The sequence below is a fragment of the Pristiophorus japonicus genome, chromosome 13 (assembly GCF_044704955.1).
Source record: "Pristiophorus japonicus isolate sPriJap1 chromosome 13, sPriJap1.hap1, whole genome shotgun sequence".
Classification (NCBI taxonomy): domain Eukaryota; kingdom Metazoa; phylum Chordata; class Chondrichthyes; family Pristiophoridae; genus Pristiophorus; species Pristiophorus japonicus.
Genome location: NC_091989.1, coordinates 24,581,480 through 24,653,568, shown reverse-complemented (window position 1 = coordinate 24,653,568; position 72,089 = coordinate 24,581,480). Strand labels below are relative to the sequence as shown.

Below are 72,089 nucleotides of genomic sequence, written 5' to 3'. Positions count from 1 at the left end.
CCTCACCTGGTCATCCAGGTATATAAAGGGAGGTCCCATGTAGAGTCATCACTTCTTGGTCCTATGAATAAAGGTTAGGTCACAGAGTGACCTTGTCTGCAGAGTGTGCCTCGTGTGAATTTATAGTAGTGTGTAAGGACACAACAGAGATGATCCCATGTTGATTCAACTCCCAACCTCCTTATCTGACGTGATCCCCGAGCTGCGTGGATCCCGTGGGCGACCTCGTAAAATGGTAAGGTGAACTCAAAATACTGTTTAATGGGCTGTTATCAAGTTGCTAATGACCTAAATTACCTTCCTGATGCTGCGTGTTGGGTCTGTTCACCGCTGACAGACCCAACATTGGGGAAAGTAGCGTGGTGGCGGGATGACTGCAGGTTCCCAACCTGCTGCCAGACAAAAAATATTTTACACCCGACCCGCCACCAAACGTGCCCCTGAGCCCCAAAAAATTCCACCCATAGTGTCTGACAATTCTAATAATTTCATACTTCTGGTCCTCTCAACATTGTTTGAGTCCGTCACCCTTAATTCTGTCACCTTCTGATACGAGTCCACATCTAGACTGCTCCAAAATGACACTGATTTCCCCTTTGGATCTGGCCCTATTGGAGTCCTTCCCTATTTTTCTTCCATTGATCCCTGCAATGGGTTACAAACTCAAAGTACCAAAATCTGTGTGATATTTCCTGGTCGCAAGCCAAGAAACATTCACACACACTCCCGGAAACTTTCACCCGAGCCGTCTTCCATTTCAACTGGAGATCGAAAATGGACCATGTCTGCAGAGACACGATGTACAAATCTTTGGATGAGGGAGGAAAAGACGTTCCGAATGTGGTCCTCATCCTGATGGCCACTTTTGTGTGCGGCTGCATCAAGCTGTGCATAGACCCTTCGTATGCAAACACCAAGTGGCACTATGTGCTGTCCCCGGTGATGCGAAGGATGGGTCTGTCCAGGCTGCCGCGGAACGCTCCAACCAGTTGGACCATGCTTAACCACCTATCCTTCGTGGAAAAGTTTTTCAAGAAAAACATCTTTGACTACAAGGCCACAAAGCAATGGTTGGCACGCAAGGTCCTGGACGTCCTACGGAAGAAGGAGATGATGGATCCCGTCAGGCGGTTCCCCGAGCAGACTGTCGAACTCATTTGGCAGAACGTCTCATCGCCAGAGCTTTCACACAAGCACCAAGATGTAGCTTGGTTGGCGGTGAGAAGGGCCCTACCTGTCAGATCCTTCATACACAGCCGGGGTTTCAGAGACATGGCACTCTGCCCCCGAGTCGGCTGTGGTGCAGATAAGACTCATCCCTCTCCTTTGGGATTGCCCCTTTGCAAGGCAGGTCTGGAAGGAGATGCAGTGGTTGCTCCCGAGGTTCATCCCAAGCAGCTCCGTAACACAGGACTCTGTGCTCTGCGGACTGTTCCCAGGGACACACACCGAGACAGACATCATCTGCTGCTGGAGAGCCATCAACTCGGTGAAAGACGCACTTTGGTCTTCCCGAAACTTGCTGGTCTTCCAGAGCAAGGAGATGTCCACGGCCGAGTGTTGCAGACTTGTGCAATCCAAAGTCCAAGAGTACGTGCTGATGGACGCACTAAAGGTTGATGCAGTCACCGCAAAGGCACGATGGGGAAGAGCCACAGTTTAAGGCCCTTCTGCCACGGTAAACCCAGGGGATGGAATCAGACCCCCCCTCGGGCTATACTTGTTAATCTGCTTGTATACATAGAGCACCATGTACTGAAAAACACCTGTGTTGTGCCCTGTATATTGGAAGTTCTGCATTGTTTAGTAACTTGTAAAGAAATGTTAATGTATTCTCATCCGTTCCGTGTACTACTTTCATCTGCACAGTGCTACATGTAACGTGATTCGTGATCGGTATTGAAATGTGTCCTGGAATGTAATGTAAACCTGTTCTTATCTGCTCCATGTAATACCCTTATTTGCACAGTACTACATGTAATATGATTTGCGATTGTACTAAACTGTACCTTGAAATAAAATGTACGCAAGTGCATTGCATGGAACTTCTGTCAGCATCCAAATTGTATGGAATTGCTGACCGCAAGATACTGAGCTACTTTCCAATGTATCATGAAAATTTTTACATGAATAAAGTATATTTTTGAAACAAAAAAAAAATCACTTTCTCCGTGCTTGGCATTGGAGACCTCCACCTTCAGTGATCTTCTGGACTGTGGGGGCGCTGTTGGGAGGACTGGATCATCTTTGTCATCGTCACTACTGGATTTCTCCTCATAAGTGCTGACAGACAAGACTGCCACTCTGACTTTTAATTCTTTAATTTTTTTGTGCCCTCTGCTCTTCCACTTCTCTCCTCCCTCCATTGCCATACCACCTATGCTTGTATTCCTGAGACAAATTCCATTGTTCTCGATAAGCTATTTTGGTATCCTCCAATTTTCTCTGCCCCTTAGCTATTGTTTCTGAGGAACTCTGCAGCTGGACGCATAAATGGTGCACCTCCAACTGTTGGTTGGCGGCTAATCTCCATTCTGCCTATACAGCACTTAATTCATTTTTCAATCTCTCTACTTCTGCCTGTAGAGTCTGGAGTTTGGTTGTCAACAGCTTAGATTATCATTCCTGGTTTCTAGCTGCTGGCCTCCTTTTCCCCACGCTCTTTCATCTCTCTGACCATTGTTAATGTCATGTATGCAAACTCGTTGTATTCATTATGTAACTATGTACGATGTACCACCTGAGCGCTGGGGTTACCTACCCAGGTGTGCAGGGGCATATAAAAGGTGGTCAGCCATGCTGTCCCTCACTTTACAGTCATATTAAATGGACTGAAGTCACATAGCTCTTACTCACAGTACAAGGCCTCGTGGAGTTATTCGATAGTAATTCAGACAAAATAACTGGCGATGAGTTACAGATCACAAACTTTTACGCTGTCATGGCTGCCGTTGGTGTTTTAGAAAAGTATGCAGAGGGTGAAGGCTGGGAAGCCCTTATCAAGCGGCTTGACCAGCACTTTGTGGCCAACGACCTGGAAGGCGAGGCACTGGGAGGAAAACGCAGAGCGATTCTTTTGACCAGCTGCGGGTCCACGGTCTGCGGCCTCATCAGGAATCTGCTTGCATCAGTAAAACCAATGGAGAAGTCATACGCAGAGCTGCACACGTTGATTCAGGAACACCTCAAACCAATGGAGAGCATCTTAGCGGCCAGGTATCATTTCTACACACACTGACGCCCGGAGGGCCAGGACGTGGCGAAGTATGTCGCCAACTTAAGATGGCTCGTGGGACCGTGTGAATTCGCGGGATTTTTGAACGATGCATTGCGAGACGCTTTTGTGATGGGCATAGGCCACGAGGATATCCTTCACAAGCTACTGGCTGCCGAAACTGTTGACCTGAAGAAGGTCATTACCATAAGCCAGGCATTCATGTCCTCGAGTCGCGATACCATACAGATGACTTCCTACCAGAATCGGAGCTCACTGGCAAGTATTGTACATAAAATAACGCCGATTGCAGGCAGAACTGTTGAACTAATAAGAACTGTACAGAGCAGAGCCTACATACCTGCTGCTGCCAGGCTGCCAAGGGGTGTAAACGTGAATCATTAACACAATGCTGGCGTTGCGGGGGTAATCATGGGGCCCATCAATGTCGATTTAAAGACTATGCGTGCAAAAGTTGCAGAACAAGGGGCCACCTCCAGCGACTGTGCAAACGTACTGCGACTCACCACATGGCAGTGGAGTCAGCAGAAGAGTCCCGATCCAGCGTGGATCACAAAGGACAAGTTAGAGAGGCAATTCAGCCCGAGGGAGCAGTGTGTGGGGTGCACACCTTCTCCACACAAAGTCCTCCCATGATGATAAAAGTCAAATGAAATGGCATTCCTGTATCCATGGAGCTGGACACGGGGGCGAGTCAGTCAATTATGAGCCAGAAGGCATTTGAAAGGCTGTGGGACAACAACAAAGTACAAAGACCCAAGCTGAGCCCCATTCAGATAAAGCTGCGCACTTAGACCAAGGAACTGATACCAGTTATTGGCAGTGCGAATGTTAAAGTATCCTATGATGGAGAGGCACACGATCTGCTACTGTAGATTGTACCAGGCGATGGGCCAACGCTGCTTGGCAGAAGCTGGATGGGGAAGATTCGGTGGAACTGGGAAGACGTCAAAGTATTATCGTCAGTGGACAATGCTTCCTGTGCTCAAGTACTGAGCAAGTTCCCATCTTTATTTGAACCAGACATCGGCAACTTCACAAGCGCAAAAGTACAGATCCACTTGGTCCCCGAGGCACGGCCCATTCATCACAAGGCCTGAGCGGTCCCCTACATGATGAGGGAGAAAGTGGAGATCGAATTGGACAGACTTCAACGTGAGGCAATCATAATATCGCCAGTCGAGTTCAACGAGTGGGCCAGCCAGATTGTTCCGGTACTAAACAGCAATGGCACAGTCAGAATCTGCGGCGACTACAAAGTAACAATCAACCGAGTCTCGTTACAGGACCAGTACCCACTACCCAAAGCCGATGACCTTTTCGCGACATTAGCAGGGGGAAAGGCGTTCACCAAGCTGGATCTAACCTACATGACCCAGGAGCTGGTTGAGTCATCGAAAAAATTAACATGCATTAACACCGCACAAAGGACTGTTTGTGTACCACAGGTGCCCGTTCGGGATTTGCTCGGTTGCAGCCATATTCCAAAGAAACATGGAGAGCCTGTTGAAGTTGGTTCCACGCACCGTCGTATTTCAGGACGACATCCTCATCCCTGGCCGCGACACCTCCGAACACCTGCACAACCTGGAAGAAGTTGTAAGTCGACTAAACAGAGTGATCCAAATGTGTCTTCCTGGCGCCAGAGGTAGAATTCCTGGGGAAGAAGATTGCGGCAGACGGCATCAGACCCACGGACTCGAAGACAGGGGCCATCAAGAATGCACCCACACCACGCTCGTTTCTGGAACTCCTCAACTATTTCAGTAACATTCTTCCAGGGTTCAGCACCTTGCTGGAACCATTGCACAAGCTGTTACGCAAGGGAGACAATTGGGCTTGGGGTAAAACTCAAAAGGCTGCCCTTGAGAAGGCCAGAAACCTGCTGTGTTCGAATAAGTTGCTGGTATTATGTGACCCATGTAAACGTCTAGTTTTAGCATATGATGCATCGTCATACGGTGTCGAGTGTGTTTTGCAGCAAGCCAATGCAGTGGGCAAGCTCCAACCAATTGCATATGTGTCCAGAAGCCTATCAAAGGTCAAAAGAGGCTACAGCATGGTCGCAAAAGGAGGCTTTAGCCTGTGTTTATGGTGTAAAAAAGATGCACCAATATTTGTTCGGACTCAGGTTCGAGTTAGAGACGGACCACAAGCTCCTAATCTCACTGTTTTCGGAAAGCAAAGGCATAAACACCAATGCTTCATCTCTGTTATGTCTGTAATGCACTTATGAATGACTCCACGAGGCAATGTGTTGTACTCAAACTGTAGTGACCTTGGTCCTTTATTCGTAACTCCAGAGTGAGGCACAAGTATGGTGAGCAGCCTTTTATACTGGGCCCTGCACACCTATGCAGGTGACCCTCAGGTCTCCCACCGCAGTGCCCTCTGGTGGACAGTCTCTGCTAGCATAGTATATACACAGTGTAAACCTTATTGATAGTACATCAGGTAACAAGTCTCCATCTTATGCAACTATACAGTGACTACACAGAGAGTATATCTATAGTCTGCATATATAACAGTCTCGAATCCAAAGATGGGCACTAACGCTTTCTGCCTACGACTATGTGATCCGCCACAGGCCAGACACTGAAAACTGCGCCGTTGCTCTCAGCCGACTACCGTTGCCTACCACCGGGGTGGAAACGGCGCTGCCCGCAGACCTGCTACTGGCCATGGATACCTTTGATGGTGAAGGGTCACCCGTAATGGCCTGCCAAATTAAGACCTAGACCAGCCAGGATCCTCTGCTATCCCTTGTAAAAAGTTGCGTCCTCAATGGGAGCTGGTCAGTGGTCCCTAGAGACATACAAGACGAGATCAAGCCGTTTCACCGTCATAAAGACGAAATGTCGATCCATTCAGATTGCCTCTTATGGGGCAACTGCATTATCTTGCCAAAGAAAGGCAGGGAAATCTTCATACGTGACCTACATTCAACATTCAGGAAGGATAGAATAAAAGGAAAAGGTGGTGGGGTAGCATTGCTGGTTAAGGAGGAGATTAAGGCAATAGTTAGGAAGGACATTAGCTTGGATGATGTGGAATCTATATGGGTAGAGCTGCAGAACACCAAAGGGCAAAAAACGTTAGTGGGAGTAGTGTACAGACCTCCAAACAGTAGTAGTGATGTTGGGGAGGGCATCAAACAGGAAATTAGGGGTGCGTGCAATAAAGGTGCAGCAGTTATAATGGGTGACTTTAATATGCACATAGATTGGGCTAACCAAACTGGAAGCAATACGGTGGAGGAGGATTTCCTGGAGTGCATAAGGGATGGTTTTCTAGACCAATATGTCGAGGAACCAACTAGGGGGGAGGCCATCTTAGACTGGGTGTTATGTAATGAGAGAGGATTAATTAGCAATCTCGTTGTGCGAGGCCCCTTGGGGAAGAGTGACCATAATATGGTGGAATTCTGCATTGGGATGGAGAATGAAACAGTTAATTCAGAGACCATGGTCCAGAACTTAAAGAAGGGTAACTTTGAAGGTATGAGGCGTGAATTGGCTGGGATGGATTGGCGAATGATACTTAAGGGGTTGACTGTGGATGGGCAATGGCAGACATTTAGAGACTGCATGGATGAACTACAACAATTGTACATTCCTGTCTGGCATAAAAATAAAAAAGGGAAGGTGGCTCAACCGTGGCTATCAAGGGAAATCAGGGATAGTATTAAAGCCAAGGAAGTGGCATACAAATTGGCCAGAAATAGCAGCGAACCCGGGGACTGGGAGAAATTTAGAACTCAGCAGAGGAGGACAAAGGGTTTGATTAGGGCAGGGAAAATGGAGTATGAGAAGAAGCTTGCAGGGAACATTAAGACGGATTGCAAAAGTTTCTATAGATATGTAAAGAGAAAAAGGTTAGTAAAGACAAATGTAGGTCCCCTGCAGTCAGAATCAGGGGAAGTCATAACGGGGAACAAAGAAATGGCAGACCAATTGAACAAGTACTTTGGTTCGGTATTCACGAAGGAGGACACAAACAACCTTCCGGTTATAAAAGGGGTCGGGGGGTCTAGTAAGGAGGAGGAACTGAGGGAAATCCTTATTAGCCGGAAAATTGTGTTGGGGAAATTGATGGGATTGAAGGCCGATAAATGCCCAGGGCCTGATGGACTGCATCCCAGAGTACTTAAGGAGGTGGCCTTGGAAATAGTGGATGCATTGACAGTCATTTTCCAACGTTCCATTGACTCTGGATCAGTTCCTATAGAGTGGAGGGTAGCCAATGTAACCCCACTTTTTAAAAAAGGAGGGAGAGAGAAAACAGGGAATTATAGACCGGTCAGCCTGACATCGGTAGTGGGTAAAATGATGGAATCAATTATTAAGGATGTCATAGCAGTGCATTTGGAAAGAGGTGAAATGATAGGTCCAAGTCAGCATGGATTTGTGAAAGGGAAATCATGCTTGACAAATCTTCTGGAATTTTTTGAGGATGTTTCCAGAAGAGTGGACAAGGGAGAACCAGTTGATGTGGTATATTTGGACTTTCAGAAGGCGTTCGACAAGGTCCCACACAAGAGATTGATGTGCAAAGTTAAAGCACATGGGATTGGGGGTAGTGTACTGACATGGATTGAGAACTGGTTGTCAGACAGGAAGCAAAGAGTAGGAGTAAATGGGTACTTTTCAGAATGGCAGGCAGTGACTAGTGGGGTACCACAAGGTTCTGTGCTGGGGCCCCAGCTGTTTACACTGTACATTAATGATTTAGATGAGGGGATTAAATGTAGTATCTCCAAATTTGCGGATGACACTAAGTTGGGTGGCAGTGTGAGCTGCGAGGAGGATGCTGTGAGGCTGCAGAGTGACTTGGATAGGTTAGGTGAGTGGGCAAAAGCATGGCAGATGAAGTATAATGTGGATAAATGTGAGGTTATCCACTTTGGTGGTAAAAACAGAGAGACAGACTATTATCTGAATGGTGACAGATTAGGAAAAGGGGAGGTGCAAAGAGACCTGGGTGTCATGGTACATCAGTCATTGAAGGTTGGCATGCAGGTGCAGCAGGCGGTTAAGAAAGCAAATGGCATGTTGGCCTTCATAGCAAGGGGATTTGAGTACAGGGGCAGGGAGGTGTTGCTACAGTTGTACAGGGCATTGGTGAGGCCACACCTGGAGTATTGTGTACAGTTTTGGTCTCCTAACCTGAGGAAGGACATTCTTGCTATTGAGGGAGTACAGCGAAGGTTCACCAGACTGATTCCCGGGATGGCGGGACTGACCTATCAAGAAAGACTGGATCAACTGGGCTTGTATTCACTGGAGTTCAGAAGAATGAGAGGGGACCTCATAGAAACATTTAAAATTCTGACGGGGTTAGACAGGTTAGATGCAGGGCAGGAAGAATGTTCCCAATGTTGGGGAAGTCCAGAACCAGAGGTCACAGTCTAAGGATAAGGGGTAAGCCATTTAGGACCGAGATGCGGAGGAACTTCTTCACCCAGAGAGTGGTGAACCTGTGGAATTCTCTACCACAGAAAGTTGTTGAGGCCAATTCACTAAATATATTCAAAAATGAGTTAGATGAGGTCCTTACTACTAGGGGGATCAAGGGGTATGGCGAGAAAGCAGGAATGGGGTACTGAAGTTGAATGTTCAGCCATGAACTCATTGAATGGCGGTGCAGGCTAGAAGGGCCGAATGGCCTACTCCTGCACCTATTTTCTATGTTTCTATGTTTCTACACAGCACCCACCCAGGCATGGTCATGATGAAGGCGATCGCCAGGTCCCACGCCTGGTGACCCGGCATTAACACGGACCTGGAGTCGTGCATGCGCCAGTGTAACACATGCTCACAACTGAGCAATGCTCGCAGGGAGGTTCCACTTAGTCTCTGGTCCTGGCCATCAAAACCATGGTCCAGGATTCATGTGGATTATAGGGTCCACTTTCTGGGAAAGATGTTCCTGGTTGTTGTGGATGCCTACTCCAAATGGATTGAATGTGTAATAATGGCATCCAGCACGTCCACAGCCACCATTGAAAGCCTCAGGGCCATGTTTGCCACCCATGGCTTACCCGACATTCTTGTCAGCGACAATGGTCCGTGCTTCACCAGCTCGGAATTCAATGAATTCATGACCCATAATGGTATCACGCATATCAGATCTGCCTCGTTCAAGCACGCATCCAACGGCCAAGCGGAGAAGGCAGTCCAAACCATAAAGCAGAGCTTGAAATGTGTCACGGAAGGCTCCTTACAAACCCACCTGTCCCGGGTACTGCTCAGCTACAGGACATGACCCCACTCATTTACCGGGGTTCCCCCTGCAGAATTACTAATGAAACGAGCACTCAAAACCAGGCTTTCCTCAGTACACCCTGACCTCATTGATCAGGTGGAAACCAGGCGTTATCAGCAAAACACATACCATGATCGCGCGGCTGTATCACGTGACATCACTGTAAATGATCCTGTGTTTGTGCTGAATTACGGTCAGGGCCCCAAGTGGGTCGCCGGCACTGTATTAGCCAAGGAGTGTTTGTTGTCAAACTGCTTAACGGTCAAATGTGCAGAAAACATTTGGACCAGACCAAATTACGATTCACAAATAACCAGGAACCATCGGAAGAGGACCTCATCTTCAGCGACCCACCGACACTGGCCTAATCGACAACAGACCTCGCTGCCAACCACGAGGATGATCCCACCATCCCCAACAGTCCAGCCCAACCAGTCGTGCTGCAAGACAGCAGTGCCCCAACCAACTCACCCAGGCCAGATGCGACACTCAGACAATCAACCAGGGAGGCAGGGCTCCGGGTTGCCTTAACCTGTAATCAACTCGCATCAAAGACTTTGGGGGGGCAATGATGTCATGTATGCAATCTCTTTGTATTCACTATGTAACTGTGTATGATGTACCACCTGAGGGCGCTGCTGTTGGAGGCCCCAGGGGTTACCTGCCCAGGTGTGCAGGGGCATATAAAAGGCCGTCAGCCATGCTGCCCTCACTTTACAGTCACATTAAATGGACTGAAGTCACACAGCTCTTACTCACAGTACAAGGCCTTGTGGAGTTATTCGATGGTAATTGCAGACATAATAGTTAATCCTTATGTCACCATGTTGTGTGCAAACGTGAGCCGGTTAGTATACCAACTGCCTGCCTTTATAATCTTCTGCCCGCCCCCTCCATGAGGGTACTTCATCATTATCATTTAACATTTTATTTTTACAGTTGTTCTCTGTTTGGCCTCTCCTTCTTGGACACGGCCTTTATCACACTTCATCGTAAGGTCCCTGTCAGGGTCACTGTTGCCCTCCTCAAAGGCCCTTCCCGAGGTGCTTTTGGACATAACCTTCTGTCCACAATATCCACAATAATATTCCTTTATTATCATTTATTTTTACAGCTGTTCCCTGTTCGGCCTTTTCCTTTCTGGGCTCGGCCTTTATTGGAGGTGATCAGTCTCCAATCTCCTCACAACAACCTCCCCCTTTCTATGATGCCTATAACAGATTGAGGACTATATCATTAGTACAGTGATCCTTCAGCCACTATCATGTTAAAACAACATATAACTTTTTATCTGTTATATCCCACTATCAAATTGAATACTACTCACAGGAGTAGATTCTTTTATTCTGATTCCTGCTGTGTGGCCTTGGTTTGTCATTGGTGAAAGTAGTCTACATCCTGCCCCAGAGCCCGTTCATGATTGAGTTCTTGATGGTTGAGGTTCCACTTCAGTCCCATCTCGACGTCCCCAGTTTTCAAACAGCAACAAGATTAGGTCCTTCACTCAGCTCACCAAATATTGTCTTAAACAAACTTCTGTTTATTCATTTGAGTAGTAACGAGTTCAGGCTTCTGGTTCTAATCATTTTATTCTTTAACTTCAGCATAGAAAGCAATTTATGTGGGGTATAGTCACAGATAGCACACGCAAACCTAGGCATGGGTCTTTTTGTGTCCCTTGAACAAAGGAAAAAGCTTACATTTATACACTGTTTTCTTATCAAACTGGAGCAGGCATGGACTAATATGGTAGTCTTTGGCTACTGCATAGTTCAGAGACACAATCCTCAATGTCTTCAACATACATCAACATTAGAAGCACATAAAAACATTGTGGCCTTGCTGCGGTATGCATAAACCTTCTAGTCTCTAGACTTTCTTATCCTGATATCATGAAAGTAAAAGCCCATGGGATCCAGGGCAAAGTGGCAAGTTGGATCCACAATTGGATCCACAATTGGCTCAGAGGCAGGAAGCAAAGGGTAATGGTTGATGGGTGTTTTTGTGAATGGAAGGCTGTATCCAGTGGGGTTTCATAGGGCTCAGTGCTGGATCCCTTGCCTTTTGTGATATATATCAATGACTTGGACTTGAATGTTGGGGTTATGATTAAGAAGTTTGCAGATGACACTAAAATAGGCTGTGTTGTTGATAATGAAGAAGAAAGCTGCGGACTGCAGGAAGATATCAATGTACTGGTCAGGTGAGCAGAACTGTGGCAAATGGAATTCAAACCAAATAAGTGTGAGATAATGCATTAGGGGAGGTCTAACAAGGCAAAGGAATACACATTAAATGGTACGACAGTGAAAAGTGTAAATGGACAAAGGGACCTTGGAGTGCAGGTCCACAGAAAGCATATGGAATACTTGCCTTTTTTAGTCGAGACATGGAATATAAGAGCAAGGACGTTATGCTTGAACTGTATAAAATACTGATTAGGCCACAGCTGGAGTACTGTGTGCAGTTCCGGTCACCACATTACAGGAAAGATGTGATTGCATTGGAAAGGGTGCAGAGGAGATTTACAAGAATGTCGCCTGGACGGGAGAATTTTGGCTATGAGGAAAGACTGGAGATGCTGGGTCTGTTTTCTTTGGAACAGAGGAGGCTGAGGGGAGACTTGATTGAGGTGTATAAAATTAGGAGGGGCCTGGATAGAGTGGATAAGAAGGACCTGTTTCCCTTGGCAGAGGTTCAACAACCAGGGGTCATAGATTTAAAGTAATTTGGAGGAAGTATAGAGGGGCTATGAGGGGAAATGTCTTTACCCAGAGGGTAGTGGGGGTCTGGAACTCACTGCTTGAAAGGATGGTAGAGGCAGAAACCCTCAACACTTTTAAAGTGTATGTGTACATGTAAAGTGGATGTGTACTTAAAGTGCCGTAACCTACAGGGTTACAGACCAAAAGCTGGAAAGTGGGATTAGGCTGGATAGTTCTTGCTCGCCAGCACAGATACGATGGGACGAAATGGCTTCCTTCCGTGCTGTAAATTTCTATGATTCTATGAAATCACACTTATGCAGCACCTTTAATAGAGAAAAACGTCCCAAAATGCTTCAGAGGCATGGTGATAAAATTGGACGTCAAGCCAAAGTAGGAGAGATTAGAAGGTGTGAACAAAACCTTGGTCAAAGAGGTGGATTTCAAGGAAGGTCTTAAAAGAATAGAGGGAGGTGGAGGGGTGGAAGGATATCGGGAGGGAATTCCAGAGCTTAGGGCTTAGTTGGCTGAAGTATGTACTTTTGGGATCACTAGCCACTTGATGGCGTTACTGTTGGAGGCCATTGGGCTGCACGCACGTGTGTGCAACCCAAGTATAAAAGGCCAGCCATTTTGTATATTAGTCACTTTGGGCCTTAATAAAGCAGAGCCAAGGTCATACCTCTTGGAGTTAAACAGTACTCAGTCTAACAGTTATTGCATACACTACAGGCACGGCTGCCAATTATGGGTGAAGAGGGTTGGGACTGGGATCCACAAGAGGATGGAGTCAGAGAAATGTGGAGTTCATGTTTACAGAGTTAGGAAGGGCAAGTTTGTACATGATTTAAATACAGGGATAAGAATTTTAAATTTGAGGTGTTGGAGGATCGAGTACCATTGTAGGCCAGCGAGGACAGAGGTGTTTGTGGGACCTTGCTGTGCACAAATTGGCTGCCGCGTTTTCTATAGTGACTTCAAAGGTTGTGAAGCGCTTTGGGACATTCTGAGGTTGTGAAAGGTGCTATATAAATGCAAGACTTTCTTTCTTTCTATTCAAGTCTGGAGGTGATAACAGTATGTATAACCTTGTGAACTAAGTTTAACTTAATAAAAACACCTTAATATAAATTACCCTAAATTCCTGCCAGGTCAAGTAGTGAAAAATCCCAAAATACAACAATCACCTGAACACAACAGATCATGAACTGGAAAATTGGGCCTTAAGGGCTGATTCATCCTGAAAATTACCCACAAATGGGCTGTGGAGAAAGGGCAGGGAGCATGGGACTAATTGGATCGCTCTTTCAAAGAGCCGACACAGGCATGATGGGCCAAATGGCCTCCTTCTGTGCTGTATCATTCTATATCCACTTTGTGCAGATTAAACCACTGACCAGATTATTTGCAAAGGAAAAAGACAGGCAAAATACTATATAGGACAACCAGCAATATTCATGACACATAACTTTGCTGACTGTTTAAAATAATATTCCAGCTTCGCTCATCAAGCTGCAGTGGTGCATTCATAGCTACTGTTACTGGAGTTTCCCCCCCCTCTCTTCTGTAATGGCACAATGACTAGAAACTAGCAAGGACTGGAGGATTCTTGGGCTTTAAGGGAAATGTTTCCCCTTTGAAGTCCACGTAATTTTATTTCTAAGTGGTATTTTGGCCACCAGCCAGCCTGAATACATTGAGCAGGAAAGCAATAAGAGTGTCTCGCCTTCGTGACAATGACACTAATCCTAAACCACAATTCACAATACAACTCTGCTTACTTAGCAAATTTGGGAACACAGTGCTTTCACTGGCTAATTCACAGACACTGGAACATGCTCTTGATTAACGTTACTGAGACGCCAATGACGATCAATAATCCTGTCTGGGACGCTGCTCATTGAACTAGTGACTCTTGATCAAAGATTTACATAGAATTACCAACAGCACAGAAACTGGCCATTCGGCCCAATTGGTCTGTGCCAGCATTAATGCTCCACACAAGCCTTCCCCCACCCTTCTTCGTCTAACCCTATCAGCATATCCTTCTATTTATTTCTCGCTGATGTGTTTATCTAGCCTCCCATTAAATGTAAGTCTGTTATTTGTTTCAACTACTCCGTGTGCTAGCGAGTTTGAGGATTTCAAGGATTTCAGCCCCTCTGATACGGATAAACCGTCTCTGAGCAGCCATTTCAGTTTTCATGGGAATTATTCCAGAACTGGGCTTATGACAATGGGCATTAGATGCGTATAGGGGCATATGTGCTTAATCAGTGTTTGCATGAAGTTATGGCGGGAGAGCGGGAGAACTCAAGGGAATTCATCCCATAGAATACATACCATATGTGCAGCGATCATCATCATCATCATAGGCAGTCCCTCTAAGCGAGGATGACTTGCTTCTACACCAAAAAGGGATGAGTTCACAGGTGTTTCAATGAAGGACCTAATATCCCAGATCCCGAACTATATCGTGAAAGGTGGAAGATGCCTGTGCGTGGATTTTTTTAACGTGTGGTGGCCGTTGCACACCAGCCACCACACGGGCTTGACAGAGCTAGGTCTTGGCCCAGCAGCAAGGATTACCCAAGACTAACTGGAGACCAGCTCTGCTGCACAGACCGAGCGCGCACACATATGGCAGTGTGGGCTGACCTGTGCTGCCCCTGGGCCCTCGCCTCTTCTGGGCCCCAGATTCACGCCTCTCCTGGGCCCCGGTCACTTCCCTCTATGGACTCTTGCCGCTCCTTTGCCCCTCCTGCTGTGCCTGCCCGCACTGCAATCAGCGACCTGGCTTCGCAGCCGTCGCCCTCCTGCAGCAGCACTGGGCCTTGGTTGCTTTACATTGAGTAATTCCTGTGTAAAGGGATGGAAACTAAGCTTAGAGGAAGCAGTTTCCTCCAGTACTGGTAGATGGCACTATAACCGTTTTTTTACAGCTACCTTATGAAACATCCGTTTTCAGACCACACTTGGAGTATTGTGCACAGTTCTAGTCTCCATATTTGGCTTGGAGTACTGTGCACAGTTCTCTATATTACAAAAAGGACATAGATGCACTAGAGAAGGTGCAAAGAAGATTTACAAGGATGATACCCAAACTGTGAGGTTATAACTATCAGGAATGATTGAACAGGCTGGGGCTCTTTTGTCTAGAAAAAAGAAGGTTGAAGGGTGACCTGATAGAGGTTTTTAAATTATGAAGGCGTTCGATAGGTTAGACCTAGAGCAGATGTTTCCACCAACTCACCCATTACCTCACCGATGCTCATTTACATTTCCGCCAGCACCACTCGGCTCCAGCCCTCATTACAGCCTTGGTCCAAATATGGACAAAAGAGCTGAATTCTAGAGCTAAGGTGAGGGTAACTGCCCTTGACATCAAGGCAGCATTTGACCAATTTTGGCACCAAGGAGCTCTAGTAAAATTGAAGTCAATGGGGACCAGAGGTAATACTCTCCACTGGCTGGAGTCATACCGAGCACAAAGGAAGATGGTTGTGGTTGTTGGAGGTCATCAAGCCCCAGGACATCGCTGCAGGAGTTCTTCAGGGCAGTGTCCTAGGCCCAACCATCTTCAGCTGCTTCATCAATGACCTTCCCTCCATCATAAGGTCAGAAGTGGGGGATGTTCGCTGATGATTGCACAATGTTCAGTTCCATTCGCAACTCCTCAGTTAATGGAGCAATCCATGCCTGCATGCAACAAAATATGGACAACATTCAGGCTTGGGCTGATAAGTGGCAAGTAACATTTGTGCCACACAAGTGCCAGGCAATGACTATCTCCAACAAGCGAGAGTCTAACCCTTGACATCCAATGGCATTACCATTGTCAAATCCCCCACCATCAACATCCTGGGGGTCACCATTGACCAGAAACTTAACTGGACCAGTCACATAAATACTATGGCTACAAGAAGAGGATAGCGGCTGGGTATTCTGTGGCGAATGCCTCATCTCCTGACTCCCCAAAGCCTTACCACCACCGACATGTCTGGAGTGCGATGGAATACTCTCCACTTGCCTGGATGAGTGCAGCTCCAACAAAACTCAAGAAGCTCAACACCATCCAAAACAAAGCAGCCCACTTGACCGGCATCCCATTCACCAGCTTAAACATTCACTCCCTCCATCACCGGCGCACCGCGGACCATCTACAAGATGCACTGCAGCAACTCACCAAGGCTTCTCCGACAGCACCTCCCAAACCCATGACTGCTACCACTTAGAAGAACAAGGGCAACAGGCGCATGGGAACACTCCCTCCTCCAAGATTCCCTCCAAGTCACACACCATCTTGACTTGGAAATATATCGTCATTCCTCCATCATTGCCGGATCAAAATCCTGGAACTCCCTACCTAACAGCACTGTGGGAGTACCTTCACTAAACGGGCTGCAGCGGTTCAAGAAGGTGGCTCACCACCACCTTCTCAAGGATAATTAGGTACGGGCAATAAATGCTGGCCTTGCCAGCGACGCCCATATCCTGTGAATGAATACATTTAAAAAAAACTTGTATGGGAGTCCAAAACTAAGGGCCTGAAAGATAAGATAGTCACTAATAAATACAATAAGGAATTCAAGAGAAACTTCTTTACTCAGAGAGCAGTTAGAATGTGGAACTTGCTACCACATGGTGTGGTTGAGGCGAATAGCATAGATGCATTTAAGGGGAAGCTAGATAAGTACATGTGAACGAAAGGAATAGAAGGTTACGTTTATAGGGTGAGATGAAGAGAGATGCAAGGTGGCTCATGTGGATCATTAACACTAGCATTGCCCTTTTGGGCGGAATAGTCTATTTCTGTGCTGTACTTTCTATTTAATTCTATGTAGACATTCGTGAGTACGGTTCCGATTGTGTCATTACATTAAAGTGACAACATGGAAAGAGGCCATTCGGCCCAACCAGTCCGTACTGGTGTTTAGCCTCCAAATGGGCAATAGTCTTCATTCCATGTACCCACCCTGTTCCTATATCCCTTGATTCCCCTATTATTCAATCCTCTCTCACCTCAAGCCTCTAACTTCCTTCCGTTCCAACATTTCTTCTCTCCCTCTCTCTCTTTTCGCCCTCCCCTACCAATCTTATTTTGGTCAGTCATCCTCTCAACTTTTCTCTCTTAATGCCTAAACCTCAAATGCCCTGCCCCACACACTCTTCCTCCTCCCTGTATCTTCACCGTGTTAACATCAATATTCAGCACATTGTCTTCTGTTGTAACCTCCCTCAGTCTCTCCTCAAACTGTGGAACTCCTCCCCTCCCTCAGTCTCACCTCAAACTGTGGAACTCCTCCCCTCCCTCAGTCTCCACTCAAACTGTGAAACTCCTCCCCTCCCTCAGGCTCCCCTCAAACTGTGGAACTCCTCCCCTCCCTCAGCCTCCCCTCAAACTGTGAAACTCCTCCCCTCCCTCAGTCTCCACTCAAACTGTGGAACTTTTCCCTTCCCTCAGTCTCCCCTCAAACTGTGGAACTCCTCCCCTCCCTCAGTCTCCCCTCAAACTGTGGAACTCCACCCCTCCCTCAGTCTCCCCATAAACTACAATCTGCCAGCTTTTAAAGCTCTAAGCTTGACATCATTTAACAACAAGTGCAGATCAGCCATGATATCACTGAAAGGCAGAACAGGCTCGAGGGGCTGATTGGGCTTCTCGTGTTCCTATGTTAAATATTTTCTGCTTTGCCTCATCTACTCTCCTCAGAATTGCTGGCATCTTGCATCGTAGGTGTTGGCCCTTCACTTCGGAGGCAGACAGATCTGCTGCATGCGTGGTACTGAGCTGGCTTCAACATAACAACATAAGAACATAAGAATTAGGAACAGGAGTAGGCCATCTAGCCCCTCGAGCCTGCTCCGCCATTCAATAAGATCATGGCTGATCTGGCCGTGGACTCAGCTCCACTTACCCGCCCTCTCCCCGTAACCCTTAATTCCCTTATTGGTTAAAAATCTATCTATCTGTGACTTGAATACATTCAATGAGCTAGCCTCAACTGCTTCCTTGGGCAGAGAATTCCACAGATTCACAACCCTCTGGGAGAAGAAATTCCTTCTCAACTCGGTTTTAAATTGGCTCCCCCGTATTTTGAGGTTGTGCCCCCTAGTTCTAGTCTCCCCTACCAGTGGAAACAACCTCTTTACCTCTATCTTGTCTATCCCTTTCATGATTTTAAATGTTTCTATAAGATCACCCCTCATCCTTCTGAACTCCAATGAGTAAAGACCCAGTCTACTCAATCTATCATCATAAGGTAACCCCCTCATCTCCGGAATCAGCCTAGTGAATCGTCTCTGTACCCCCTCCAAAGCCAGTATATCCTTCCTTAAGTAAGGTGACCAAAACTGCACGCAGTACTCCAGGTGCGGCCTTACCAATACCCTATACAGTTGCAGCAGGACCTCCCTGCTTTTGTACTCCATCCCTCTTGCAATGAAAAAAAAAAGGGCTCGTCTGGGACTTGAACCCAGAACCTCTCGCAATCTTCTACTTTAATAGTTCCACTAAGCGAAAATCATGCCCCTAGACCAACGAGCGCTTTAATCGCTACTCAATTCCAGGAGTTCCACATAAACACCCAGAGTGAGACCGGAATAAATGAAGCCGTTTCACACTGTTGAAACCAATGCAAGGTCCACAAACCACCTCTCCCAGCAGGCATCCTTGCATCATGTGATAGCGTGTTATGTATTCTATTCTAACAGGTACAAAGACTTACTTCAGGAAACTCCCATGATGGTTCAGTGAGTAAACTCACCACATTGTACAAACACTGAATCATACAGACCCTGAGGGACCAGCTTTGATCTCTGGCCTGTGCTGAGTTAGCTAATCTCAGGTAGTACAGTAATTTGGGGCATTGCAATTTACCTCAACGCCCTGGGTTAGAAAAAAGCATAGTCAGCCAAAGCACGCACGCTTAATTGAACTCTTGACCTTTACTGGACAGTGAACGTGTGTGGACGTCAGGAATACAATTGGATATGGTTGCAATGCCTTCCATGGTTGAATAGGCTGCCACCCGTCACTGTCGAGGTGTGCACATGAAGAACGGGCACTTGGGTAATTTCTCAGAGGGGTCACACACCTGCATGGCAGGACTCCAGCAAGAGGAGAGGGCAGAGAATCGTGGGGGTGAAAAAAACGCAGATGAACAAGGTTGGCTTACTGTGCCTAAGATACTGGGGGGAACACAGGGCCGGCTGAGATTGGATTTATTTGAGAAGGTTGGAGTGGCTTATGTAGAATTATGTAAGCAAAGAAACTTTGTGAAGTAAAATTATAACAGTCAGGATCATGATTTATGTCCATCCAGTGCGAGAGAAAAACAGGGCTCGTCCGGGATTTGAACCCGGGACCTCTCGCAATCTTCTACTTTAATAGTTCCCTAAGCGAGAATCATGCCCCTAGACCAATGAGCCCTTCGCCAGATGTTTATCTTTTCTCTCTCGAAGAACAGCCACGTCTCTGCGCCCTCAGTGCACACAGCAGCTGTAGGGAAGGATGCTCATGTTACAGAGGCACAGGCTCCGCATTGAGCCAGCCCAGAGTCAGCAGCCATAGTGTTCTCACTGAAGAGGACTTAGGGCTGAATTTCCGCCACCATTCTGCACCGTTTTTTTGGCATCGCTGTTTTTTTTGGAGCAAACTAAAATCTACAAGTTTCGCCAAAGTTTCTGTGCCATCGTAAACTACTTACGGACGATATTTTTAGTTCCCGATTTTTTGACGTCACTGCAGGTGCCGGCTGCCGGCAGCACCATTTCTGGCCATTTAAGCGAGTTTGGCCAAGTAGGATTGTTTCAAAAATGGCGCAGTGCACCGTTCTGAAAAACCTTACCTGAACTTAAGAAAATTGCCACAGAGAAGAGAAAATTGACACAGAGAAGACTCCATTGATTTAGCGGAGTTGAGTTAGGTTTTGGAGGGAGGAAAGAAGACATGACACCGGGAGCGGGTGGCCATTCGGCCCGGGATAGGAATGGAACCAGCACCAGGGACAGGGGGTCGTTTGGCCCGGGATAACAGCGGCACCAGGGGCGGGGGGGCCATTCGGCTCGGGATAGAAACAGGACCCAGCACTGGAGGCAGGGCGCCTTTCGGCCCGGGATAGGAGCAGCACCGGCACGGGGGGGCGGGGCGGCCAATTGGCCGAGAATAGCAGCAGCACCGGGGGCTCTACAATTGATTATGTCTTGCTACATCTTGTATGTTTCACTTTGCAGCCTCAGCCCTTCGGTGTGATTCTCGTTATCCTGGCATCCTCAGTTTTTCGGCGCAGACCTTAAGCTCCACCCACAGAGTTTAAGGACAAGCTGCGCCGCTCCACAATGAAGTTTATTTCGGCGAAACCTGCAACCTTTTTTTTGGCGCAGTCGGCCACCCAAAAAATTGGGCGCACCTCTACAATTTCGGCAAAAATCGGCAATGTGGAAAATTGGCCCCTCGTTTCAGTCGCATCATCCCCACCCCACCCTTCAGACAAAATAACACCCACTGATTGTTCCTATAAAGTGCAGGATTGCTATGTGTTTCTGTGTCTTTATACATGTGGGCGGGCCACACTGTTCGCATACCTGACACAAGACTCCCAAAGCAAGCGCTCTACTCGGAACTCCTATACGGCAAGCGAGCCCAAAGTAGGCAGAGGAAGCATTTCAAGGACACCCTCAAATCCTCCTTGATACAATGCAACATCCCCACCGACATCTGGGAGTCCCTGGCCAAAGACCACCCTGAGTGGAGGAAGTGCATCCGGGTGGGCGCTGAGCACCTCGAGTCTCATCGTCGAGAGCATGCAGAAAACAAGCGCAGGCAGCGGAAGGAGCGTGCGGCAAACCAGTCCCAACCACCCTTTCCTTCAACGACTGTCCGTCCTACCTGTGACAGAGACTGTAATTCCCGTATTGGACTGTACAGTCACCTAAGAACTCATTTTTAGAGTGGAAGCATGTCTTCCTCGATTTCGAGGATCTGCCTATGATGATTTATATAGTGCGGGATAGCTGTGTGTTTCTGTGTATTTATACAATCCAGATTCCCTTTAACAGATTTGATGATTAACTTCATGAATTTATTCACAGTTATAAAAGTTCTATAATTTGCATTTTAGACCAGTAAAGAAAAGAAAGGATGAAAGACTTGCATTTGTATAGCACCTTTCACAACCTTAGGACGTCCCAAAGTGCTTTTCAGCCAAAGAAGTACTTGTGAGGTGCAGTGTGCACATAAGACACAAGACAGCCTATATGCACACAAACAGCAATGTGATAATGACCAGATAATTTGTTTCACTAGTTATTTGAGGGATAAATATCGTCAAGGACACCAGGGAGAACTCCCCTGCTCTTCTTCAAATAGCAGCATGGGATTTTTCTACATCCACCTGAGAGGACAGACATCTAATCTGAAACACAGCACCTCCAGCAGTTGCTCAGTATTACACTGGAATACCAACCGAAATTACGGTGCTCAAGATTTGAACCTATGGTTCATCTAACTTAGAAAGTTAGATGGTGAGACTCATTTTAGGACCCCAAATACTAGCTGGTTCAGATCAGCCAACTCTTTACAGTCTAAAGTTTGAACTTTCCGGTCTGCATGTCTCCGTTATATGTTGCCCAGCTGATGAAGAACATATGTGTGCTGCTTCTGCTGCTGAGTGTCTGTGTAACCCGAGCCTCCCTCCCTGCAGCTCCTGTATACAGTATGAAATAGCAGAGACGTGGCAGTTCTGAGAGAGACAAGTAAAAATTTTTTACACATAGCTAGAGGAGGGCTCGTTGGTCTAGGGGCATGATTCTCGCTTAGGGGAAAAATCCTGGGCTTTAAACTGCGAGAGGTCCCGGGTTCAAATCCCGGACGAGCCCCACTTTTGCTCTCACGATCGATAGAAATATTCAGCATTTTTAAATAATTTCTTACTGATCTTCCATCTATCGGAGGCTTATTGTTTATTCTGTTTGGAGACGATACCCACAGCCGTAACCCGTTTGTCAGTTCTCTCCCTTCTCCTGCTGTACGTTCCGATTCTTCATCATAGACTCATAGAAATTTACAGCAAAGAAGAAGGTCATTTGGCCCATCATGTCCGTGTCGGCCGACAAAGAGCTATCCAGCCTAATCCCACTTTCCAGCTCTTGGTCCATAGCCCTGTAGGTTACGGCACTTCAGGTGCATATCCAAGTACTTTTTAAATGTGGTAGGGTTTCTGCCTCTACCACCCTTTCAGGCAGTGAGTTCCAGACCCCCATCACCCCCTGGGTGAAAAAAATTCTCCTCAAATCCCCTCTAAACCTCCTACCAATTATTTTAAATCTATGCACCCTAGTTGTTGACCCCTCTGCTAAGGGAAACAGTCCTTCCTATCCACCCTATCACGGCCCCTCATAATTTTATACACCTCAATAAGGTCCCCCCTCAGCCTCCTCTGTTCCAAAGAAAGCCACTCCACCCTATCCAATCTTTCCTCACAGCTAAAATTCTCCAGTCCAGGCAACATCCTCGTAAATCTCCTCTGTACCCTCTCTAATGCAATCACATCCTTCTTGTAATGTGGTGATCAGAACTGCACACAGTACACTAGCTGTGTCCTAACTAATGTGTTATACAGTTGAAGCTTTTATATTCTATGCCTGGGCTAATAAAGGTAAGTATCCCCTATGCTTTCTTAACCACCTTATCTACCTGGTCTGCTACCTTCAGGGATCTGTGGACATGCACTCCAAGGTCCCTCTGTTCCTACCATTTATTATGTATTCCCTTGCCTTATTAGCCCTCCCAAAATGCATTACCTAATACTTCTCAGGATTGAATTCCATTTGCCACTGTTCTGCCCACCTGACCAGTCCATTGATATATTCCTGCAGTCTACAGCTTTCTTCTTCATTATCAACCGCACGGCCAATTTTTGTATAATCTGCAAACTTCTTAATCATACCGCCTACATTCAAGTCCAAATCATTGATATATACCACAAAAAGCAAGGGACCTGGTACTGAGCCCTGCGGAACCACACTGGAAACAGTCTTCCAGTCACTAAAACACCTATCGACCATTACCCTTTGCTTACTGCCTCTGAACCAACTTTGGATCCAACTTGCCACTTTGCCTTGGATCCCATGGGCTTTTACTTTCATGACCAGTCTGAAATGCGGGACCTTGCTGGGGAACAGGCCTGCCCTAGAGAACCTTGCCCACGCGGCCAGTCTTCATGTGTGAGCTGAGACATAGAACGTCATCATGTTGTTCAACTGTGGAGGGCATCACAAACTACGCCTGATCCTGTTTGGTTAGAATCATAGGATCATAGAATTGTTAGAAGGAGGCCATTCGGTCCATTGAGCTTGTGCCAGATCTCTGCAAGAGCACTTCAGCTAGTTCCAATCTCCCGCCCTTTCCCCGTAACCCTGCAATTTTTTTTCCTTCAGGTACTTATCCAATTATCTTTTGAAAGCCATGACTGAATCTTCCTCCACCACCCTTTCAGGCCGTGTATTCCAGATCATAATTACTCACTGCATAAAAAAATGTTTCCTCGTGTCGCTGTTGGATCTTCACCTTAAATCTGTGTCCTCTGGTTCTTGACCATTCCGCCAATGGGAACAGTTTCTCTCTATCTACTCTGCCTAGACCCATCGTGATTTTGAACACCTCTATCAAATCTCCTCTCATTTTTCTCTCCTGTAAAGAGAATAAGCTCAGCCTCTCCAGTGTATCCACGTAACTAAATTCCCTCATCCTTGGAACCATTCTTGTAAATCTTTTCTGCACCCTCTCTCTAAAGCCTTCACATCCTTCTTAAAAAAGTGCAGTGCCCAGAATTGGACACAATATTCCAGTTGTGGCCTAACCTGCGTTTTCTAAAGGTTCATCATAACTTCCTTGCTTTTGTACTCTATGCCTCTATTTATAAAGCCCAGGATCCTGTATGCTTTTTTAACTGCTTTCTCAACCTGCCCTGCCACCTTCAATGGTTTGTGCACATGAACCCCCAGGTCTCTTTGTTCATGCAACCCCCTTAAGAACTGTACCCTTTAGTTTATATTGCCTCTCCCCATTCTTCCAACCAAAATGTATCACTTTGCACTTTTCTCCATTAAACTTCATCTGCCACATGTCCGCCCATTCCACCAGCAAACAGGGCCTGTCTGAGATTTGAATCCAGGACCTCTCACAATTTCTACTTTGCCTGTTCCATCTAAGCAAGAATAATGCTCCTAGACCAATGAGCCTTTCACCATGGCTTTGAGTCCGACTCCAAAAATGTGAGCACAAAGTTGCGGGAGTGTTGCACTGACAGGTGCCATTTTTCAGAGGAGTCGTTAAACCGAGGCTCCATCTGCCCTCTCAGGTGGAACTAAAAGATCCCACGGCACTATTCGTAGAGGAGCAGGAAGTTCTCCCAAGTGTCTTGGGCCAATATTTATCTCCCAACCAACACCACTAATACAGATAATATGGTCATTTATTTCATTGCTGTTTGTGCGAGCTTGCTGCGTGCAAATTGGCCAATTGTAGCACTGTAACTCCTCTCCTAACTGAGATCTGCTAACTCACCACATATTGCAGTCCTGACAACAAGGAGAAAGTTTCAATGGCAGGACACAGATTTAAAGTAATTTGCAAAAGAACCAGAGGAGAGATGAAGAGAGCTTTCTTTACTCAGGGAGCTGTTATGATCTGGAACATAATGCCCGAAAGGGCGGTGGAAGCGGATTCAATAAATACTTCCAAAAGGGAATTGGTATACACTTGAAAAGCAAAACAGGCTATGGGGAAAGAGCAGGGAAGTGGGACTAATTGAATAGCTTTTCAAAGGGCCAGCACGGGAACGTAGGGTTGAATGACCTCCTTCTGTGCTATGATTCTAACATGGAAACCCTATGGTTCAGCAGCACACCAAGAGTTATTTTACCCATTAGACCATCAGGGAAGCTATCATTAACCCTTTCTGTCACTTTCAGATGCTGACATGACTGCTGTGAATTTACAGCTTTTTCTGTTTCCTTTCGCCCCCTCCCGCAAAAGCTTCCCTCAGAAGCCCTGACACTTCCTGGGATATAGTTATTGGGCTTTCTCCAGGGTTTTTTTATTTACACGGAACAAAACAGTCAGCCTCCATAAGCCGTCAGTCTTCCGAAGAACAGATACTTGACTTTGTGCAGAAAGTATCTAAGATAGTAGTCTGTAGGTGAACACTGAACCTTTTTTACAGTTGGAATATACAACTAAAAATAATACCAGTTGCCACCATCTACTCCTGATCTCTCTGACTAATGGAAAACACAACCCAACAGACTATTACTTAAGGCTAAGACTACTAAAATCTATTTATTAAGAGCTATCGGGAACGGTAGCATAGTGGTTACATTACTAGGCTAATAATTCAAAGGACTTAATGATCCAGAGATGTGAATTCAAATCTCACTATGGCAGCTGGAATTTAAGGTCAGTTAATTAAATAAATTGGGAATAAAAAGTTAGTAATGGGTAATGGTGACTGTGAAACTACTGGATTATCATAAAAACCCCTCTGGTTCACTAATGGCTGTCTTTACCTGGTCTGGCCTATATGTGACTCCAAACCCCCAAACCCCACATACTGGCTGAACAAGCCACTCAGTTAGTTGTTTAAAAAAAAGCTACAGATAATAAGAAAACTGGACAGACCACTTGGCACCAGCCACTGACCCTGCAAAGTCCTCCACACCAACATCTAGGTACTTGTGCCAAAAGTGGGAAAGCTGTCCCACAGACTACACAAGCAACAGCTGACACAGTCATACTCACAGAATCACAACTTTTAACCAATGTACCAAACTCCTCCATGGGCAGGACAGATCTACCAAGGATGGCAGCACAGTGGTATACAGCCGGGATGGAGTGGCCCTGGGAGTCCTCAACATTGACTCCGGACGCCGCATGGCCAAGGAAACCTCCTGCTGATTATCACCTACTGCCCTCCCTCAGCTGATCAATCAGTACTCCTCCAATTTGGAAGAAGCACTGTGAGTAGCAAGGGCACAGAATATATTCTGGGTGGGGGACTTCAATATCCATCACCAAGAGTGGCTCGGTAACACCACTACTGACCGAGCTGGCCGAGTCCTGAAAGACATAGCTGTCAGACTGGGCCTACGGCAGGTGGTGAGAGAACCAACACAAGGGAAAAACCTACTTGACCTCATTCTCACCAATCTATTTGTCGCAGATGCATCTGTCCACGACAGCATTTGTAGCAGTGATCACCGCACAGTCATTGTGGAGAGGAAGTCCCATCTTCACACTGAGGACAGCCTCCATTGTGTTGTGTGTGTTACTACCACCGAGCTAAATGGGATAGATTCAGAACAGATCTAGCAGCTCAAAACTGGGCATCCGTGAGGCGCTGTGGGCCATCATCAGTGGCAGAATTGTAGTCCACCACAATCTGTAACCTCATGGCCCGGCATAGCCCTCACTCCACCATTACGATCAAGCCAGGGGGCCAACCCTGGTTCAATAAGGAGTATAGAAGAGCATGCCAGGAGCAGCACCAGGCATACCTAAAAATTAGGTGCCAACCTGGGGAAGCTGCAACACAAGACTACATGCATGCTAAAAAGTGGAACCAGCATGTAACAGGCAGGGCTAAGCGATCCCACAATCAACAGATCAGATCAAAGCTCTGCAGTCCTGCCACATCCAGTCGTGAATGGTGGTGGACCATTAAACAACTAAAGAGAGGAGGAGGCTCCATGAATATCCCCATCCTCAATGATGGTGGAGCCCAGCACGTGAGTGCAAAAGACAAGGTTGGTGCATTTGCAAACATCTTCAGCCAGAAGTGCTGAGTGGATGATAGAAACATAGAAACATAGAAAATAGGTGCAGGAGTAGGCCATTCGGCCCTTCGAGCCTGCACCGCCATTCAACAAGATCATGACTAATCACCCACCCCAGCACCCCCCCCCAACATGGAAGTCCTTCTCCCCCCGCAGAATTGGCTTACCACCCCTCAATGGAAGCGGAGTGCAATTTCCCACACTCCACTTGATCCATATTGGCCTCCTCCTGCGAACCCCACAGGAACAGGCCATTCGGCCCAACCAGTCCATGCTGGTGTTTATGTTCCACTCAAGCGTCCTCCCATCTTTCCTCATCTAATCCTATCAGCATAATCCTCTATTCCCTTCGCCCTCATATGGTTATCTAACAACCCCTCAAATACATATTCACTTCAACCACTCCCTGTGATAGCGAGTTCCAGATTCTCACCACTCAATGGGCAAAGAAGTTTCTTCTGAATTCTCTATTTGATTTATTTGGTGACTATCTTATATTCATGGCCTCTAGTTATGCTCTTCCCCACAAGTGGAAACATTTTCTTTGAATCCACTCTATCAAAACCTTTCATAATTTTAAAGAGCTCTATTAGGTCACCCCTCAGCCTGTTTTTTTCAAGAGAAAAGAGACCCAGCCTGTTCATCCTTTCCTGATAGGTGTTCCCTCCTATTTTTGGTACCAGCCTTGTAAATCTTCTCTGCTCCCTTTCTAGTGCCTTGATATCCTTTTTATAATATGGTGACCAGCATTGCACACAGTACTCCAAATGTGGTCTAACCAAGGTTCGATACAAGTTTAGCATAACTTCACTACTTTTCAATTCTATCTAGAAATAAACCCTAGTTCTTGGTTTGCTTTTTTATGGCCTTCTTAACCTGTGTCGATACTTCAGGTGATTTGTGTATTTGTACTCCTGGATCCTTTTGCTCTACCCCATTTAGATTCTTATTTTCCAAATAATCTGTGAACTCCCTATTTTCTTACCAAAATGTAATACCTTACATTTATCTGTGTTGAATTTCATTTGCCAATTATATGTCCATTCTGCAAGTTTATTAATGTCTTCTTGTCATTTGTTGCAGTCCTCAGTATTGGTTATTCCCCCTAATTTGGTGTCATCTGCAAATTTAGAAATTGTATTTTTGGTTCCAAAGTCTAAATCGTTAATATAAATTGTGAACAACAGTGGTCCCAGCACTGATCCTTGTGGAGCACCACTACCCAGCTTCTGCCACTTTAAATAGCTACCCTTTACCCCTACTCTCTGCTTTCTGTCTTGAAGTCAGCTAGCTATCCATTCTGCTACTTGTGCCCTGACTCCGCATTCTCTGACCTTGTTCATCAGTCTATTATGGAATACCATATCGAAGGCCTTTTGAAAATCTAAATAAATCACATCTACTGCATTACCCTTGTCAACTTTCTCTGTTACCTCTTCAAAACATTCAATGAGATTAGTCAAGCAAGACTTTCCCTTTTGAAATCCATGCTGATTATTTATTATTATACTTTTGGTTTCTAGATGTTCTTCTATTTTCTCCTTTAGTAGGGATTCCATTATTTTTCCTACCACCAATGTTAAGCTGACTTGACATGTTCTATCTCCCTTCTTAAATATAGGCATTACATTAACCATCCGCCAGTCCCCTGGCAGTACACCTCTTTCTAAGAGCTGTCCTCAGCCTTGTGTGAGGCTGCAGATCTGGCCGCAGGACATTGCACAGCTCTCTCAGGATGTCCTTTCTAAATCGCAGCCTTCGCAAACATTGCTCATCACTGAACTCCAGGAATGAAAACTGTCGTCGGTACACCCTTTGACGATAGGGCCTCCTTCCCCCAGGTCTTTTCTGGGCCCCTCCAATAGCACCTGGCTGATCGTCTTCTCCCTGTTCCTGCTGATGTTCCTCAGCCTCTGCAGGCTGCTGCTGGCAAGGCTCCTGGGCCCAGTATATGATGGTGCGGGGGGTCAGCGTACCTGACCCTCCTCCTCACACCATCTCCCTGCTGGCCACCCTCTATACGTGGAGGTCTGCAGCCTTCTGCAGGCCCTTCTCCCTGTTGAGCAGCCATGGCTACTGCCTCCCTTGCCCGCTGTCTCTGTGCCCGTTGCTGACAGCGCTGCCTTCTCCTACATGCTGCCCTGCCTCTCGTAATGTGCACAAGGAGATGCCCTGTTAACACAGCCCATTCTATCTGCAGGCCTCGACCCTCACTAGGTGGCCTCTGTGAAGTAGAGAATGAGGACTACAGGCCACGACTAATCAGTGAGAATGAAAAAGTGTTTTACACTCTCAAAACGTTGTCAAAAGTCCACTGCAGGTTTAGAAACCCCCTACAGACAAATCTGAGAAAGTTTGTACAAAAAAAACCCAATCACACCAAACCTCTGTTCTCCTCCTCTGGCACTCTCGAGCAGCCCGGCAAAGTGCAGCGACCCACAAAGCTGCTGTGGGCACCGTCAGAAAAAAAGCAGGCTTTTTTATAGTGAAAATAGATGGTGTGGCAGAGTGGCAGCGGTGCACACTTTAATTACGTCATTATAGCTGCAAGCCTCATGCTGCAGCGGAAGTCTGTGGATTGGGGCGAAAGCGGATGCTGCCCCAAAAACTCTCGCACTGAATATAGGTCGTGACGGCCACTTGATTCCGCCGCATGGCCGCCGCAAAACAACGGTAACGGCCCTTATCCGGACTCTGAATTTCAGCCATATTCAGTCCTGCTATACACACAGTTAATGCTGGGACACTCAGTCCTGTTATACACAGTCAGTGCTGGGAGAGTCAGTCCTGTTATACACACAGTCAGTGCTGGGAGAGTCAGTCCTGTTATACACACAGTCAGTGCTGGGAGAGTCAGTCCTGTTACATACACAGTCAGTGCTGGGAGAGTCAGTTCTGTTACACACACAGTCAGTGCTGGGACACTCAGTCCTGTTATACACACAGTCAGTGCTGGGAGAGTCAGTTCTGTTACACACACAGTCAGTGCTGGGAGAGTCAGTCCTGTTATACACACAGTCAGTGCTGGGAGAGTCAGTCCTGTTATACACAGTTAGTGCTGGGACACTCAGTCCTGTTACATACACAGTCAGTGCTGGGAGAGTCAGTCCTGTTATACACACAGTCAGTGCTGGGAGAGTCAGTCCTGTTATACACACAGTCAGTGCTGGGAGAGTCAGTCCTGTTATACACACAGTCAGTGCTGGGAGAGTCAGTCCTGTTATACACACAGTCAGTGCTGGGAGAGTCAGTCCTGTTATACACAGTTAGTGCTGGGACACTCAGTCCTGTTACATACACAGTCAGTGCTGGGAGAGTCAGTCCTGTTATACACACAGTCAGTGCTGGGAGAGTCAGTCCTGTTATACACACAGTCAGTGCTGGGACACTCAGTCCTGTTACATACACAGTCAGTGCTGGGAGAGTCAGTCCTGTTACATACACAGTCAGTGCTGGGAGAGTCAGTTCTGTTACACACACAGTCAGTGCTGGGACACTCAGTCCTGTTATACACACAGTCAGTGCTGGGAGAGTCAGTTCTGTTACACACAGTCAGTGCTGGGACACTCAGTCCTATTATACACACATACAGTGCTGGGAGAGTCAGTCCTGTTATACACACAGTCAGTGCTGGGAGAGTCAGTTCTGTTACACACAGTCAGTGCTGGGACACTCAGTCCTATTATACACACATACAGTGCTGGGAGAGTCAGTCCTATTATACACACATACAGTGCTGGGAGAGTCAGTCCTGTTATACACACAGTCAGTGCTGGGACACTCAGTCCTGTTATACACAGTCAGTGCTGGGACAGTCAGTGCTGTTATATACACAGTCAGTGCTGGGACACTCAGTCCTATTATACACACAAGCCAGTGCTGGAACAGTCAGTGCTGTTATACACACTGTAAGCATCGGCTCCCCAAGGATTTGTTGGACATTATCTGGACCTTGCGTTTTAATCCCCAAGGATTTGTTGGACATTATCTGGACCTCGCGTTTTAATTTTCTCACTGCAGAAAAAACTGGAAGTCTGCTTGTGGGAGGGGCCCAGGTACTTCTCCATGTTGGACTTGGAATGATGGGCAGGTGTAATCTGGGAAGACAATGGCCAAGATAGAAAGCCATTAAACCCAGACTGGTCGGAAGTGAAAACCCATCACTGGACTCAAAATAGGAAGCCTCGAAAACAAGGAAAAATTTTTATTGGGCCAGAATAAGACACATCCCCAGGAAGCTTCGGAACAAGCTTTATTCGGCCTGAAAAGCCAAATGAACTGGGGGGTATAAAAGAGGCCGTGTGGCCACATCTCTCTCTCTCTTGCTCTCGCTGCCTTGCCTCTACAAGAACCGTACCCTCTGTGTGGGATGGAGAGAAGAAACCAGAAGAGGCACGTTTTCATCAGGAGAAACAGCGAGTAAGCAAACAAATCGGTGAGCATCATCTCTGCACACGCATCTTTTAAGATCACAGCCACGGTGTGAGGGGTGTTCTCCCAACCAAATCTTAGGGGTTTTTCAGGGGAGGTTTTAGACGCGAGTAAGGGCTTGCTTAGATGGGCAAGGCTGTGTGCTGTACTGCATGTGTTTGTTTTACACACCAGGGTGTGTGTGGTTTTACTGGGTGCAGGTGTGTGCATTAACTTTAATAAAAGCATTGCTGGTTGAGACCAAGGTATTCATCCCTGGCTTATTCATCACTCCCAGCTCTAGAACTATTGTAAAGTGGTTGTGCGTCGAAAACACCTAAGGGAAACCACTTACAACACAGTCAGTGCTGGGACAGTCAGTGCTGTTATACACACAGTCAGTGTTGGGACAGTCAGTCCTGTTATACATACAGTTAGTGCTGGGACACTCAGTCCTGTTATACACACAGTCAGTGCTGTTATACACACAGTCGGTGCTGGTACAGTCAGTCCTGTTATACACAGTCAGTGCTGGGACACTCAGTCCTGTTATACACACAGTCAGGACTGGGACTGTCAGTGCTGTTATACACACAGTCAGTGCTGGGACACTCAGTCCTGTTATACATGCAGTCAGTGCTGAGACAGTCAGTCGTAAGTCTTAAAGAATGAACAAAATTGAATTTACGGAACAACCTACCACGTCTCTCAGGATGTTGCAAAGTGCTTCCCATCCAATGGATTACTTTTGAAGTGAAAACACTGTTGTTGGTGGTATTAGTTGAGGGACAATGTTGGTCAGGACACCGGGGCTTTTCATATCACCTGAACTATTGAATGAGGAAATAGAGGCATCAGTTTGTTATCTGCACGACTGCAGCTCGGCCTCCTACACTGTTGCAATGAAGCTCAACACAAGCTCGAGAAACAACACCTCATCTTTCTATTAGGCACTTTACAGCCTTCTGGTCTCAACACTGCTCCCATTTGTTGGGACAGTAGGGGCTGGTAATGAATCTGCTGTTGCCATTTAGTTTATTTTCTTTTGCCATCGTCACCCCCTTTAGCCTTGCACCATCACTCCTTTAATCATTTCATCTCTCCTGTCTTCCAGCCTATCACAGATCTTCCCCTTTGTTCTTTCCTCCCCTCCCCCTTTTCTCTGCCTCTGTACTCGCTTACAAACTGTTAAATCTCAAATTTCTCCCAGCTCTGACAAAAGGTCATTGAGCTAAAACATTAACTGTTTCTCTCTCCACAGATGCTGCCTGACCTGCTGAGTATTTCCAGCATTTTCTGTTTTTAATTTCAGATTACCTGCATCTGCAGTATTTTATTTTTGTTTGGAAAAGCAAGTACTAATTGGAAAACTCTTTCAAAGAGGCAGCACGGCCACAATGGGCCGAATGGCCTCCTTCAGTGTTGTATTCTTTATCCATTATTGTTCTGTTTCATCATGAATTGCACATATGTATGGAGGGTTGGTAACTTTGTTTGCGAACTTCTACATTAAAAGAGTGACCAAAAGTGCCAATCCCAACACCCAAGAAGTTAAAAGTTTGAGTCTAAAACTGGTCTGGAAGTTCTCCAAATACTTGTGTTCAGTCAGAATGAAAGGCTCTATCTTTCTCTCCGTTTGAGCAATACGAGAAGTTAATGCAAGACATTTGCACGAGAAGTCAGTCATTGAATTTGTCTTGTATCATAAATCAACACTTTAGGAAAGGTTTAGGCCTCAGCACACTACTGGGAAAACCTTTAGCAAACCATTCTGGAAGATGTCCCGATTTAAAGTCATTGGTACCAGATGTTGAACTTTAGGCCCGCTCAGGTGGATGCAAAAGATCCCATGGCACTATTCAAAGAAGAGCTCTCCTGGCCAACATTTAACCCTCAACTAAAACCTAAAACAGATGATCAGAGTGGTGTTTGTGGGACCTTGCTGTGCACAAATTGGCTGCCACATTTTCCACAGTACACCAGTGACTACACTTCAAAAGAGACAAAAAGAAGTGCTTTGGGACATCGAGGTCATGAAAAGCACTGTATAAATGCAAGTTGTTTCTTTCTTTTTAAATCAGTAGATTGAACAGATAGGGTCAACAAGTACTTGCATTTATATATTGCCTTTATCATAGTAAAATGTCCCAAGACACTTCACAGGAATGATCAAACACAATTTCACACCGAGCCACATAAAGATATTAATTAGGACAGATGAACAAAAACTTGCTCAAAGAGGCAGGTTTTAAGGAGCATCTTAAAAAGGTGGCGAGGTAGAGGCGGAGGGGTTTAAGGAGGGAATTCCTGAGCTTAGGGCCTGGACTTCTGAAGGCACAGCTGCCAATGGTGGGAAATAGAAAGGGAGGTGGGAAGCCTTGGAGGGATTTGAAAACGGAAGAGAATTTTTAAATTGAGCCAGTGTCGGGCCGGGAGCCGATTTAGGTCAGCGAGCACAGGAGTGAAGGGTGAACAGGACTTGGTGTGAGCAAGGGAAATTAGGAGAGTTCTACTTGGAGTCTTTCCTTCGTTAAACTATTTTTAAAAAATCAGGGAACTATCCTTGTGACATCTCTAACTAATTTAATGATACAATGGAACACAGTCCATGTGGTTGAATTGTTCCACTTCATTGAGAATGGTGATTCAAGAACCTCAACTACCCAGTGCAAATTTAAAAAGTGCAAAAAACATCTTAAAACTCTGTACAGCAACTCAAATGTTATTGCAACAGCCCAGTTTCTAATCCAGAAATCCATGTGATTGAATTGTTTAACTTAGTTGGCGAGTAATGGTCACAAGCCCTTGTGGGATATTTGAGGACGTGTGTTTGCATCCATATCCGAAGGTGAGACCAAGTGGTGAAGAACTTTGGAAGGTGGTCTCCAAAGCCACGAAAATGTTGGGACTGGAAATTGGGAAACCAAGATCAGTGCTTAATCAAACAGAAGCTAAAAATGGCAAAGAATATCACAACTGGAGTTTAATAGCTTGCATCTTAGCACAGAAAGTAATAATGCAGATGAATAGCACACAAAACAAGTTAGTTGAGCTAGGATGAAGTGAGGAACACAGCTAAATATTGGTTACAGGTAGTCCCTGAAGTGATCGCGAGTATGAGAGGAAGGAGAGAACTGGCTAAAGGACCAGGCTTTGTGTTTTATGCTCATCACATGGAGTTGGTACTCCAACTTATCAGTTACATTGAACGCAGAGCGCAAACTAAACTGCGGTAAATTCATACTGCAGCCTCGGGATATTGGAGTACAAATTACTCAGCAGAACCTAGCTAATGCTTAGATAGCAGTACAAAGTTACTGTTGTGCCTATGACGGTTTAGATTCCATTGATATGAAGCATCCAGCCACTAACTTAATCTTCAATATTGTAACCAGGATGATGTTAATTGTATTATGCATGTTATGATAGTGTTGGTTGATGTGTCCCTGGATCCAACTTCATCTTTGAATACTCTGGCAAGGAGTTAGATACAACTTCACTGTGTGCTCTGTTTTCCTGTTGTGATTGTATACAGTCAGTTTGGTTAACTATTAGGATTGGAGTCTACAGGATAATCTAAAGAGCTCAGTTAGATATCTTGAAAACCGGAATTATGAAATAGGTCCAATTTTAGAAGTGATCCCTCTGATATAGTAACTTGTGTGGGATTTAGCATTCATCTGACATTTTCATTAAATCTGAAGATGTCATTAATGGTAATTAATCCCTTGTGGGCTTTATTAAATATCTTCCACCTACATGCACCATTATAAATTCCAACATTTATAATTGAAACTGACCATGTAAACCTGCCACTCTAATTACACCTCCTCATCCTGCATTACCACCACTGGTAGGAGGTATAATATAGTAAGACAAGGTTACATTTACCCAATACCCCTGCCCTCTAACTCTGCTTCCTGTGTGCACCACCGGAGCTGGACTAGTATACATAAAAAAAAATTAGTGACCAGACTTCCAAAGTAATTCTTTGGTTGTCACTTATTTATTTTGTTTTGAAAATTTGTGCTTTACATTCCTACTCATTTGTTTACTTTGGAAATCTTTGGTCGTTGCAGCGACATTTGCTACAGAGCTTGGAAGTATAGGACTAGACATTGGTAAATATAGAAAGCAAGTGGTGCAATTGCTCGTCAGGTATCAGGCACAGCGTCCAAGATTGTGGGGAATAAGGTCAGATACTAGAACTACAATTAGAACAATGAGAGAGTGTGGGTGATCCGTAATAATCCAGAACTGTAACAAAACAGAGGATTTCAAGACAAAGCACAAGGCAGAACTGGGAACTTAGTAAAATAAACAAACAAGCTCTTTATTTAAAAAAAAAAACACTTTATTGAGGATTAGAATTCAATTTGAAGCAGACACAGGCAAACATTTTACATGAAGAAAATGTACGAATGCTAATACATTATAGAAACGTGTGATTTACTGATGCTTCAAGTACAATGCGAGTGACAGTGCAGACCTGCCCTAGGGTCACAGGCAACAAAATTAAATGTTTTTTTTTAAAAAAAGTGGATTTGGTGAAAATATATACTTAACACGTGCTGAATATCCCAGTGATGCAATGCAGCTGATTTTCCTGCATATGATCAAAATGGTTTAATTTACAAACCTGTGCATCTGCCCCTCATCCAGCAGGTTACATCCTCTGCACTTTCATGACATTGAGACTGGGTGCAAATCGGTTGCTCAAACAAAACCATCTGTTTTTTCCCCTCTGGTTCACTCCATTAAGGTGCTGGGACGTGCTGAGACAGGCAATAGCTGACCTCAAACTTGCCCATGTAATCACTGACATCCGAGGCAGTAAGTGTCAGTAGGCTATTCAACTCCAGAGGCATCACATCCCAGCCCAAACCAGTCCCTCCGGTAGTGCAAACTGTCCTCGTTTATTGGAAGACAACTCCTTTGATTATTTTTTAAAAAACACTACCTTTTCTTTTCTAATTCACTGATATAGATCTTGAATAAAAGGGTTTTAGGAGCCCAAAAACAGACTGTGGCTGAAATTCACCTCAAAATTTCTCTCGGGTTGGAGTTTTAACACCCAGGCACTTCCCAGCATGGGGATTACTGGAGAACTCGGCATAGACCATGTCTCTACAGCTGGTTAGTACATCTGCTGATCCTTTATCTACCACAGCACAAGGCAGAATTCACTACAAAACTCTTTACAAACACTTGCCTCCTGCTGCAAGCTAAAGCCAACAGATAACCTTGTACCTCACAAATGGAAAGGTTTGGTCCGACTGCCCAACATTGAAAAGCAATTTACAACTACAATGCAAGGATCTCCCAAGTACAATTAATATCCAACATCCCCCTCAACTGTTAACATGCTGGGCAAGCCAGGCAGCAGTTGCTTAAAGATTTCCACTTATTTGCTTTTGGTTCAATTTGTGTTTATCAAGGCAAGGGATACCAGTGCTTTGGAGGTGGGGGGGTAGGCAGGAAATGAAGAGCGTCCATTTCAGGCACCCAGTGTCAGAATAAAACACTCCTAGGGCAGGTACAGTACTGATCAGATTGCGCAGTATAGCGGGAACGCCACTCAAACAGTGCACGTCAGTAATGTCAAAAGAGCACCTCTTATTGCACCAGAGAGATATATATATATATATCTCACTTGATATCAGCCATCCTGTGATAGTTAGTGAGGAACCCAAATTCTGCTGAGACTAATTCCAACCCAGATTGTGGTGATGAAAGGGTAGTCCCCATCTTACAAAACATGTAAATCTGGACTATATTTAATGAACATTTAAAGGAAATTTTACAAAATCTAAATGAAATGTTCACCACCAAAAAAATCCAATCCTCTTGTGTGCTGCATGTCAGGGAGGCTGGGTAAGTGAGGTGGCTCGGGGTGGGGGGGGGTGAAAGAGGAGGGGGTATGAGGCATGTGCCAAAATGTGGTAGTGTTGGTATAAAAGCAGAGTGACAAACTATAAAGTACCCCACTCAAGTTAACTATTACAATTCCAGGTATCCTTTTGAACCTCAATTAGATCCCAGCCTGTAACTCAATCCCAAGTATTCATTATCCTATATATAAACAATAGCACCTGAACCCCTCAATTAGATTTTAGCCTGTAACTGTATCCATTTTTGCCCATTTATAATCTATGAAGAACTGTTGCACCACTTAATTTTTGAAAAGGAATCCAATGTCTGCTGAAGGAAAGACACACAGCTGCCTGGTTAAACAAGGAAGGGATCAGAAACACTAAGCGTGCACACTTTCAAAACTGCTTTGGTACAGCACAGTAGGAGATGGGCTTATGCTAGAGACTAAACTCCCAATCTCAATCCAGGCACTTGAGGGTAGGTGACAACAGCACCATGAGCAAGGGAGGGAACAACTTCTTGTTGGGATTGATTTTTTTTTTTGGGGGGGGGGGGGAAAAGGGTGTAAGAAAGGAGATGTCCATTAAGATTGTCACATTTTATGTTGTTGGACTCAAGTTGCTCTCCTAGTTATGCAACCAGCTCAAAATGAAAGAGCAAGGTAATTGACAATATACGCCACCAAGAGCCACCTAAAATAACTCCATTTGAAATAGCAACAAATGTACAAAATAGACCAGCTGTCAAAACACACAAATGACAGATTCAGCAGATTAGAGTCACCATGAAGTCAGTTGACAGGGGCAGGGAGAAAAGACCCAGCAGTGTGCTGGAGAGAACATGGATCACATTTTTCCTTCGAGCGTTTTAGTGAATGCTAGAGAGCAACAAACACTTTGGGCCACCGGGGGGGGGGGGGGTGGGGAAGAGATGAAGAGGGGAAGGAAGAAAAAGAAGTGGACACAGTTTATGGTTAAATGTTAGCCAAAGTGGTTCCCTATAAAATCAGCACCGTGCTACGATGCCTCAATCACTGACCTGGAACAGTTGTGCCAAATGGCCCATTGCAGTGCTGTAATTTCTATGCAATCAAGGCCAGATCATTACTTTGGTGTTGGAACTGGGCATCAGCAGAAAGCACGGCTGGAAGACAAAGCAGCATGTGCTTAAAGGATTGCAACCTGCATTTTTTTTTTAAAAAAGCGGCACTCTTATTAGCAAGACAAAATGTGGGGAAGCCAAGAATCAAATCAAGGCAGAAAAGGATAGAAATTAAGTCTATAACTGAAGAAAGATGGGTAAATGTTTTGGGTGGGTGTGGATATTGACAAAGAGTGTCACTAGGAAAGTTAGCTGCCTTTTCTTTTTCAAACGCTGGCTGATGTACAGCTGGTGGAGCAGGTGGAGAGAGAATTCCACGATCAATTAAATGATATTGACATTACTCGGAGCACGCTTGACAGACTGGAGGGAGAGGTTAGCAGTCAGACTAGTCCGTCAGCATTGTGCGGTTTTAAACACTCAGGTTCTAAGAACTTTTAAGCACATGCCTCTACAGCCTGCAGGCAAACCAAACCTCACCATTGGTGTGAGTTTAACTTCCTTAATACACATTGAATGAAACCACATTAACCACTATGCTGTAGCCTTGACGTATAGCTCCTTCCCTCACCCCCACAAACCATCTAAAGTTGTGAACTTGAATGGAAGAATTCTTCACACTTACATCTTGTTCTCCAAATCTCAAGGCAACAAAACCTGTGCATGCTGAACACCAGTTTAATCAAACACAATGAATGCAAGTCATAACAACCCCCAACTTCTCATGAAAATCTAGTCAATAATTCCACTTCTGATGAAAGGTCATTGACGTAAAACGTTGATTCGCTTTTTCTCCACACAGATGCTGTCTGATCTGCTGAGTGTTTCCAGCATTTTGTTTTTAATCTAAGCAAGTGGACTGCACAAGAAAGATACATTCTCCACTCACACACACAATGCATCAATACCAAGAAAAATCAACTACAGGCATCTCATTGTATGTATAAATATAACATGAATTTACTCAGTGACTGGATGCAAGCGCCTTTTTTTTTTTAAAAAGTAGTAAGTCACTATTGTGAATATTTATATTAATCTCTCCAAATATATATTTTCTCCTCAAAATACAAGATGCTGGTAAATACAGGATAACAAATGACTGGCAGAGTTACAGGGCAATGTTTCACATTAACTGTTTGGACAAAGTTTGAATTCTCATGAGGGATGCCTGCATAGTTTATGATCAGCAGTATGGGGCACCTGCCCCATCCCAGTGAGATTAACCTGCCTTAAACCAATCGCCAGTTGAGTTAAAAACTTAGTATACTGTTTATTTCTAGACTCGTACTGTTACACTTTATAAAAGCATGAGGCCAATGAAAGGCTAAGATAGGGACAACGGTATATAATGGTTATTACATGATCAATACTATATACAATTATGCCTTCAAGAGGAGCTGGACTGGTTCTTGACTGGGGCAGAGACCGCATCATATAGAAGGCAAGTGTCTTTATAGAGACACCTGGTCCATGTAATCGCCTGGACTGGTTTTGATCGCCCTGTGGGGGTAGGAGAGGAATTTTCCCCGAGTATTTTTTGCCTCTCCCAGGAGATTACGTGGTGGCTGGAGATTGGAGGTGCTTAGTCACGATGGAGATGTGGGGCAGGTTTGATGGATCAGCTGGTCTTTTCCTGCCCATCAGTTTCATATGTTCGTGGGATGATTCTACTGTCTCACCCTGCGGCAGTACATTACAAGATGGATGAACACTGTAGAATACAATGTAACAGATAGCTAAGGTAGTTTACTGAAGGTGTATCTGGTCCCGTGTGTTTTTGTGTGCACACCAGCTTGAGCCCCAAAATGGCAATTGTACAAACACATCGTGCGTTCCCTCCTTATTATTCTACCGTTAAAATATGAAACGAGATCTGACCAAAAGCACTTCCATAATCAAAGCATTTCTCAATTCTATGTACAATGAGCAGTTGTTCTGAACTACTATAAACCAGGCTTTCGAGTTTCCTGGCAGTTAAACCAATTCGGCATGGGTTTGAAGTTCTGAAATCATTTGATTGAGGAAGGAAAATAAAATACACAATACAAAAATAAGAGGTTTGGTTTTACACATATATGGGAAGTAAATATAAATCATTAGTTACACAGCACTCTGGGCACAAGGTTACAGCAGCCCCCACCTCCTCTGCACCCAAGTCAAGTTCAGTTAACAGCCTGAGAACAGAACACTGAGTTAAACAGCAAGTTGTAAAAAATAAATTATCCCTTCTTTATGGAATGGATTCTTGTTCTTCTTTCTCTGCAGTAGTTATCTACACACTTAGAACTCATCATGCCTTACTAAGGCCTCCCCAAAGTCTGTGGCTTGGCTCCCCACAAACAGGTCGTACTTTTTGACTACTTCTTCTTTCGAGAGTTTTCCATCCTGAAACAGATTGGGGGCAAATGGTTACAAGGGAGCCACACAACTCTCAGCTTTTAGGAACGGGGAAACAATCCTGCCCCTTGGACAGACCAATCCCATCCACCATATGCAACACTCAATCCCTTCTCTCTGGAAATGCATTCAATTGCCTTGTGATCTTATTGAATTGTCCACTTCAATGCCTTTCCCTCCACTTGTTTCACAATAATTTCCCTGGGTGTGGGGGGGGCGGGGGGGATCTCTGCTCAACACCCATGCTGATGCTCAAATAAGTTCAGAATCTTTTTTAAAGCTAGTCTGTGCTGGTATTTGAGATTTGAACAATTTGTCTAATCTTATTCATAGCTCATCCCCCTTCCCCATAGACACGATTTCCACTTCCCGACCTCTCCCCATATACACTGTTTCAACTCACTGGTCAGCTCCAGTGGAGTGCAACTGATTTTCTGCGCATAATGACTGGGAGTAGTCATTGAATAAACTCTGGTGCATATTCCTTCCCTGGTGCATTCCTTCCCCCCCCCCCCCCCTCTTTGGACAGGACATCACAGGAGTTAGCAATCTAAACAATGAATGTCAGCATGTTCTTCCACCATGCAAGGTGCCCCAGCACAAGCCTGATCATGCCCTCACCTGCTATCCACACACAGGCACTTCAACCATATCTGGCGGAACAGGCAGGATCAAGAATTCGAGCCGCTTTCTTTGCCTCCCCATTGCCACTCGATCCAAATACACATAGTCCAATCGATCCATTTTGTAATAAAAATTGCATGTATATATTTCCTTAACTTCTACTACTCTATCTCTCACTTTCTCTCTTCTTCCTCCCTTCCCCCCCACACCCAAGATGCTCATTAAAACCTACCCAAGTAAGCTTTTGGTCACCTGTTCCAATATCTATGTGGCTTGGTGTCCAATTTTGTCCGCTCTCGTGAAGCGCCTTGGGACACTTTACTACGTTAAAGGTGCTAACTAAATGAAAGTTGTTAACGTAGTGAAAAATCACTTGGCACTTCATAGGACCATTGACGGACAAAATTTAAGAGCAAGCTAGAGAGAGATGAACAAGGTTTTAAGGAAGAGGGATAGCGAGGCGGAGAGGTTTAGGGAGTGAAATCCAGAGCTTAGGCAGCTGAAGCAGTGTCAGCAATAGTGGAGCAATGAAAATCGTAGTAATGCAGCTAAACGCTTGACACTCAGCAAGAATGGATGAGCAGCACGCACAACTCACCTTGTTTTCATCAGATTCGTAGACAAGATGGCGGGCCTCGGCCTCAGCATGGTCATAGTCAGCCGGCAGGATCCAGTCTTTGGTTTCTTCCTTGTCCATTTTGCCGTCTTTGTTGCGGTCTCTGAATTCGGTGAACTGCTCTCGCTCAGTTTTCACCCACTCAGGCTCATGGCCGTCACTGTCCGCAGTGTACATATCACCTGAAACCAGCGAGGGGAGGTCAAATGGTCAGCAACTTTCTCCTTTGACCTTCTGCGGCTCATCCCTAGTTGGCAATACCACTTGTGTCATCACATCGGTACATGTAGCAAAGTACAAAGATTCCCATTTGGCCCCAACTCTATTCAACAGAAAATATGCAGTCCTCAGCATCAAGTATACCGCTCCCATTTTTTTGGTCCATCAAAGTTGACTTACTGGAGGTAAAACTCAGGAGAAAAACGGTAATTTTTTCCCCCAGGCATTCCCACATCATAAGAAATACTCATTACATCAACTCAACATTGCAATTCACATCATTCAATCCAGACTGGATAATGACAGATGACATTTCCACAACCTCACCAGTCTGGAACCAGTGTCTCAGTAATTGGCCACCTACACCACTACTTAACTGTCAATCCCCTTAGAGATCCATCCAGCTCATTTCAAATCAATTCGCTCCCTCTCTTCGGGTATTTACCCTGCATTCAAAACACATCACTTTGGCTTCTTTGCAAGCCTACTTTTGATCCATTCTACCATGCCGCAGTATCTCACCTCCCCTTCCTCTCTACAATCCTCCAATAAGTTATCTGAGCCAGATGCTTGCCGATAACATCCAACTTTGCTTCACCACCTGTGACTACACAACTGCTGCTGGGTGAGCCAGAACTTCATCCAGTTAAACCTTGGCAAGGCAAAAGCCAGCTGTTCAATTCTTACCCGCATCACATCCACTCCGATTCCATCCCCCTTCTCCAGACCCTTCTAGACCATTAACAAGACTACTTCCATGTGCACAGCACTCTGCTCCATCCCCACCTCACCCAATTTCACCAACATATTTGCGTATTTCCTCCGAAGTTCCAACTCACCCAGACCTCCAAATCCTGTCCCATTAGGACTCCTGCACATATTTCTGCCCTTGCCAATCACCACAGTCACTGCATCCATCCCACGCACGCAATGTCAAAATCATCTTCACCTACAAATTTCTCCACAACATCCACACCTCGTCAGCCTGGTTTACGATGCATGACCCACCCCCTCGAGATACACTGTAGCATCAAAACAGTGCCATACAAGCTACTCTCTATAACTGATCAGGTACAACTTCACCCTCCAGTTTTACCTTTCTCTGACCCTCCACTCTTCCAATTCTGGTCTACTTACCAATATACTCCTCCAGATCGATGAAGCCATCTCCATTCTTATCAATGTCTTCCATGGTTTCCTGCCAGAGAAAAGCAAAACTTGTTTATTTCTGTGTATAAACTTTCAACAGGAGAAGATAATAATATAGCTCACAGAATACTTGCTGGTTAAAGTCTGATCCATACAAAACTACTAAAAACGGAACTAACAAAGCAGGAGTCTTGCCTGAGGCAGGGTACCTATACAGCAGAAAATTAAAGTTGCCAATGATGGCAACCATTGACCCTTCTCTAGCCATCCAATCATATACAAATCACCACTGTGTGGACTCTCCTAATTTAATCAAATCAATCTCCAGGGGAAAAAAAAACAACAAATATCCAAGAACAATGAAAAGTCTCCAGTACACAAGTTGTAACTAAGGAGACAAACTCACGCTTTGAAGGAAGTGAACAGGCAGTTTAGGCTTAACTGTGCAGGGTGGTGATTGTGTGCAACAGGATGCTTGGGAACGTGAAGGTGGAAAGGACAGTTTTAAAAATCCAACAAGAAACTGGATAATTTGCTGGCAAACGATGCAATTGAAGAGACGAGAGCATTTTTACGATTTTTTTTTGGGGGGGGGGGGGGGGGGGGGGGGAAGGGGGAAATCAGCCAAATGGGCCGCAGTGGTCGTTTCTGGTCCTGTACATCCCTTATGTTCCGATAAATGACAAAAAGTATCACCATCCACGTTACTCAGGCCTGACCAGCTGCATGGTTTCAAGGCGGCAAAGTACAGTCAAATGCCACAGCAGTCTATCCTTTTAACTCTGAATCCCATCCCTTACTAGATATTCATTCAGCTCTTCTGCATCATGATGCACTGACTCATTGAAGGGGAAGCTAGATTAGTACATGAGGGAGAAAGGAATAGAAAGGTATGCAGATAGGGTTAAATGAAGCAAAGGGAGGAGGCTTGTGTGGAGCATAAACACCGACATGGACCAGTTGGGCCGAATGGCCTGTTTCTGTGCTTTACTATGTAATCTTTAGTTTAGGAAGGGGAGTAAACATGGCAACGTGGAAGCACTGACCAGCACAACAATGTCCTTCATGTGGTCATATTCCTCTGGGTGCAGAAAGGCAGTGAACTCCTCTTTTGTGGCAAACAAGTCACCGTTCTGGTCAGCCCTTTTGAATCGGCGCTCATCTCTTGCCATCATCTGTTTGTAGTTGTAACCATCGTCAGCATCCACATCATCTGTGGAGATCAAACCGTGGGGGAGGGAGGAGAGGGGGGGAGCAAGAGAGGAGAGAATAATTCCAACATTAATTAGCAGGTTGAAAGCAGGCACAAATGAATGAAGGATTGGTCTCAGAGAATGCTAGGATCCAGGTAAAGTTCTGTAACTAGCGGCAACAGATGAAACAACGAAGACTGCGTTTATACGTCCATTTTTATAGTACTTTATTCTTGCCGATGCTGCCCTACAGCAGGAAATTCTGCTGGGAACAGAGCTTGGCTTTTTCCTCAAGTTACCCTGTACACAATGAAAAGGCACACCAGATCATTCTTTTAAAAGAAAAAAGTTGCCGAGTTTCCACAATCCCATGGTAGTACCCCATAAATGACAACATCGTGACTCACATTCCCAGCGAGATCCCCCACCCCCTACCTATTTATAAAAGGCAGATAGGGTTTGGGTGACCCTTGGACAGAAGAGGAGGACTAGACAGGTAGTGCAGGAGTCCATCTTGCTCTCCAACAGGCAGTACTCTGTTCTGTGTTCTGAATGCCGGTGGGGGGTGATGGTGGCTCTGGGGAGTGCAGCCAGAGGCAAGTCCATGGCACCATGAGTGGCTCAGCTGCATGGGGGATTGGGGGGGGGGGGGGGGGGGAAGAATGGAAGAGCTATAGTGATGAAGGATTCCATTGTCAGGGGAGCAGACAGGCGTTTCTGCGGCCGCAGACATGACTCCAGGGTGGTATGTTGCCTCCCTGGTGCCAGGGTCAAGGATGTCACTGAGCGGCTGCAGGGCATGCTGGGGGGGGGGGGGGGGGGAAAGAGGGCGAACAGCCAGAGGTCGTGGTCCACATCAGTAGCAATGACATAGGTAGGAAGAGGTATGAGGCCCTGCAGATAGAGTTTAGGGAGCTAGATTAAAAAGCAGGACCTCAAAGATAGTAATCTCCAGATTACTCTCAGTGCCATGAGCTAGTGAGTACAGAAATAGGAAGATAGAGCAGACGAATACATGGCTGAAGTGATGGTGCAGGCGGGAGGGCTTTAGATTCCTGAGACATTGGGACCACTCCTGGGGGAAGTGGGACCTGTACAAGCCGGATGGGTTGCACCTCAATGGAGCAGGGACCAATATTCTCACAGGGGGGGGCGGGGTTTGCTAGTGCTGTTGGAGAGGGTTTAAACTAGCTTGGCAGGGGGATGGGAACCTGACAGTTGATTCAGTAGGGAGGGGGAAAAAAGTGGAAATTAGAAAGCAAAAAGAAAGAAAGAGTTTGAAGGAGAGAAGAAACAAGCAGGAAAAAAAGGGTAAAACTACAAATTTAAAAGGCACGTGGCAGTTGTAACAAAATAGATGAGTTGACGGCACAAATTGAGACAAATGATTATGATCTGACAGTCATTACAGAGACGTGGTTGCAAGAAGACCAGGACTGGAAATTAAATATTCAGGGGTATTTGACAATCCGGAAGGACAGACAGAAAGGAAAAGGAGGTGGGGTAGCTCTATTGATAAAGGATGGAATCACTGCAATAGTGAGAAACAATATATGCTCAAAGGATCAGGATGTTGAAACACAGTTTGGGTGGAGATAAGGAATAATATGGGGAACAAGTCACTGTTGGGCATAGTATATAGGCCCCCTTAATAGTAGCAACTCTGTTGGTTGGAGTATAAACCAGGAAATAGTGGGGACTTGTAAAAAGGGAACAGCAATAATCATGGGTGATTTTAACTTCCATATTGATTGGACAATGGTCAGGGTAGCCTTGAGGAAGATTTCATAGCGTGCATAAGGGACGGGTTCCTTGAGCAGCATGTAACAGAACCAACTAGGAGTCAAGCTATCCTAGATCTGGTCCTGTGTAATGAGACAGGATTAATAAACAATCTCCTAGTAAAGGATCCCCTTGGAATGAGTGATCAGAGCATGATTGAATTTCAAATCCAGATGGAGAAAGAGAAAGTTGGATCTCTAACCAGCGTACTAAGCTTAAATAAAGGTATGAAGGTATGAGGGCAGAGTTGGCTAAAGTGGAATGGGAAAACAGATAGAAGCGAGAGACAGTTGATGAACAGTGGTGTACATTTAAAGAGATATTTCACAACTCTCAAGAAAAATATATTCCAGTAAGGAGGAAAGGGTGTAAGAGAAAAGAAAGCCATCCGTGGCTAACTAAAGAAATAAAGGGCGGTATCCGATTAAAAACAAGAGCATGCAAAGTGGCCAAAATCAGTGGGAGGACAGAAGATTGGGAAGCTTTTAAAAGCCAGTAAAGAATGACTAAAAAAAATGATTAAGGGAAGGTAGACTCTCAGTAAACTAGCACAAAATATAAGAAAAAAAAAGTGGCTAAAGTAAATGTTGGTCTCTTAGAGGATGAGACTGGGGAATTAGTAATGGGGAACATGGAGATGGCAGAAACTCTAAACAAGTATTTTGCATCAGTTTTTATGGTAGAGGACATGAACAATATTCCAACAGTGGATAGTCAAGGGGCTATGGGGGGGGCGGGGACAGGGAGGAACTTAACACAATCACAATCACTAAGGAGGCAGTGCTCAGTAAGATAATGGGGCTAAAGGTATAAATCCCCTGGACCTGATGGCTTGCATCCTAGTGTCTAGAGAAGTAGCGGCAGGGATTGTGGATGCATTGGTTGTAATTTACCAAAAATTCTCTGGATTCTGGGGAGCTCCCAGCAGATTGGAAAACTGCAAATGTAACACCCCTATTCAAAAAAGGAGGCAGACAAAAAGCAGGAAACTATAGACCAGTTATCCCAACATCTGTGGTTGGGAAAATGTTGGAGTCCATTATTAAAGAAGCAGTAGCAGGACATTTGGAAAAGCAAAATTTGGTCAGGCAAAGTCAGCATGGATTTATGAAGGGGAAGTCATGTTTGACAAATTTGCTGGAATTCTTGAGGATGTAACAAACAGGGTGGATAAAGGGGAACCAGTGGATGTGGTGCATTTGGACTTCCATAGAAACATAGAAAATAGGTGCAGGAGTAGGCCATTCAGCCCTTCGAGCCTGCACCGCCATTCAATGAGTTCATGGCATTTCAGAAGGCATTTGACAAGATGCCACACAAAACGTTACTGCACAAGATAAAAGTTCACACGGTTGGGGGCAATATATTAGCATGGATAGAAGATTGGCTAACAGAAAAAGAGAGAGTCGGGGATAAATGGTTAATTGTCTGGTTGACAATCAGTAACGAGTGGGATGCCACAGGGATCAGTGCTGGGACCCCAACTATTTACAATCTATATTAACGACTTGGAAGAGGGGACTGAGTGTAACGTAGCCAAGTTTGCTGACGATACAAAGATGGGAGGAAGGGCAACGTGAGGAGGACATAAAGAGGCTGCAGGAGGGCATTGACAGGCTAAGTGAGTGGGCAAAAATTTGGCAGATGGAGTATAATGTTGGAAAGTGTGAGGTCATGCACTTTGGCAGATAAAAATCAAAGAGCAAGTTATTATTTAGAGAAAGATTGCAAAATGCTGCAGTACAGCAGGACCTGGGGGTACCTGTGCATGAAACACAAAAGGATAGTATGTAGGTACAGCAAGTGATCAGGAAGGCCAATGGAATCTTGGCCTTTATTGCAAAGCGGATGGAGTATAAAAGCAGGGAAGTCTTTACAGCTGTACAGGGCATTGGTGAAGCCACACCTGGAATACTGCATGCTGTTTTGGTTTCCATATTTATGAAAGGATATACTTGCTGTGGAGGCAGTTCAGAGACGGTTCACTGGATTGATTCCAGGGATGAGGGGGTTGACTCATGAGGAAAGTTTGAGTAGGTTGGGCCTCTACTCATTGGAATTCAGAAGATTGAGAGGTGATCTTATAGAAACGTAGAAGATTATGAGGGCTTGACAAGATGGATGCAGAGAGGATGTTTCCACTGGTGCGGGAGACTAGAACCAGGGGGCATAATCTTAGAATAAGGGCCGCCCATTTAGAACAGAGATGAGGAGAAATGTCTTCTCTGAGGGATGTGAATCTGTGGAATTCGCTGCCTCAGAGGGCTGTGGAAGCTGGGACATTGAATACATTTAAGACAGAAATAGACAGTTTCTTAAACGATAAGGGGATAAGGGGTTATATGGAGCGGGCAGGGAAGTGGAGCTGAGTCCATGATCAGATCAGCCATGATCTTATTGAATGGTGGAACACGCTCGAGGGGCCTTATGGCTTACTCCTGCTCCTATTTCTTATGTTCTTATGTACTTCAGAAGTGGGGAGAAAGCTGCAACATTCAGCCACAGCTAAACACAAGTAACCAGAAGGTGTATTTGTCAGCTGATACAAATCAATGCTGGGAGAACTACCCAAGACTTGGACTGCCAATTTGTTATGACAATGGAGTCACTGAACACGAAAAGACACCAATTTATTACACTATTCACACACTGAAGTGTTGAAGTATCCTAGTCCCTTCATGGTGTTAACACAACAGAGATGTGCTAATCACTTAATGTCAAGTGGCACACAGCGTCAAAGCAAATGCTTCACTCCATCCGCTCCAAACCAGGAGGCTGATCCCCACATATTTCCTGCATGCTAGTCTCTTACCGTAAATCTTTGTCTACCAATGAAATACCCAACACTAGAAAACTTAAGACGTTCAACACAGCGATTGGCTTTCCAAATTCCACAGTGCCGAGTGCGCGCCGTGTCCAGTAATTCAATCTAGGATGGGTAAATAATGCACTCCAAGCTACAACTAGAGACACTTCCTCACGAGATCCACCAACTCGTAGTTCATCTGCCATCATAATGCAGAAACCCAAGTTAGAATATTTTATTTGCTCAAACCATTGCACCTGCTGCTCACCACTTCCGCACGTCGATGTGACTGTAAGCCAAGCTGTTTATACGAGGTAGATTTGTGTGGCTTAATGGCCGAAACCATCTCATGGAGTTCCCAACAGCTGGAGTGGAGACAAGGCATGGTTACAAGTGCTACACCCGCCTTGCGCGCATGTCCCACCAAGCAGTGTAGCAGTTTTGTGGCTGCTCAAACGAGTGTCAATTTGAGTTTTGAATTAGGGGATTTGTATGCTGCGAACCCACTTCCGGCAGGAGCTGGATGGAGACTATCCAAAGTCATTTGGTAGGACCCTACAGCCAGAAAAAAGACTTCCATCCCATCAGACTGAGCTACTGGTCTTAGATGTGAATGGAAAATACAGAAGAAAAATTCAAGGACTTACCTGGTGAATGAATGACATGCAGATGCCATGCGTGGTCAGATGAGGATTGTGGCGGTGGATGGAGCCGTGGAAATGCTGGAAGGAAGCAACCCAGAGAAAGGTGCAGCAGTTCTACCCCACCATGACGCCTCCCCCCATCCCAGAGAGGCCACTCGGAAAGCAGTCATGCTGGAGTGGCCATATATGAAAAACTAGTGCAAGATAAAAAGTGTGCTGCTTTAAGTCTACAGATCCAAACCCTAATGTGAAACCTGATGTGAAACAGGTTTAACTACTAAACAACCAGTGCCAACAGATGGCATCATAGAACTTACAGCATACAAACAAACCATTTGGGCCAACTGGTCTGTTTATTCCCCACACGAGCCTCCTCCCACCCTACTTCATCCAACCCTTCTGATCGGGACCTCAATTGCCACACTAGTTGGAACTCAACTTCTAATGGCTCAGTGAGAAAATGCACCATGCAGCATAGTACTGAGCAATATAGGTCAACAAAGTGGGATGTGCTATTTGTTTTAGGTATCAGCAGTATGCGGCTATTGCCTGCATCACATTAAAGGGGGGGGGGGAAAAAAGTTACATACACCAAGATTCCTACTCCCGAACACTAACCAGAAAGCTCTGTTAAAAGTTTATGTGGCCATCAGATGAGGACAAGATCAGGCTCAGCCTTAAAATTAGAGCTAGGCCAGTTTGGAGTGAAATAAGGAAACACATTTTTCCCCCCACACAAAGTGTACTAAAAATCTGGAAACTCATTCTCCACAAGCCTGTGGATGCTGCTGGGTCAATTGAAATTTTCAAGAGTAAGATTTATAGAATTTTGTTGGAAAAGGATATCAAGGGATTATGGAGCAAAGGCAAGTAAATAGAGTTGAGGTACAGATCAGCCCTGATCTAATAGGATGGTGATCAGGCGCAATGGCCCACTTCTGACCATCAAGTAGCCAGCCAAGCCACCAAGAACCTTCACATATGCAAAGTGGCCACTTGGTTCAGGTAGAGGAGGGCTTCAGTGTCAATAGCACCATAGCCATCAGGAGCCACTACCTTTAGTGGAGCAGGAAACAAAAAAAAAGGGGAAGGGGAAAGGAAACAGGATAAAACGCAGGCGGAAAAAAAAGTAATTAAGTAAGCATGGCTGCAATTTTCTTGATGGATGTGAATTTTTATTGCTGAATTACCAATCTCCACAAGGATAAATTAGTGCAGTTGAAGTCATCAATAATGCCAGGAGCATCAGAATTCATACTGAATCACTCCTATAATCCACAGCACAGTAGTTCAGCACCAGAATTCCACCTACCGTTTACTGCCATCAACCCCCCCCATCCCCATTATTTGCATACTGCTCACTGTCCCACCTGCTGCTCCTTACCCAGGTAGTAGCCGTACGTTACGTTTCTGTACTCCTCCCAGGAGACAAGCCCGTCCTGGTTACTGTCGAAATCAGGCCACTGGCGCCCAACATTCTCGAAGATGTACCTCTTCTGAGCCCGCTTTATCCAGGCCTTCAGCTCTGCCTCTGTCACAAATCCGTCCTTATCCTCATCTATTTTATCTACTATCATTCTACAAAGAGAGAGACAAAAAACGTGTAGATGGCAGGGTCAGACTCTGGACCTGAACGAGTTTTCCAAAAAAAACCTACCCAACAGGGACCCATAGGTCGCATTTCTGTACTCTTCCCAGGTCACGAGGTCATCGTCGTCTAGATCGTGACCCTTCCACTGACGGTCGACATCCTCGTAAATCCAACGCCTTTGTGAAAGTTTAATCCATTTCTTAAGTTCCTCCTCTGTAACAAACCCATCCTTGTCTTCATCGATTTTATCTACAATTTTTCTGTTGGGAGAGTCAGAAAACCCGGGAAAGGTTAGGCAAGAAGCTTGGAGAAGCTGATCGACAGGCACTTTTACATTCGATGTAGGGGATCCTGGAGAGTCGCACAGAAACCGAGACTTCTGTGGGGCACACCCCCCCCCCCCCAATCATCTTGCACTTCTGGTTGCCCCAACCAAAGGCCGTTGCAGGCCAGAGTATGGCAATTCATGGGTAAAAGCCAACAAAAATCCAGCTGCGGATTTAAATGAAGACCAGATGCCATGGACATCGAGGATCCCCGTTTTATATTTAGAGTGCTACCAGCTGCAGCAATGCTGCATCTGTTCTTTTCAGCACCCTTTCAATGTAAAAGTGCCTTTGATGAAGACGGTTAGTTCTTCTGTGCAGGTATGGGGTTGCGAAGGGATCATACAGCAGCTGAGAGAAAATGACATATCCTTCAAGTCAGAGGTTGTTAGTACTATTCCAGGGTACTGAATTTTCAAATAGGCCTGTAACAGAATCCTCCCCTTCCCCCAAGGCAGTGACCCATGCTGGGTACAACTCCGCATGTGCAGGATTCCCTCCAATACTTCATCCAAGCAGCCATTCTTCATGAGTGTTTGTCTACTTGACCATGGGGCGCGGGGGTGGGGGGGAGGGTGGGGAGAAGAAAGAGGGGGGGTTCAAGGGAAGATTGGGGGTGCTACATTCAAATCCTACCCTCAACAGATGCCAGAATACTTTTCATGATAGACTGATTGCATTGGGACCAATCTTGGCTGATTTTTCTCATCTCTTCAGTACAGACCAATTGTAATGTGTTGCCCAAACTGGGATCAGCTAACTGTACAAACTAGGAACTGATCTTAGGATCTGCCTGGTCTTTATGGTTCAGTAATCATCAAGGAACTAAAGGGCTAATTAAAGTAGTACTCAATTATTCTTTCACCTGTATTACCAGAGTTCAAATCCAGCCAGATTAGTAGAATGGAATCAGTCGGTCACAAAGGAATTGAGTTTGGGGCAGTCTCAACCACATACCAAGTAGGCATACAAATGTTCACCATCTAGTCAGACTGCCAGTGTGGGGAAATCATCACAATAGCGCAGAAGGGATGTTCTTCTAAAGTTGTTAAACCTGAGCACAGTTTTTAATCTGCACAAACCCTGATCTACTATGAGAGAACTTGGCACCGTGAGTAAGTGCACATAAAATGTAATATTTGATGGGATACTGTACACTGCAGCATATTACATATTTCTTTGTACAGTATACAGGCAGTTAATCTTGACAATTGAACACATTTCCAAAGAAAAAGGGGTATGATGGAAAAAGAAATGGATGATTGAGATCCAATGTGGGTGTACTGGGCCTCAATAAACCCATGTTAATAATTCTTGTGTTCCAAGCCCAACTGGGACTCAAATTTAACTGAATTTCTGCTGGAGCTGAGACAGACAACTCATGTTTATACAGCACCTTTAAATGTAGCAGAACATCCCATGGCACTTCAACAGTTTGACAAAAACAGAAGTAGGAAGGGAATTAGGAGAGGTGACCAAAGGCACATTGAAGTAGTAGATTTAGTAATGAGGTTTTTGGACATGGAGAGGGAACTAGTAAGACCACTGTTCTGCCACTGATGGCGGCTGGGAGTGAGGCAACACTTAGATCAGAGTTGGAAGAATGGAGTGCGCAAGCTACGATGCAGGGTTGGTGTAGAAAGACCACAGGTGGATGTGAACGAGGATTTTGAAGTCAATGCCCCAAGGGATAGGGAACCAAAGTTAGAAAATCAAAAGGCTGTTTTTGCACACAAGCACGAGACAATCAAGTGATGGCACGAACAAAAGGGTTTTAGTCACAAGCTGCAGAACAAGGCTATGCTTTGTAAGGAAGTAAATGAAAGCAACACTCAGTTACAACTCAGCTTCAGTATTATCGTGCAAAAAAAAGTTTAAGTGAGCGTGTCCCAGGGACTCACTGTTACACAATGAGCTTAAAAAGAGTTAGTTATTCATTGTGAATGAACATGCACTTTACATTAACTTCCAGAAGAAAAAGACTTCACTCCCTCCTTATGTGAAGGTGGCGATTCTTGCTCGGATATAGATCCGCGTGCACCAACACGCCCCCACCCTCCTCAATACCTCGCCCAAATGGCTATTCTTCACATGCAAATCTAAACAGTAAACGTTGATAAACTATGTGCCCTCAGTACTCGAGCAACTTCCCTCTGGGAGTCACTGCACAATGATCAGGAGTGGATAGCTTGGATAATTCACCTTCCCTTCTTAGCTCAGAGACAGAGGCGAGCTGCAGCACACCTTCCACCTACCCAGCAGAGGATCCAACTGGAGAAAGTACACTTGGACAGTCCAGTAGGCAACTCAGTTTAGAGACAAGACTGGACAGGGAACAGATCAGTTAAATCTCAATGGCTCACCATGAGAAGAAAATACTGTTCCGTGTGTGTACACACACACACACACACTAACTATCAGTACTACAGCCACACCCTCATCCAGAAAGAACACCCAGGGTTGGAAGGACAGATAGAATTACATTGCAGGGCATTTTTGTACAATTGAACTGGACACACCCCCCACTATCATACTGAAATCCTAGGGGAGACATTGTACAGAATTACAAACTGGCCCCTTAAAAGCAAATAATCTCCATTCTTCTCTTAGTAAAGATATTCCAAATTAACTGCATTAGTTCTTCAACTACCAGGTTATGGTTTCCTGCTGGGCAAATCAGAAAGAAAGCACTCCCAGCAGCTGACTAAAGTGTCATTAGGAAGAGATTGCGAGTAGATAATCCCCAGCATTACATAGCTCTTCTTGCCTGCACCCCAACACAGAAACACACATTGGGGCATTATATTAAATGGCCTCCGATTAAAGCTGCCAAATGCCTCACTGTAATTCAGTACACTTTCCATTCCACTTCTGTGGATCATGCTGATCAAATTACCAACAGTCTGAAAAATCTCAGGACCCCAAAGCCCCATTCTGGCAGACGTTCCGAGCAGCCAGGAGGGGCACAGCACAATATCACACTCACCATTACCCACATTTGTGGCTCAGAGAGGGATAATGCAACTCACTAATGACTTTCACAAGCTATGCGTTTGAGAGCACAGAGCAGCATCAACACAATCAGAAGCTAACTGATCCAGCTGTTTGTGTTTCTGCAGAGGAAGTTGGCAACTAAACTATTGCAGTCTTGTTCTAATTCTAATTAAGGTTTTTTTTCTTTTTAAAAACTGGCAGCCACCTTCCTAACCCCTCTTCTGCTACAGTGCCCAATTGCCAAGGAGTCATCTATCGCACCAGTCCCACCCACCCCTTCCCTCAACGACTATCTGTCCCACCTGTGACAGAGTCTGTGGCTCTCGTATTGGACTGTTCAGCCACCAAAGAACTCACTTCAGGAGTGGAAGCAAGTCTTCCTCGATTCCAAGTGACTGCCTATGATGATAATTATGATGTTGGTTAAACTACCCGGCTCCCATCAATGCGGGACTCACCACACCATTAATGCTGAGGTACCCAACTTCCATCAAAGGAGGAACTTGTAGCATCTATGGTGGTATAGAACTTAACTCGCACCAAAGAGGGTCCCCATACATTGAGCGGTATAGATCCCAAGTCAGAATATCAGCATTTCTAGTTCCAAATCTTGCATCCTTTCAAATGAAATAAAAGTTGGCTGTGTGCTGATACAGAATACTCAAGAGTCTGTGGTCAGACCTACAATTTTTGCAAACCATTATTTGTTAAGCATTTTCCAATATGGTCTTACACACCCAAGCCTCTCTTTGCTCTCCTCTGGAGTGAGCTGGTCGAATGTCTTTGCCTCCTCAGCTCCAAGGAAGGCATCGTGGTCATATTCAAAGTTCTCCGCGTCATCGTGCACCTTGTCGCTCAGCTCCTTATCGTGGACGGCACGATCCTTCTTCTCAGTGGGTTTGCTCAGAGCATAAACACCACACATGGTCAGGTACAGAACGAGCTTCGTCAAACCCATCATGTCTGTGGTCTTTCTGAAAGGAGAGGGGGAATATTAAACCCAAATATTTGGGCTATATTGTGTCAAGAAAAAAAAAAAGAGCAGAGAAAGAAAAAGCAGTCTTTTCATTACATTAGAGTTCAGGGATATAAAAAAAAGTGCTGAAATTCAAATTAAAAAAACACAAAATTGCTGGATACCCGAGCACCTGGAGGAGAAAAGATAGGTTAACCTTTAAGGAGAGAAGCTTCATCAGAGCACAGATTAGAGTCCATGTTTGGGCTACAAGGCCAAGTAATTAAGTTTTGTTTAACTGCTTTTGTCTCATTTTACTGCCTGCCCTTCCCATGTCTTATTCACTTGCCAGTAAAGTGGGTAGGCAGGCTGTACCCGTGCCAGTGATCTCCTTGGAGATACACAAACAGCCTGTCATTTTAAATCTATCTGCAGGTTCGTTCACTGTCCTTGGAACAAAAGCTTCTGTAACTCGGCATTCTTCCAGAAAAGGTTCCAGCTCCTGATTGCCATCTAGTAACTAACCCTTGCTAGAAAGCATGGACATGGATGGCAGTCATGGTCAGGATCAGATTTGTCTGCAACCCCTTCCCATTGTTAATGTTCACTAATGATGGCATCACTTGGGTGATGTACTACAGGACACCTGGGACCAACAGGCATTGCAGCCCACAGTAGGCAGAGGTGAAAAGAAGTTTGGCATCAAAACTCCGTAGTCAGCTTAGATTGACACTTCAATGCAACACTGAGGGAGTGCAGCACTGTTGGAGACTGAGCTGCCTTTTAGGAGACGTTGTGCCTGCTCAGGTGGACTTAAAGATTCCATAGTGCTATTTGAAGAGGAGCTGGGGAGTGCTCCTCGTTGTCCTGGCCAACATTTATCCTTCCACCACCACCAGAAACTGATTAACTGGTTGTCATTTCGCTCACGCTGTATGCAAATCAACTGCCACATTTGCCTACAAAACAACAATGACTGCACTTCAAAAAAAGTAATTCCCAGGCTGTGAAAAGCTTTGGAATGTCCTCGGGACATGAAAGGCATTATATAAAATGAAAGTCATTCCACACTTCGACAAAGTAGGAGATTTTAAAACTCAATTTCCTTAATTATCCCTTTGTAAAACCACTGCAGTGTTCTTGCTATAAATTCCATTTTACACTCACGGAAAATATTCAATAAATTAAATGCTTAGTTAGGTGCTACCACAATAGAACTCAGTCCAGATTTTAAAATTCAAGGCGAGTCATCATCTCGCCACAACTACCCAATTATTTCATCTTTCAACCTTTTTAAACTTGAAGTACTAAACAATGGGTTTTAGTTCTTCACCTTGGTTTCTCAACTTCGAGAGATACAGGATAATAGACATTCAAAAACATGGACTACAGCCTAAAAGTAACTCATTTTATTTGTAAAAACCATCCAACATTGAAATCAAATACTGGGTTCTGAACTCCAAGCTAGTACAAAAAGATGCTGCTAACCCCATACCAATATTGGTAGGAATGCGCCAGGATTCAATACTGAACAAATGTTCACGTTACTGCCAAATAGACAAAAATGTCTGACTATTAGTTATGATTAAAATCTTTCCAGACAATTTAATCCTAATTACTGCAGGTTACTGGAACATGACCATTCCTTCTATACACAAGGGCACACTCCTTTTGTTTATCATTTTCCCTGCTCAGCCCTGCCCCATCAAACTCCAGTCATTGCCTTTCTTTTTACATCCACTTCCTCACAGCCCCCTCCTTATCCCTGTTCCTGCCACGATCAAACTATTTCATCAGTTTGCATCATCTGAATTTCCTGGACTGCTGCCATTTTTCTGCAACTCTTTTACAGATTGCTGCATTTTCAGACTTGTTTCTGCCCACTCTCGAGGTTCTCCAATGTACTGCCCCTACTCCATCCCCTGTCCACAACTACATTGGTTTCTACACCTGTTGCTCCAACACCTTGGGATATCCTGATCAACCCCTGCAACTCTCCAATACATATGACAGTACAACGTCTCAAATCCAGCAACTGAGACCTAGACTCTGCTGATTTTTGGATTTTTCCAGATTTTGGACAAGAAAATTAAGAGCGTACGTATGCTACCAAGACAAAGTACAAATGGTGGCGTGGGCCAGGTCGGGTCGAGGGTCAATCGGCAAGGCTCAGACTGATCACATGCCATTTAAAACATAGCAGCGATGCCAATAACTAGTCCAGCCCATTGGTTTTTGGACAATAATTCCAGATTTTATTTTACTGAATATCAAATGGGATTTCTCAAAAATGTCCTGTTTTCAGACAGCTGGATTTGTCCTGTACTGCTTTGTAAACTTAGAAATAAATTACACACCTCACTATGACATTACAATTAGCCTAACTAATTAACTGAGACACAGCTCCATACATATCTTAGCTCTCCAGGACTCAACATAAATTTATTAACAGTTTGCTCTGAGAAGAGCCAGCCCTACAGCAAAGTACAATGGGCATGATAACATATGTTGAGTCTTTATCTGTACATCGTATACCAGGGAAAGCAGGAATGCAATTACAGTTCCTTGTGCGACTTTAGCACCAATGTGTCCAATCATCACTGCAGTGTATAACATGTGAGACAATCAAGTTAAAAAGTGCTTCAATATAAAAAGGAGTGCATCTTTTTAAAGTTAGTGCAAAAATGAATAGCCAGCATCATCATTCTATGATGTTTAGATCTATGACAGTAATGTTTAATTCTTAATACTGTTACTAGCCTTACGATAAACTAGAAGGAATATAAATCATTGTATTTTAATGTTATCCAATATGTTTACCTTCAGATACTCAAATCACCACCATCAGAGGCAGTCCCTCAGAATGATGGAGGACTTGCTTCCACTCCCAAAAAGTGAGTTCTTTGATGGCTGAACAGTGCAATGAGAGCCACAGACACTGTCTGTCCCACCTGTAACATTCGTCGAGGGAAGGGGTCAGTGGGGCTGGTTTGCTGCGTGCTCCTTCCGCTGCCTGCGCTTGGCCTCTTCACGCTCTTTGCGTTGAGACTCGAAGAGCTCAACGCCCTCCCGGATGTACTTTCTCCACCTCGGGCGGTCTTCAGCCAAGGTCTCCCAGGTGTCAATGGTGATGTCGCACTTTACCAGTTTGGGAGGCTTTGAGGGTGTCTTTATAAAGTTTCCGCTGTCCTCCTTTGGTTCGTTTATCATGAAAGGGGCTCCGCATAAAGCACTTGCTTAGGGAGTCTCGTATCTGGCATGCGAACTATGTCGCCTGCCCAGCAAAGCTGACCGAGTGTGGTCAGTGCTTTAATACTGGGGATGTTAGTCTGGTTGAGGACACTGATGTTGGTGCGCCTGTCCTCCGCGCCTGTCCTCCCAGGGGATTTGCAGGATCTTGCGGAGACATCGCTGGTGATATATATCCAGCGACTTGAGGTGCCTTCTATACATCGTCCATGCCTCGAGGGTGGGTATTACTACAGCCCTGTAGACCATGAACTTGGTGGCAGATTAGAGGGCCTGGTCTTCAAACACTCTTTGCCTCAGACGGCCGAAGGCTGCACTGGAGACTATGCTGAATCTCCGCATCAATGTCTGCCTTTGTTGATAAGAGGCTCCCGAGATATGGGAAATGGTCAATATCCCGAGATATGGGAAATGATCCATACCCCGAGATATGGGAAACACTCATCAAGGACACCGAGGATGTCAGGGCCCAATGGAAGGAGCACTTTGAAGATCTCCTCAAATCGAGACTCTGCCTTTGACTCGAGTGTTCTTGACTCCATCCCGCAGCATGCGACCTGCCACCAACTCAGTGAAACTCCAACGTTGCACGAGGTAGGCAAAGCCATAAAACAGCTCAAGGACAACAAGGCTACGGGTGCGGATGGAAACCCTGCTGAGTCGCTAAAGTATGGCGGAGAGGCGCTGTAGGCATGGATACATGACCTCATCTCTCTCATCTGGAGGGAGGAGAGCATGCTGGGAGATCTGAGATGTAGTGATTGTGACCATTTTTTTTAAAAAACAGAGGACAAGTCCGACTGCAGTAACAACAGGGGAATCTCCCTGCTATCAGCCACTGGGAAAGTGGTCACTCGAGTTCTCCTCAATCGTCTTCTCCGTGGCCGAGGAGCTCCTCCCAGAATCACAATGCGTATTTCGTCCCCTACGGGGCACAACAGACCCCATCACCACTACATCACCCGACTGCCATAGAACTTTGTTTGCACATTTATCTATTTCAAACTTACTCAGGTTATGTATATATGCATGTGTCAGCATCAAGGTATCACAGCCAAGCCTGACATGGCCCCAGCTCAACAATACACATGCACACTCCACTCCAGTTCATCACTTCAGAAATATACAGCACAGAAAGAGGCCATTCAGCCCATCATGTCTGTGCTGGCCAAAAGAGCATTATCCAGTCTAATCCCACTTGCCAGCTCTTGGTCCATAACCCTGTAGGTTACAGTTCTTCCAAGTGCTTATTAAATGCAATGAGGGCGTCTACCTCTATCACCCTTTCAGGCAGTGAGTTCCAGACCCCACCACCCTCAGTGGAAAAAAAAGTTTTCCTCAACTCCCCTCTAATCTTATTATAAAATTACTTTAAATCTATGTCCCCTGGTTTTTGCTACAGAAATAGATCCTTCCTATCCCCTATCTAGGCCCCTCAACCAAGTCTACCAAAGAAAACAACCCCAGCCTATCCAATCTTTCCTCATAGCTAAAATGTTCCAGTCCCAGCAACATCCTTGTAAATCTCTTCTGTACCATCTCTCTATTAGGAGAGAGAACCTGGCTGATATTACCTCCCCGGATGCTGAGGCTAATTGCAGCACCCTGGCAGCGATCAAGCAACCGGGCATAGAATCAAACCTGGAACCTAACTCTGACTCAGTTCCACACTGGGCAGCAAGTCCTTCCAACTGAGCAAAACCCCTTTACTTCATCCAAGCACAAATACAGGTTGAGGCTGGAATCCAAGAGAAAGTGGGGCAAATGTAGCAAATTAATACTCAGTAAATCAATGAATTTAGAATTGTAGCATTCACAAGCCGTGATTAGAGATTACTCTAAAGTAATCTCGAGAGAATGCCTTGACTGGCCATTGTTACTACTGACTTAGTAAAAAACAAACTCACTTCCCACACAATCTACAATTAGCCTGGTCTTAACTCCAAAAATAAATCTCATTCCATATTCATTACAAACACATTACTTTTACTGGATAAGAAAAACATAAAAGTTCAAATATTGGAAGTCACCAAGAGGATGATGATGTTAATCAGAGGCCCCATTTGTTCTCTCAGATGCAAGTACAAGATTCCATGGCACTATTGAAAGACGAGTTCTCCCAGTGTTCCAGCTAATATTTATCCCTCAACATTGCTAAAACAGATTTCCTGTTCATTTAGTTCATTGCTGTTTGCAGAATCTTGCTGTGCATGGTGCCTCACTGAGCACAAATTCACTACTGCCTTTGACTACCTTACAGCAGTGATCACTGATTCGGCTGTGAAGCACGTTGGGACAGCTAAAGGTCATAAAAAGCAGTAAATGCAAGTTCTTTCAGCAGCACCCCATCTTTATTACCCAACTTGGAAGAGTTAGAAGCAAAAAAAAATTCCAATCATTCTGGCAAAGATTCTATTTCATCTGTTGTTGACTCACTCTCAAATGAAAAAGATCAAAAATGGAACAACCCAATTGCACGTACACAGTTCAGCCCTACAAAAGACAGCCCCAAAAGACAGCCCTTGTCCAAAGACTCCCTGGAAACAATGGGTTAAAAGATCTCAAATGAATTGGGTGGCTGTGTGGTAATAATGAACAATTACCAGTGAACAATTACAATTTACCACTAATATACCTCCAATGATAAATTAAAGCACATAATGAAACTTAATAATGCAAATTAAATAGCTAAATTATTTTTTAAATAAAAAAAGATATGTCGCTCATTGAGGGAATGTTTAACCCTCCATTTGCTCGGATCTCAACTCCCCTCCAGTTTCTTGAATACAGCATCAGTGAGATTACACCAATCGTTATCTATTAATGCAATGTCCACAACCAAATTAAAACCAACCTCTCACCGCTTCTTTTCTCTCTTGTCTACTCTCTCTGAAGGGGTCTACCGGAAAGAGCCCACCCCTACATCCAAAACGGAAATACCCCCCTTCTGCAACCAATCACCGTTCGCCTCCCGAATTCCCGCCTCTCATGACGTCACATTTGTCGTTCCCCATTGGTGGGTTCTCGCGCGGGATACCATTGGTCGCAAACCGCCACGTCGCGCGCCCCGTTGTCTCTCTCTCTCTCTCTCTCGCTACGTGGGCAAGCGCGAGCTCGGGTGTACGCGCCGGCCGCAGTTACGTCAAACATTCGGACAATGGTCCGTCGCCACGGGAAACGGGGGCGGTGCCTGACATTTTAGAGGGAAGCGACATTCAACAACAACTTGTATTTATATAGCGCCTTTAACGTCGTAAAACGTACCAAGGCATTTCACAAGAGTATTATAAGACAAAAACAAGACATTCGGGATTTGAAGAGAGACGGTTATCCATTCTGTGAGGCATTTTTTTACTGGAAATAAATTGTAAAGTTGGTTGTACAACAGGCTAATTAGTGTACTGCTGGAACATTAGAATTACATAGTATTTACAGTACAGAATCAGGCCATTCGACCCAACTAGTCTGTGCCGACATTTATCCTCAACACAAGTCTCGTCCCACCCGACTTCATCTCACCCCATCAACATAATCTTCTATTCCTTTCTCCCTCGTGTGTTTATCCAGCTTCCCCTTAAAAGCAGCAGTGCCATTTGTCTCCACTACTCCATGTGGCAGCGAGTTCCACATTTTCAGCACTCTCTGGGTAAATAAGTTTCTCCTGAATTCCCCATTGGATTTATTGATTACTTTATATTTATGGCCCCTAGTTTTGGATTCCCCCACAAGCAAAAACATTTTCTCCACCGCTACCCTATCAAACCCCTTCATAATTTTAAAGACCTCTATCATTTCACCCTGTTGTACCTGCATTCAGACCTAGACACTCTGGGCCCAAGTTTCCACACGCGCCTAGAACGGCGCAGTCCCGGCCTGGATGCCCGTTTTTCGCGCCACAAAGTGCGCCTAAAAAAATCCTCGGTATTCTCCACCTACTTGCAGGTCCTCTGGCCCTCGGCGCAGCCAGCATGAGCTGTGGGGGGGGGGGGGGGGGGGGGCGGAGCCAGGTCCCTGCGCTGAAAACAGTGCCGGGACCTCTGCACATGTGCGCTACAGTGGGCATGCAAGTGCAGTAGCTCCAGGCTCCGAACTGTGTGGGAGGGGCCCGAAGCACGCAGCCCCTAGCCCTGGCTGAATGGCCTCACTGGGGCTGCGTGAATAAGGCTCCTCCCACGGCCAGCTCCTGCTCCCCCCTCCCCCCCCGACCTCCGGACCAGACCCGACCCGACACCCGCTCCCCCCTGCCTCCGGACCAGACCAGACCCGACACCCGCTCCCCGCCGCCTCCGGACCAGACCCGACTGACCCGACCCGAGCTCCTGTTCCCGCTCCCCACCTCCCCGACTCGACCCGCGCTCCTGTTCCCGCTCCCCGCCTCCCCGACTGGACCCGACCCGACCCACGCTCCCGACCCCCCGCCCCCCCCCCCTTGGACCCTACCCGACTCCCGCTCCCGGACTGGATCCTATCTGACCTTCCCCCCTCCCTCTCCCTCCCCCCCTCTCTCTCTCTCCCTCCCCCCCTCTCTCTCTCTCCTTCTCCCCCCCCTCTCTCTCTCCCTCTCCCTCTCTCTCCCCCCCGACCCGAACCGAACCTCCCCGACCCGACCCAACCCAACGCCACCTACCTGTAAATCTGGTGCTGGGGACGGGCCCTGCCCGAAGTCTTGGGCCGGCCCGTTCAGCCTTCGGTCCCGAAAGGCCTGCCTGAAGCACTTTCACACAGGTAGGAAGATGGTTTATTTAATCTTTTCTTTGCTTATAAATGTTTATTCAGGTTGGATTTATTTGTATAATATTTGTATAAGTATAGATAAGGATTTATTATAGAATTTAATGACTTCCCTTCCCCCCCCCCCCCACCTCCCCCACCTCGTTCTGGACGTCTAATTTGTAACCTGCACCTGATTTTTTAATGTGTAGAACAGGTTTTTCCAGTTCTACAAAAATCTTCACTTGCTCCATTCTACTTTAGTTTGGAGTACGTTTTCACTGTGGAAACTTTCAAATCTGGCGTCAGTGGCCGGACACGCCCCCTTTTGAAGAAAAAATTCTGTTCCAAAGTAGAACTGTTCTACCTGACTAGAACTGCAGAAAAAAAAATGTGGAGAATTGCGATTTCTAAGATAGTCCGTTCTCCACCAGTTGCTCCTAAAAATCAGGCGCAAATCATGTGGAAACTTGGGCCCAATGAATCTACTGCATTTGACTGTTTCTAGATCGTTCCTGTAAAACAGAAACAAGTTGAAAGTATATAAGGGTGTTTCCATAGATCAATGATGAGTATGGTGTTTAATCATTCCTGCACCATGCATCTCTTTAATCTGGTAGTGCATGACAATATTTGACCTATCAAATTGCCACTCAATGTACTTGACAACTCTTTTCGAATAAACAAAATTAAACATTAAATCTTGCCCCCCGATCTGGGGGACACTCCAAACATTTCCCAAGGCCCCTTTTTTTTTGTTTTTTTGGTTTTTTTGTAGTTTTTTGGGGTTTTTTTTGGGCACTAAAATCATATTTTTCCAAGTGCCCCATATAAAAGGGGAGGGGGACACTAAAACCGGCATTTAAAATAAATAAGACTTTAAAACATATAAAATCAAATTAAAATGTGGTTGCCGGGGGTAATAATGCACTCCAGTCCCTCCGGTGCCCACCTCTCGCCGAAGGCCGCGAGCGTACCGGTGGACACCGCGTGCTCCATCTCTAAGGACACCCTGGCCCGGATGTAGGCGCGGAAGAGAGGCAGGCAGTCAGGCTGAATGACCCCCTCGACCGCCCGCTGCCTGGACCGGCTGATGACCCCCTCGACCGCCCGCTGCCTGGACCGGCTGATGACACCCTTGGCCGTGCCCAGGAGCAGTCCTACGAGGAGGTCCTCGGACCTACCCGCTCCCCTCCACACAGGGTGCCCAAAGATCAGGAGTGTGGGACTGAATTGCAACCAGAATTTGAGGAGCAGCCCCTTTAAATAATGAAACAGGGGCTGCAACCTCACACATTCCATAAAAACGTGGAACACGGACTCTTCCAGCCCGCAGAAATTGCAGGCGGCCTGGGAGCCAGTGAACCGGCTTAAAAATTTATTGCCCGGGACTGCTCCGTGCATCACCCTCCAGGCCAAGTCCCCGATAAATAGTGGGAGGATTCCCGCGTAGAGTGCCCTCCATCGGGGACCCCCGCCTCCTCTGGACGGCAAGATGGTACGCCATGGTGTCCGGACGGTAGATGAGGATGGCAAGGTTGAGAGTGTGCAGGAGCAGCCCGTACAGGAAACCCCTCCGCGCAGAACTGAAAGGCACGGAGGGGATTTCCCCGAGGCGGCTCAAGTTGTGAGGCGCCGGCTCCCGAGGGAGGTTTCGGGGTTTGGCGCCGATGAGGAATTCCGTCCGAACGGGGGTCAGTTCGGATGGGATCTCCCCATGTGCTTGAGCCTCCTCGAAATGTACTTGACAACTCTTTTTGAGTACAAATAAACATTAGATCGAGTGCCCCCCCGATCTGGGGGACACTCCAGACACTTATACTGCCCTCTTTTTTTTCTCCTTTTTTTTTGTTTTTTTTTGTTTTTTTTCCTTTTGTGATTTTTTTGGAGGCATTAAAATCATATAATTTACAAGTGCCCCCTATAAAAGGGGAGGGGGACACTAAAACCCGGCAATTAAAACAAATTAAACTTTAAAACAAATAAAGTCAAATTAAAATTTGGTTACCGGGGGTAACAATGCACTCCAGTCCCTCCGGCGCCCACCTCTCGCGGAAGGCCGCGAGCGTACCGGTGGACACCGCGTGCTACATCTCTAGGGACACCCTGGCCCGGATGTAGGCGCGGAAGAGAGGCAGGCAGTCAGGCTGAATGACCCCCTCGACCGCCCGCTGCCTGGACCGCCTGATGGCACCCTTGGCTGTGCCCAGGAGCAGTCCTACGAGGACCCCTCCGCACAGGGTGCCCAAAGATCAGGAGTGTGGGACTGAAGTGCAGCCAGAAATTGAGGAGCAGCCCCTTTAAATAATGAAACAGGGGCTGCAACCTCGCACACTCCATAAAAACATGGAACACGGACTCTTCCAGCCCGCAGAAATTGCAGGCGGCCTGGGAGCCCATGAACCGGCTTAAAAATTTATTGCACAGGACTGCTCCGTGCACCACCCTCCAGGCCAAGTCCCCGATAAATAGTGGGAGGACTCCCGTGTAGAGTGCACTCCATCGGGGACCCCGCCTCCTCTGGACGGCAAGATGGTACGCCATGGTGTCCGGACGGCAGACGAGGATGGCAAGGTTGAGAGTGTGCAGGAGCAGCCCGTACGGGAAACCCCTCCGCGCAGAACTGAAAGGCACGGAGGGGATTTCCCCGAGGCGGCTCAAGTTGTGAGGCGCCAGTTCCCGGGGGAGGTTTCGGGGTTTGGCGCCGATGAGGAATTCCGTCCGGACGGGGGTCAGTTCCAATGGGATCTCCCCACGTGCTTGAGCCTCCTCGAAATGTACTTGACAAGTGTCTCAGCTGGCAGCCAAACAAGCCTTAAGTGCACGACCAATCAAAGCTCATCCTTAAAATGACACCAGGACTTTGATTATGAAGTGAGACTAGAGAAACTGGGGCTCAATTCATTAGAACAAAGTGGGTTGAGAGTGGTTCTGAGGAGTTGAAAAATATTAAGTTTTGATAAGGTAAATTGGGAAAAAATATTTCTACTACATGATGATTGGTATGTAGAGGCCACAAACTTAAGCTCATCACCAAAAGAATGAAGGGAGAATTTGGAGACATTTTTTTACACAGAGGGTAGTTAAGACATGGAAATTGTGGGGGAGTGGAATCCATAACAGCTTTTAAGAGACAAGTGGATACATATTTGAAAAGGAAAATTTGAAAAAGATATGAGGAGAAAGCAGGGGACTGGGACCAAGTTCTTTCAGAGAGAAATGCATATATAGAAAAACACACAAGTTACAACACAGAAAGAAGCCATTCAGTCTGTGTTGGCATTTATCCTCCATGTGAGCAAATAGTCCTAATCACATTCATACCCACTCTGTTCCCACATCCCTTCAACCACCTATCCAATCTAATCTTGAATGTTGATGTAATTTCTGCCTCAGCCACTAACCCTGGAAGTGAATTCCATAGCCTCATGATTCTGCATGAAGAAATGTCTCTGCCTTCAATACTAAATCTCTTACATTATACTTGTATCCACGGCCCCTGATTCTTGACCAACAACTGGAAACAGTCTGCTTCTACCTACCCAGTCTCATCCTTTCATAATTTTAAACACCTCTATTATATTGCCCTGTAATCTGTTGTTCTAATGAAAAAATACCACATTTTTCATGTCTGTCTTTGTATTTGTATTTCCTCATACCAGGCAGCATCCTATGAATCTGCATTGTACCCTTTTTAAAGCCTCAATATCCTTTCTAGCATGTGGAGCCCAATATGGCACACAGTACTCTGAGGGCATATTAAGGTTTTATATAGCACTAATGGCAACTCTCGCGAATGAATCGCAAGACATGCAATTTTTAATTAAAATTTAACCCAACTCGAGATCTCGTGATTAAACGGCGAAATCTTGTGTTTTTTTTACTTCGTGGAATGCACTCAGCTCTCTCTTCGCACACATCCCGACTCGTGGCTTGCGTTGCCGGGGACAATAAGGTGCCACATAAAAGGTTACTGCACAAGATAAGAGCTCACGGGGCCGGGGATAATATATGGATAGAGGATTGGCTAACTAACAGAAAGCAGAGAGTCAGGATAAATGAGTCATTTTCAGGTTGGCAAACTGTAACTAGTGGGGTGCCACAGGGATCAGTGCTGGGACCTCAAATATTTACAATCTACTTTATTGACTTGGATGAAGGGACAGAGTGTAGCCAAATTTGCTGATACAAAGATAGGTGGAAAAGCAAGTTGTGAGGAGGATGCAAAGATAGGCTAAGTGAGTGGGCAAAAATTAAAAAGCAAATGATCATTTAAATGGAGAGAGATTACAAAATGCTGCAGTACAGAGAGATCTGGGGGTCCTTGTACATGAAACACAAAAAGTTAGCATGCAGGTACAGCAAGTAATTAGGAAGGAAAATGGAATGTTGGCCTCTGTTGCAAGGGAGAATGGAGTAAAAAAAGTAGGGAAGTCCTGCTACAACTGTACAGGGCGTTGGTGAAACCACACCTGGAGTACTGCGTACAGTTTTGGTTTCCTTATTTAAGGAGGGATATACTTGCATTGGAGGCAGGTCAGAGAAGGTTCACTCGGTTGATTCCTGAGATGAAGGGGTTGTGTTATGAAGAAAGGTTGAGCAGTTGGGCCTATACTCATAGGAGTTTAGAAGAATGAGAGGTGATCTTATTGAAACGTATAAGATTCTGAGGGGGCTTGACAGGGTAGATGCATAGAAGATGTTTCCCCTCATGGGAGAATCTAGAACTAGGGGGCATAGTTTCAAATAAGGGGTCGCCCATTTAAAACTGAGATGAGGAGGAATTTCTTCTCTCAGAGGGTCGTGAATCTTTGGAATTCTCTATCCCAGAGAGGTGTTGAGGCTGGGTCATTGAATATATTTAAGATGGAGATAAACAGATTTTTGAGCGATAAGGGAGTCAAGTGTTATGGGGAACGGGCAGGGAAGTGGAGTTGAGGCCATGATCTTATTGAATGATGGAGCAAGCTCGAGGGGCCAAATAGAAACATAGAAACAAATGGCCTACTTCTGCTCCTATTTCTTATGCTCTTATGACCTGAGCGGAGGCAGAGTGGAGGTGAGCAGATCATGCAGAAAGCTGTGCCTTCTAATGCCGCCCTCCCCTCCCCTCCCCGCCCGCCGGCTGCCACAGACAGAATGCAAGCACCAGTTTTCCCTGCTCCACGAAGTCTCCCTTTTTTGTTTTAAGCCACACTATTGGACAGTGGAGCAAATGTTTCTCAGGTGACAGCCAATCAAATGTAGCATCACGTTCATTAAAAATATATGTTAAAGGTGTAACTTTCTTTCCATTGTGCATTGCGGACTCAAAACAGTAATGCTTTTATATTTTGCTGTATTATTCTGTATATTGCATGTTGAATTTGTTCCTGATTACCGAAGAAGGGACTCCCCTGAATTTCTCTCCATGGCAGATAACTCGAGTACATAATCCATGACTGAGAAGTTCCACGTGGGTTATGTCACAGTTGGATTATCATGAAACATTTCCACATATAAGTATTGTGAAACTGGAGCTCTTTTGATATTTGTAAGTAGCTAATATGGTTATTTTTTGAGATACTCATTTCCCTGAACACAGTTGTATCGAATATGACAAGTGTTGGAGAAAATCTTTGCTCTGACAACACATTGCTGATCCATTACAGCCTTCATGTTGGTGGAATCAATCAGTATTATTCAGTGGTTCACTGGACTATTTAATGGCGTAAACCATATTCCAAAATAATTGTACAGAAGGTTCACTCATAAACTGTAGAAATGTATATGTGATGCTGATTTATATTTTAGGGAAAGTTATGTTTTTGTACTTCATAAACTCTTGCACATTTTAGTTTCCATAGAATTTAAAGATTGAATGTGAGTAGATGGGTCAAAGTGGAAGGATAGTAAAATAATGTTTGATATATGGTCTAATCAAACCCTGAGAAAACAACCTGGATGACTAAGCAAGCTGGATGGACTGAATGCCTTCTTTTGTTTCTAATTCTTACGCTGTTCTGTTATTGTGTAGGTAACTCAGAAAATACTGAGCATGCGCAGCAGGTGAGTGAGCATCTTACATAATATTACTTCGCTTATTGAAGACGGCACAGGTAGTTGTTGGTGCTGTGATGGGAATGGTAAACAGCCTATAGGGCAGACAGTGAGTTGCGGAGCGGTGCGGCTGTCACTCCAGGGACAGGCCTGTGTACCGAGCCCACACCGGCCTGAGCCCAATTATCACCCACCGTCAGACCCCACATCAATATCATTAGCACTGTCACACTCCTCGCTGAGTCTTTGAAGAACCGAGCATTGCAAAGCGTTAATTTTGTTTAGAATACAATAATTTTGCGCTTACCCGATACACCTGTACTGAAAAATCACCTGCCCGAAACTCAAGAGGAGTACCCAAACATAGCAACGTGGTGATAACAGGTAGGATTTTTAAAAAAGTTTTTTGTAAAGTTTTTTCAGATGCAGTAATATAGTTTTTGTAAAGAGCTGTGACCTTAAATTAAAAAAAATAATGAGGTTTATAAACAAACTGTCAATCTATATTGATTTATGTTTGAAAAAATAGCAACTCATGATTTCTTACAAATCTCATGATTTTTAAGAGTCGGCTCATGATTTATGTTATGGTGGAGATAACATTACTGATATAGGCTCATTATAATCTCTTGGTTTTTATATTCTATACCATTTAAGATAAAATCTCGGTTTCCATTAGCTTTCTTTCATGGCCTTTTCAACCTATTCTGTGAACCTGTAACCCCAAATCCCTCTGCTCTCTCAGAGCACCGAATCTACTTCTATTCAGAGTATAATTACTGCTGTTATTTTTTACCAAACGCATCTCCTCACATTTCCTGGCATTGAAATCTATCTGCCACTTTTTAGCCCATTCCTTCATCTTATTAATATAACTTTGCAATTTCCTTTGGTCTTCCAAAGAGTTAACTACACATCCCATTTTGATAGTCATGTATGTATGCTTGGAGTTACTAACCACCAGGGGGCGCCACTGTCAGAGGTCATTGGGCTGTACGTACGTGTGTGCGGGCCAGGTATATAAAGGAAGCCACCTTGTAATGCGGGCACTTTGGGTCTGAATAAAGTTGAGCCATGTTTGCACCTGAGTGAGTTTACAGTATTCAGTCTATCGAGTTATTACATACATAACATTTAGCGACGAGGTAACTCAAGAATCTTTGCATGCAAAATGAGCACCATTGGAATTCTGGAGAGATTCGTGGATGGAGAGCACTGGTCGGATTTTATTGATCTACTGGAACAGTACTGTGTGGCCAACAAAATGGAGGAAGCTACTGACGCAGTTAGGTGCAGGGCAGTTTTCCTCACTGTTTGCGGTCCGAAAATCTATGGCCTCATAAAGAACCTCCTCTCGCCTGCACGTCCAACGGACAAGGACTATGAGGAATTGTGTGTTCTGGTACGTTACCATCTCAAACCAAAAAAAGGCATCATCATCTCACGCTATCGATTCTACATGCATGTTTGTTCTGAGGGCCAGGATGTGTCGGAATTCGTCGCCGATCTAACACGTTTTGCTGGGCCATGTAAGTTCGAAGATACGTTGGGAGACATGCTGCGAGATTTCTTCATAATAGGAATCAATCACGAGGTGATCCTCCGGAAGTTATTGGCTGCGGAGATGCTGGATTTGAACAAGGCCATCGCGACTGCCCAGGTATGCATGACGATGGATGATAATTTAAGGCAGATATCATCGAAGAGTCGGAGTTCCACGGTAAGTACTGTAAACAAGATTGTGTTGTCGTATGGCAGAGCTGCTTATGGCAGGGCCTACTCGACTGCATATGCGAAACCTGTAGCTGCTCAAAGTCCGCCAACGGGTACGAATCCGATTTCACCCTGTTGGCGTTGTGGGGGCAATCAACGGCATCATCAGTGTTTTAAACAGTACATCTGTAAAGGCTGTTCGAAAGTGGGGCATCTTCAGCGAATGTGTCCACAACTGAGCAAGTGTGCTGCGACTCACCATGTGGATGATGATGATCAGTCCAGCGCGGACCTGGATATGCAACCCTAGATACCCAAGGAGGAAGTGTATGGACTGTATTCATTCCTGACAAAGAGCCAACCGAGAATGGTTAATGTGAAACTAAATGGCGTGCTGGTATCGATGGAATGGGACACGGGCGCGAGTTAGTCGATAATGAGCCAAAGGACATTCGACAAGCTGTGGGATACTAAGGCTGTGAAGCCTAAGCTGAGTCCAATCAATGCCAAGTTACGTACTTACACCAAAGAACTTATACCGGTGATTGGCAGTGCAGTAGTCAAGGTGTCATATGATGGAGTGGTTCATGATCTACCATTATGGATCGTTCCAGGAAATGGTTCAACGCTGTTTGGCAGGAATTGGCTCAAAAAAATC

The 72,089-nt window shown here is 45.4% G+C and overlaps 1 protein-coding gene and 1 non-coding gene across 4 annotated transcripts; one reads left to right on the top strand and one right to left on the bottom strand.

Moving 5' to 3' along the window:
* The first annotated feature begins 21,990 nt into the window (after positions 1-21,990).
* trnap-agg (transfer RNA proline (anticodon AGG)) lies at positions 21,991-22,083 on the top strand. The gene is made up of 2 exons: positions 21,991-22,026; positions 22,048-22,083. It is a non-coding gene; the product is annotated as a tRNA-Pro (tRNA).
* A 13,698-nt stretch (positions 22,084-35,781) lies between these two features.
* On the bottom strand, positions 35,782-61,890 carry LOC139278461 (calumenin-like). 3 transcript variants are annotated; one of them, XM_070897268.1, is made up of 7 exons: positions 61,831-61,890; positions 55,503-55,739; positions 51,239-51,432; positions 44,476-44,642; positions 43,418-43,478; positions 42,044-42,243; positions 35,782-40,809 (listed from the first exon to the last, which is right to left on the bottom strand). In XM_070897268.1, exons 2-7 carry the CDS (start codon positions 55,724-55,726, stop codon positions 40,705-40,707), a joined length of 951 nt encoding a protein of 316 aa, XP_070753369.1. In that variant the 5' UTR covers positions 55,727-55,739; positions 61,831-61,890; the 3' UTR covers positions 35,782-40,704. The 3 variants fall into 3 exon arrangements, with proteins under 3 accessions (XP_070753369.1, XP_070753370.1, XP_070753367.1); XM_070897269.1 differs by lacking the exon at positions 51,239-51,432 and adding an exon at positions 51,512-51,705 and having other exon boundaries at positions 61,824-61,886; XM_070897266.1 differs by having other exon boundaries at positions 61,824-61,886.
* Positions 61,891-72,089: the final 10,199 nt, after the last annotated feature.

Excerpts from the sequence above, each read along its gene's own strand:
- LOC139278461 (XM_070897268.1), bottom strand. The coding sequence starts at position 55,726 with ATGATGGGTTTGACGAAGCTCGTTCTGTACCTGACCATGTGTGGTGTT. Across the intron at positions 51,433-55,502 it reads GAGAGCAAAGAGAGGCTTGG|AATGATAGTAGATAAAATAG; the intron begins GTGTGTAAGACC and ends CTCTCTTTGTAG. Across the intron at positions 40,810-42,043 it reads ACGAATCTGATGAAAACAAG|GATGGAAAACTCTCGAAAGA; the intron begins GTGAGTTGTGCG and ends AATCTGTTTCAG.